Below are 72,089 nucleotides of genomic sequence, written 5' to 3' on the forward strand. Positions count from 1 at the left end.
TCGCCTGGCTCCTTGGTTTACCGAGAAGCTGAGGGAGATGAAGCGCCGGAAAAGACGCCTAGAGAGCTGTTGGAGGGCTAGTCTTTCTGAATCCGACTGAACACTGGTAAGATCTCATATTAGGAGTTACCTAGTGGCGATAAAAGCAGCAAAATGCACTCATTTTGCTGCTCTTATTGCGTCATCAGATAATCGCCCGGCCGCCCTGTTTAGGGTGACCCGCTCCCTGCTCCACCAGGAAGCGTGGGAGGACCCCTTGGAGGGAAGAGCTAAGGACTTTGTTCAATATCTGCATGACAAAATCACTCAGATTCGGGCAGGTCTGGACTCTGACTGGATAGATCCAGCGAGGGTGACGGAGGCAGGTCTTGAGACTGTTATCTGGGATGAGTTTGATCCTGTGACCCCAGATGACGTGGACAGGATTCTGGGTAGATTGAACGCGAGCACATGTTTGTTGGACCCGTGCCCCTCCTGGTTAGTGCTGGCTTCCCGGGAGGTGACGCGAGGCTGGCTCCAGGGGATTATAAATGCTTCGTTGGGTGAGGGTGTCTTCCCCGCCGCCCTGAAAGAGGCGGTGGTAAGGCCCCTCCTCAAGAAGCCTTCCCTGGACCCGGCAGTATTGGCTAATTATCGTCCAGTCTCCAACCTTTGCTTCGTTGCGAAGGTTGTTGAGAGTGTGGTTGCGTGACAGCTTCCCCAGTACCTGGATGAAGCGTCGTATCTGGATCCGTTCCAGTCGGGCTTCAGGCCTGGGTACAGCATGGAAACGGCATTGGTTGCGTTGGTTGATGATCTCTGGAGGGCTCGGGACAGGGGTTGTTCCTCTGTCCTGATCCTGTTAGATCTCTCAGCGGCTTTTGATACCATCGACCATGGTATCATGCTGCACCAGCTGGAAGGGTTGGGGGTGGGAGGCACCGTTTTACGGTGGTTCTCCTCCTTTCTCTCTGGCCGGTCGCAGTCTGTGTTGACAGGGGGGCAGAGATCGACCTCGAGGCCCCTTATATGTGGGGTGCCGCAGGGATCGGTTCTCTCGCCCCTTTTGTTCAACATTTATGTGAAGCCGCTGGGCGAGATCATCCGTGGTTTCGGGGTGAAGTACCATCTGTACGCTGACGACATCCAGCTGTACATCTCCACCCCGGACCACCCCAACGATGCCCTTGAAGTGATGTCCCAGTGCCTGGAGGCCGTACGGATCTGGATGGGGAGAAACGGGCTCAGGCTCAACCCATCCAAGACCGAGTGGCTGTGGTTTCCGACGTCCTGATATAGTCAGCTGGCGCCATTGCTGGCTATTGGGGGCGAATCATTGGCCCCCACGGAAAGGGTTCGTAACTTGGGCGTCCTCCTGGATTCACGGCTGTCTTTAGAAGAGCACTTGATGGCCATGACCGGGAGGATTTTTCATCAGGTTCGCCTGATTTGCCAGTTGCGTCCCTTTCTAGATAGGGACTCGCTACGCACAGTCACTCATGCCCTCGTCACCTCTCGTCTGGACTATTGTAACGCTCTCTACATGGGGCTCCCCTTGAGGTGCACTCGGAGGCTCCAACTGCCGCAGAGTGCGGCCGCGCGGGTGGTTATGGGAGCGGCGTGGAGCTCCCATGTAACACCTCTCCTGCGCGAGCTGCACTGGCTCCCGGTGGTCTTCCGGGTGCGCTTCAAGGTTCTGGTTACCACCTTTAAAGCGCTCCATGGCTTAGGACCTGGTTACTTACGGGACCGCCTACTACCATCAATAGCCTCCCACCGTCCAGTACGCTCCCACAGAGAGGGGCTCCTCCAGGTGCCGTCGGCCAAACAATGTCGGCTGTCGGCCCCTAGGGGGAGAGCCTTCTCTGTGGGGGCACCGACGATCTGGAATGAGCTCCCCCCAGAGATACGGAGGATTCCGGATCTGCGCACCTTCCGCCGCGAGTTGAAGACTCTTTTATTTCATCAAGCTGGCCTCGCCTAAATCTTCTCCCTTTTAAGTGCAAATTTTAAATTTTAATGTGTTTTAAAATATGGGTATTTTAAATTATGGGTATTAATTCAGCCAAATTTATTTAATTCATTTTATTCGATTTTAAATTTTGTATATGTATGTGTTTTATTCCATGGCTGTTCACCGCCCTGAGTCCTTCGGGAGTAGGGCGGTATAGAAATTCAATAAATAATAAAATAAAAATAATAATAATTATAGGTCTTCTCCAATGGTGGGTTTCAACCGGTGTTACCACCGGTTCACTTTGCGCACATGCATTCCATTTCATAATAGCTGAGGCGCAGCAATCCACTCTGCTGCACCTATCAGCTGGGCTAAAAACAAACAAATATAGGTAGGTATAGCGCAAGGTGGGCAGGGGGCCCCAGCTGACAGTCGGAGCAAACCGATTCGTTCTCACCTCACCATCGCTGCTACCGGCTCGCCCGAACCGGGGATAACCGGTAGCACCCCACCACTGGTTTTTTCATATACAAAATATGAATGATTTGTTGCTTTTAATAGTGTGCTCCTTTCATTTAACATTTACCTTGCTTTTACAAATAATTTTCACTTACCAATTGCCTCATATAATGGCCATTCAAAGTTACAATGTTGCTGTCCTCAGTCATGTTATCTCCATTACACTCATCAGTATGCATTGTCCTATGCTTGACTTGTTCTTCTGTTTTCCCTCCTTGCAGAGCAGAGAGACTAGAAAGGAAGGGATTACAAGAGAGTAAGGAAACACAGTGAGAATACACATAAAAAACAATGTGACCATGCCAGCAGCCCAATCTCTCCATTCTGCAAGAATGTGAGAGGGGAACAAGCAATTTTTGCAGGCAGTCCCTTCTGTGTCTGACCTGTTTCTTCTCCCTCTCCCCCTTCACAATGAATGTAAATACAAACAGTAAATTCCTTGTTAATTATCCCAGCATTGGCATGTGCATTCCAAAACGTATTGGATTGGTTAGGAAGCAAATGAAAGCCAAAGGTATGAAACTGATTAATCTTACCAGTTTTGAGCTGGAAAGCACAGTTGCAGGCATGTGATTTTCCACTTAGCAACTGCTTTGCTTAGTAATGTTGCTGGTCCCAACTGTGGTCATTAAACAAGGACTACCTGTATAAAAAAATCAGATACTTCTTCATAGTCATTTGCATATGGGATTATTCTTAGTCTTGACTAGTGGAAGTACTAGTTTGGGCATAAATAGATCCAAAAGTTAGTCCCATAGAGAACACAATTTCTGTAAGGAGAAAAGAATATCCTATATCAGGTTAGCTGTTAGAATGAATTATACTTGGCTCTTTTAATCACCATGTGTTGTCACTGCTGGAAATGGTGTGTGATACCAAAATGCAAGACGAGTGAAAGATTACTTTACTTATTTCTAGTAGTTGTCAGTAAAAATGAATACCTTGTATTCTTATAAAGCAAGGAGCACTACAAATCAACATCTTGATTTTTAGCATAATAGAAAGGGAAAAAATTAATACATGCTATCTTCCTTGGTGGGAAATTAGAGCAATAAAGTTTAAAGACAGAATAAGAAAGAATGTCTGGGAGATTTGCCAGTTGAGAGACTCTTTTGGTTTTGGAGATATGGTGAAGTTGTGCTGGCTTCTTGCTCTCATGTGAGATATAAGAGTAGTGGTGTTGAATGTTTGATAATATTATGATGGACCCATAAGAGCTGGGATGGAAGGGAGCATTATGGTGGACAGAAATGAAGTAATGGGAAAATATGGCAAGAGTGGGTCAGGCCAATTTCAGGGAAGATGGACCTGGTGTTTAAGTGTGGTATTAATATATGGTATATTCCATCTCGCTGCACTCTGCCCCAGAGCTTGGTCTGCTGCTGCTCAATGTCCAGTTAGCCTCCAACAAAGCTCATCTCATCTATAATTTGATCATGGGAAAAGGGGCCATCTTGGTGCCTATGGAATTTGGTTGGATGCAGAGAGAGGATCTTTCTCTCTGAAAAATGTACACTCTTGGGTTTTAAGTGTGGTATCAGCTGCAATTCCAGGGCAGAGGTGGGTGTGGCTGCTGTTATCTGAAAAAGTTTGGTGGCCAGACATAGCCAAATGGGAGAGCCTTTTTGTGGAATTGGGCTATAGGGGTCATTTGGTTTTATTGCTTGCCTTCCTCCATACTTAGCGGTGGCTCTATTTGAACTCCTTGACTATGTGGCTGAGTTGCCAGTGGACCTAATGGTGCTTGAGGATGCCCTTCTCATTCTTTGGGCCCGTTGATTGAAAGTTCATGGCGCCATGGCAACCATTGACTTGATCCATTGAACTTATTGATGGCCTACATCATAATCACACATTGGGCCTGGCTTTTGTCTCAGGGCAGTGGAAAAGTAAGCTATGGCTAGGGGATGTTAACATTAGTCCCTTGCCATGGACAGATTACTCCCTCTTGGCCCTGGAGTTTATAGCCAAATCTTACTGCAGGGAGATTGGGACTACTCAGTCAGTCTGCCCCAGGTAATTGATGGATCTCATTGGGGTTCAGAGAACATTTTGGATCTTTCATGAACCTCTGGTGCACAATTCAACTGAGGTGTTAGTCATGGCTTAGAAATGAGCACATGATGAGGGGTTTGGATCCATTAGCACCCATGCAGATTTTCTGTGATCATGGATCCTATAGAATCCTTGTAGGAGGGCTCTATAACAATGCAAGTGATGCCTAGAGCAGTGCTGGAGAAAGACAAAGAATAAAAGCAACTAGGCACAGATAAGAACTTATTATAAGTTGTAATTTGTAAGAGCAGCAAAGCATTCTCACTTCTGTGCTCTTTCATCCATAGATAGCCAGCCAACGGTTCTTTGTCAAGTGATTTGGGCTCTCCTAGGACTGGATGAGCTATTGCAGGATTGCTATGAGAATTATTTTAGGGATCATTTGAACAACTTTGTTTGAAGTTAAACTCTGGTTGGCTGTAAAAATAGCTAGGGCACGTTTAGTTATTTGAAAGGAGAAATTATGAACCCCTTATGGACTTTTGTGTAAAAAAAGAAACTAACTTTGTGATTTATGGTTTTGATGATTAAAAAGAGTAGGTTATAGAAAGAAATGAATTGTGATATAATCTTAGAGAGAGGTTTGATTAGTTTTCATCTCTTAACTGCCAAATCATAAACCATTTCTTAAAATGGAAGTTGAATTTAGTATCAAACAATAACTCTTTTGATAATATTAGAAGTATACATTGTGAATGACTAAAAGAGTGTCCTGTGAAACAAGTCCTAGTTATAATGCATAATAGAAACTAGATGATCTAGGTTTTGTTCTTTGCTTAAGAAAACAATGCTTGTTTAATACTTGAAAAAACAATGGAGGCAAATAGGGATTAGAACTAAGATGCATTGAAGCAGTACTGAGAGTGCTACTGGTAGCTTCATGCTTAAACTGCTAAAAACTTAAAATACAGGAAAAAGCAATTGACATCTTAAAATTTGCGATAACTTTGTGCCTTGTTGAGGCTTACTATAGATTATTAACTGTTATCAGATTTTTATTTTTTTTTTTAGAATAGAATAGAATTCTTTATTGGCCAAGTGTGATTGGACACACAAGGAATTTGTCTTTGGTGCATATGCTCTCAGTGTACATAAAAAGACAAGATAATTCGTCAAGAATCATTAGGTAACAGCACTTAATGATAGTCATAGGGTACAAATAAGCAATCAGGAAACAATCAATATCAATATAAATCGTAAGGATACAAGCAACAAAGTTACAGTCATGCTGTCATAAGTGGGAGGAGATGGGTGATAGGAACGGTGAGAAGACTAATAGTAATAGTAATGCAGCCATAGTTTTTCATAGATTTTCAGCCATAGTTGCAAAAAATTATTTGCATTTGTACAAGTTGTACAAGTAGTGAACAAGGAATGACTAAAAATCACAGCTGCCATTTGATTAAGGATATTAAAAATAGGCCCACTAAATACTGAAACTGAATAGACATATTTGCTAGTTTTGTGTAGACTGCATAGAAAACAGTGTACTATATCAGTCCAAGCAAATGGACATGGAAGGTGACAAAAAGTGAAAGAAACAGGAATGAAAGTAGAATGACTGTAGGATGAAAAAGTTTCAGAATGAATGAAGGTTGAAGAAAGAGGATGTGGAAGGAATAGAAATAGAAATAGAATATTGTGATTGGAATTTGTCCAATCACCAGAGACAAAAGGAATTTGTCTCCAGTGCATAAGCTCTCAGTGTACATACAAGCAACAAAATTGTCTTTCTAATGTTAGATTTGTTAGAAAGTACATAGATGCGTATATATACACATATATGCCACCCACCAAGGCAAAAAAACCATTTAAGATATATCCTACTTTATATCTAGGATAAGTCTGACCTTTTAGTGGCCATAAGAAATTATGTTTATTTCTGCTCCCAAATCCATTCTAAATCTAGGGAATGTATATACGGCATAACTGGATGTGTGCCAGCCACTTCCAATTTATCTGAACCATACACTGGAATTTCAATAATTGGCCTCTTCTGCAAATCTGGAAAATTGGTGGCTAGAGGATGTATCTTTTGGCTGACTCATGAATGTAGTATCTAATCCCTAGGGGGATCATGACCTTTCAGAGGAATAGTAATATGAGCAAACCTCAAAGTAGCAATAGTTCTGAAAGACTTCTGCATGTAGATAATTAAATTACTGTAGCTTTTCCACATTTATTGACACTACAAGATACACAATTTGCCTCTGCAGATGTGGCCTTTGCTGCACAATCTACAGAGTGCTCTAGGCTGAAGATGTTAACCCCAGTAAGCTACTTTCTGTAGGCTCACTTTTTCTGGTGATCAAGTTGAAATGAACCATGAAATATTCTTGTCTGGAGAGATAACACAACAGTATCCAGTGAAGCAGCATATGTGTAATCCAGATTAAATCCTTTTCCTTTATGTTTTATTATATTGATTTATTTATTGGTTATAAGAAATAAAATATAGTCTATATAGCTTAAGTTAATTCCTATGACTAAAGGCAATTTTCTCTAGAACCAGGAATACAGTTCTGTTCAGCCCTGCCTTCTTACTTGAACAGGAGTTAATTTTTTCTTTTCAGGTTTATCATCTAGTAGTAGTCAGAAAAATGCTTCATGGTAAATTCAGATCCAGATCCCCCCCAAAGTTTTAATGAATAATAGAAATGATATTATAAAGTTTTAAAGAATTTTAATGCAATTATACATTGTAGAAAATAGAGGTTGTAGCAATTTTTGTACATCTCCCTTTGCATTGATAACTGCATGAGTTTGTAGATTACTGTAGATATTAATTTACTTTGTTACCTCTCTAGATCTAATGTAATTTTCATATTTTATTAAATCAAACCGATCAAAATAATGTGTGATTGTGTGTGTGTGTGTGTGTGTGTGTGTCTGTCTTTCCTTGTGTCTATAAATGGTGGTAACAATGTTGAGTTATTTTTTAAAAAAGAAAGAAACCAAAACAAACTAAATTATTAATAGTCCCATTCCTTTGTTTTTTACAGAAACCAAACCCCAAAACAAAACCTAATTCAAACATTGAATTTCAAACTTTCAAAATAGGTGAATATAACCAACAAAAATAGATTCATGTTTACAAACAGAAATCCAGTAGAGTCAACTCAAAATGTGCCAATACTAAGACAAGCACAAATCATGTCAGTTAGGCTATATTTTGCTGATCTCCAAAAGCAACGAGATGCACCCAACATCTGCTAAATGTTCTCTGAAGGATCAAATATATTAAAATCCACATTTTCTGTAATGTTAGCATATTTTAAAATAAAAAGAAACTAGGTTTACACTTGTGATGTAAGGTTCCATTTTCATGACCCACTGAATCTGATTATTCTATAAGTAACATAAATAGTATTAATTTATTTTAAATATTCTAACTTCTCATAAAAATGTGTTATGAGTTTAAAGAGTTGCAGTTGATTCGTCGAAGACTTTTAACAAACAGAATTTTAGAAGCAATGCATCTAGACAATATATTTTGTAGTAAATTTGTAGCAACAATATTGATTTTGTCATATATACAATTTATGTTCCTGTTCTTTGTATTTCTATTACAGAAAGTTAATATTGTGCCCGGTGACCCTTTTCAGGCTCACTAGCCATGCCAGGCATTGTGGTGTTCCGTCGTCGCTGGTCTGTGGGAAGTGATGATCTTGTTTTGCCTGCCATTTTTCTCTTTCTTCTTCATACAACTTGGTAAGTGAAAATATACATGAGAAGAAGACTTCTATTGTTAGGTCATAAGCCATTGATATTTGTTTTGTAATCTTCATGTCCAGGTATTCATACTACGTTGCAATTTAAAATATTCTGCTAAAGTTCATATATACAAAGCAGTATGGAAATGGATCTATGCAAGTATAAGGTTCTGGCTCAAATAATTCTTTTTAAATGTTTTGTTCCACTACTATGGTTCTGTAATGCCTTCAGGAAAGTTGTTGGAGTATCCAGTTTATTCTTAAATCAGCTAAAAAGAATTGAAAAACAACAGAATTATATTAAAGAGAAAGGAAGCCACAGAAATTATACCCATGATTGTAGTGGATGATAATTAATATTATAAATCCATTCAAATCATACTGTCAGTGTCAAAAGAAAAGTTAGAATTGTTTTGAGTGGTTTCTATGTAGATACTGCCACTGAGAAAGCCAAACCATGACGGCATCAATTAAGAAACTATTAAAAGCAGGGCTTCTTGGATCAAGCTACATTTTGAGAACTCAAAACCAGATTGGAGGCAAATGCAATTCTTCCATATCAGCCCATTAATATTTTTGTAATTAAAGTGAGTCATACTTATTCCCAAGGAGAAAAAAATTGAATAACTACAGTGGTGTTATCTTTATTAGAAATAAATATGTACAAAACCATAAACACATTTTTGAGATCCCCAGATCTTTTTATTATACAAAATGTTACAAGAAGTTGATGGAAGTGAGAAAGGAGATAAAAATACATGTTGAGTTGGTTGACTTTAAAAATCATAAAATTGGGTGGATGGATGGACGGACAGACAGACAGACACTCCCAATCAGAGATTTAACAGAGTGGAAAAAGTTTTTTTTGTGTGAAAGGATAATGACCTCTTCTCGGTTCTGATACCTAATATTAATATCTGACCTCAGGATTCTTTTTCTGTGAGACTGGGTTTTCTGTTGTGAAATTTCAAGGTTCTAATATAAAACAGATTAGTACTTGCTAGCCTAATGTCTGTTTCCTGAACTCTGCTGTTCATGGACAAAACAATAATTGTTGGTGGTAATGGCATTTATGTGTCGTCTTCATCTTGTTGGGTAGATTTCTCATGAGCAAACAAATGTATGACATTTAGGAGCCTGTGATATTTAAGATGCATTGTGTGTGAAAGAGAGAGAGAGAGAGAGAGAAAGTGTGTGCACTCATGTGAATGCGTTGGCAAGCACGGTAAATTATATGCTGAGATAAAAACAATATAATTGGCATATGGGAATCAAAAAGTATGTGCCTGATAACATTTTTGCCTGCCCTCTGCTGACTGTTGAAGTATGTGCAGGTTTTTACTGTTCCCATTTCCAGGCCTCTTTACATGATGGAGAGACAGATAAATCTCAAGGGGATTGATGCAGCCTTTTTTCCCCCCTTTGTATTGCAGAGGAACACAGAGTATGTTCTGGGACACCATCCAGAAATCAGTATGTGGGCGGGGTGGGGGTGGGAGTGGGGGGGACTTTGTTAGCTAACCACCAGCATTTTACTATTAGAGCAGCACAAGGAATGCATAGCACCCATAAATTAATGATATTAACGAAATACAGGTTTGCTGTTGGCTGAACTGATATATTTTATTATCTGAGAATCACATAACCCCCTGTACCTGAAATCAACTAAAAGCAATGTGATAATCTGTTTAGAAACTGAAACTTTGACATGTTTACTTTATGAATAACATCAAAATAATTTATCTGTGAATATAATATTACACATACTACAATATCTTAGAGATACAGTAGTAGTTTATTGTGGGATAAGCTTTTATTGGCAGCAGTTAATATCAAAAACTGCAAACAGTTTGGTTATTTATATAGTACTAACTATTCCCAGGGATTAAAAAAGAGATATTTCATTTCTCAACTTATATAAAAGCAAAACAAACCACAACAGTTTTTTTAAAAAACTAATAAATGTTAGGCTTCTTGTTCCTTATATGGCTAAAAGTCTTTGGTCATGTGTATATTGTCTCAGCCTTTGTCAAGTGAATGTGGCTTGTGTACGGCAGGTTCATCATCCTTTCTGTGGTGCTCTTTGGACTGGCATACAATCCCAATGAAACCTGCTCTCTCAATCTGGTGGACCATGGCAGAGGTTATTTGGGTATTTTGCTCAGCTGCATGATCGCTGAAGTTGCAATCATCTGGCTCAGCATGCGTGGCAGCATCTTGTACACAGAACCCCGGGATTCCATGCAATATGTGCTATACGTCAGACTGGGTAAGAGGCAGCGGCCAAGGGGTTTTTATTAATGTTTGGTCTTGATGCAGCTGGCTGTCGAGCTCTCAAAGGCTTCTCCATTCATAATATTTACAAACACTGAGTGATCCAAGGGCATTTTCAGTTGTGGCACCAAAAAACGTCTGCATCTGGATATATGCCTGCTGAAATTAAATATTATTTGCAAGTTTAGTCACTGTTTCATTACTTTTGCAGATATGGGAAAATATACTCCTATTTCCCCCAAAATAGGAAAATAAGCCTATTTATGCCTCCATAAAATCTGTATCAATTTTTCGTGGGCAAATGCACATTTATGAATTATTTTATTGTTAAAAAACTGACAGTCTCATTAATGAAATACATATACTTTGTCTGATGCCTTGACAGCGGTGCATGTGTGCTGTTTCTTGTATTCAGCAAAGACAAACATGTTAACATGATACTTTTAAGGATAAGTAAATGTAGTTTACTATTCTGTGAAGAGAAACACATACTATAATTATCTTTGTCAAACTCACCATTATTTCCTTTGTTCACTTACCATGAGCTTTCATTTGTAAAAAAATCTAATGCCTATCTACCCCTCCCAAAAGTGTGTGTGGAATATATTATGCTATTCACTCCAAGCCTCCAAAAAAGTCTACATACAGATATATGTAGATATATATGTAGATATAGAGAGATAAGGCATGTTGGATGCTTTCCTTGTTCATTTTTATAGTTAAGGTTTCCCATTATCATTCTTTAATATTTTTCTCCTAGACAGTTACATTGCATGTTTATCTGGGTAAAAGTGAAAAGTTTTAGAATGACATTTATTTTTATTTAGTTTATGGCATATACAAAGGTTATGCAATCTCTGATGTACAACACTAATAAAGCACATTATACATATAAACACAAATATAAGTTTAAAAATATAAGTTTAAATAAAACATCAGCAAATATATATGTGAGAAATACAATATATGAGATTAAATATTAAATTAAGGTAAAACCATGATAAGATCGCCATAAAATGTCACCATGGAATAGGATAGATGTTATAATTCGATATCTAAGCAAACTAATCACCTAATTTCTTCTGGTGTGGCTGCAATGAGATCATCCCATTTAGAATGACACATCAGAATGGATATTTTTTTTCATTGGTTAAGAATTGCTGCTCAGAAATATGGTGAAATCAGTTGTTGTTGCTGTTGTTATTGTTGTTATACCATTGTACACTCTGTTCTTATTGTTCCAGCAATCTTGGTGATTGAATTTGTCTACGCTATTGTGGGCATTGTTTGGTTAACCCAGTACTACAGTTCCTGCAATGATGTTACTGCCAAGAGTGTTACTTTGGGTATGTCCTTATAAGTATTTATAAGTATTTAAAATCACGTTTATGCACCATAGTGTGTTGTGATTTAACCTGTTCATAGACCTAAACAAGCATAATTTTTGAGGTCTTGCTGTTTCACTGTTGTAATTTAATTTTACTAAAAACATTCATACACATTTACTCATAGGCATAACAATTATTAGTATTACAACTAGAAAGGAAATAACTATTGAAGTCTAACTAGGCTGTGCTTAAAAAAAAGGTGCTCTATATACATTTATGCCATGATCCTGTGAAGGACTGAAGATGTAGACTGAACAAAGTGGTGTAATGCATATGTAACTATTTGGGGGTCATTATTATTATTCACAATATTTATACCCATTGCAGCTTGCTTGATAACCCTCATTTAATATATTTTATGATATATTTATGATGCTACAGAATCTCCAAGAATATCAGACGTTTTGTACAAGAATTATCTTTACGTTGTCAAATAAAATCAAACAGGGAATATTACTCTGTGAAAAAGAATACATAAACTTAAAGCAAAGAGTACAAATGAGTCAGATCTGCCACTTACAATCTGGGCCTCATCATCTGTCTCCTCTGCTTCACTAGGAATGGTCGTCTGCAACTGGGTAGTCATTTTGAGCGTCTGCATCACTGTCCTCTGCGTCTTTGACCCAACAGGACGGACTTTCGTTAAATTGCGAGCCACAAAGAGGAGACAGCGCAATCTAAGAACATATAACCTGAGGTAAGTAAATTGTAATTGTAGAGGTTGACTCAGAGTTTTTAGAGAATAGATTTACAATTTAGATAAATGCAAATCTATTGTTTTCAATGTAGATAAGCACAAATGAGTGTATTCAATATGGCAGCAAATAATGCAGTTTACATACTGGGGATATTTTTTTGAATTGTAAATAATAAAGGCCTTGTAATATATATTAGCACAATTTTGGTTTCCAGGTGTATATTCTTTAAAATATACATTTTACAACATTTATAGTCCTCTTTACTATGCAGCAAAGTCAATTTTTTTTTCTCACAATGATACTATCATGTACATTAGACTAAAAGGTAGTGCTTTGGCCAAGATCATCCAAGTATAAATGGAATACATTAGATGTCATTCACTCAAAGCTATAAAAGAATGTGTATTTGGTTTGTCATAACTGAATGAGCCAGGAGTATTTGATAACAAAATGGTATTTTCAGCTGTGCAATTTTCTATTTTTTAAAAATAAAAAAGTTAAAATGGAGCAAAACTTTTATAATTAATTCAATCTAGCCAGTGTGATTTTCCCCCCGCAAAAATAAAGGATTTTTGACCAAACATACAGTATTAACATTTTCCATCATTTTGTTTTCCTTCACATGAAGGGTCAAACTTCTGTAATATTGCCTAGGTCCGTGATGGCGAACCTATAGCACATGTGCCACAGGTGGCACATGTAGCCATATCAGTGGGCACGCCAGCTCAGCTCTGATGATTGCATTTGACTGTAATTTTTTTTTCTTAAGGCATCGCTTGGAAGAAGGCCAGGCTAGCAGCTGGACCCGCCGTCTCAAAGTTTTCCTCTGCTGTACACGAACAAAAGATTCACAATCAGTAAGCAGCTACTGTCTTTTCATTAAAAAACAAATACAATTCATGATTTTGATAGTATTATAGTATGGCTGATGATAAGAGGAAATATGGTACAAGTATCCTATTGGGATATTCCACACATGTATGTTGACCCAGTGGTGCTCTGTTGTAAGAATAGAAAAGTTTTCGTAGTTGGTGCAAATAAACCTTTACAGGTAAGATGTTCATGCTTGCTTAGTTGCAAAAAAAAGAAGTCATTTTTAATGTAAGAGAAATACTTAGCTTGCAAAGGGGCCTAAAACTGTTGGGTGGCTAATTTTAAAATATATAGTAATCTACCATTATCTTTTATTACTAAAAATGTGGTTAAAATGGAGTAATCAATTATTTAGATTATTTTCAATCATGAAACTTTTGAAAGGAATTCCACATTTTACATTAGGCAAAAGTAAAAGTATTAATAATGTTCTTCAGAACCATCTAATCTTGGCCTGTTTGCAGCTGTCAAGACATCTTACTTAATATGTAGTATCTGATACATGATATTGAATTGTGCAGATGTGTTCACCCACAATGTATTTGCTACAGAAGACATAGGTGTACTAATAGCAAATACTACTGTGTAAAATAAAACTACCTGATCTAACACACACACACACACACATTTTCTCTGAATTCCAGACGCTAGAGACAAGAAATGTTGGTCTCTATTGTACCTTCCCTGTGAGTTTTCAAGGTTTAGGTTTGGAAGCCTTAAGTTGGTTGCCTTAAGGGTTGGAGGGAGGATCCAAGCCTAGATCAGTTATTGTTGTTTTGACAAATGTGATATAGTAGATAATGTATTGGATAGAAAGTGAGAGGCCTAATTCAGATACCTGTTCCACTATTTTGCTTAATGCCTGCCCTTCAACAAATTGTGTCACAGGCCTGATTTACATAATAACATTAGTATATAACATGGTTTGTTGAACAAGTCACAATAGCATGATTCACATATCACTTTCATGATGAAAGAGTGGTAGTATCACGCTAAGTCAAAACTAAGCAAACCACATTATATGTTTATCAATCTGGCCATACTATTTCATATTAGTTCATCTTATTGGCTTGTTTTTACCATATCATTTATGGATTTAAGCGTTGTTTCTTGACTACCATAATGTAGAAAATTTGAAGTAATGCTATGTATTCTCGGCCTCCCCTGGACAAGAAGCACATGAAGCCAGAAAGCGAGGTATCGTGGTTTATTTAGTGTCAACTGCTCCCGGTGGAGACCGGATTGTAAAACAAAACAAAGACGCGGCTGCCAAGAGCCAGCGTTCGAGTCCTTTATAGGTTGAGCGCTGAGCGCTATCAGCTGGGCCCATTCAAACTTCCCGCAGCTGTTATCTGGGACGCGCAGCAATGACGTCATCCGCTATGAGCTCCAGCGACGGCTGCGGTGCTTGTAGCTTCTCCACTGACCCACGCGATCCCGATAAACACCCGTGAGAAGAGACGCCTATCGCCACACCTAGCCCCTCCACCAAACACCCAGTGCCACCCTCCCCCTCTGATATGTCGTCCATGATGTATCGGCTGGCCTCATAGGATCATGGTGTCGAGTGCAGCATGCCGCTCGACAGGTATGTTATTTTAAATGTCCTGGAAGAAAAGTGTAATGCAAATAAAAATCAATATTTCAGCCATGTGCAGAAACTGGTAATCCATAAAATTGCTGCGTTTATACATAATACCAAGGCAGGGTTACTGTTTATTCAGTAATGGTAGCCTAATTCACACATAAACTAAGTTGTAAAGGATTATTTACATACCGTATTTTTTTAAAAAAGCAAACTCCATTGTGGTTTAATATAATGCCTTTAGCAATTCAACAAGCTAACAACTATTTCAAGCTCTTCTCTCCTGTTGCAGATTAATTTTTCACCTTTTCCTCTTTGGATCTTTCAGGATGCTTACTCTGAAATTGCATATCTCTTTGCTGAATTTTTCCGAGATCTTGACATAGTCCCATCTGATATTATAGCAGGCCTCGTTCTACTACGTCAACGACAAAGGGCAAAACGCAATGCGGTATTGGATGAAGTGAGTGTAAGAAATTCTCATTTTAACAATGAAAAGTGGACAAAATAGGCTAACATTACTTAAAATCACCTGCTGTGATACATTTCAATTTTGAAAACTACCTAACACTTCATCATAATTCACTTTCCAACTACTTACAGTTTCACTGTTTCTTATTGACAAGATTGAATTAATAATATTTGTGTACTGAAATAGAGGAAATTATGGTTTTAAATGTCTTTCAAACATCGTGTTAGTTATGAGAGAAAATACACCATAAAGCACCAATTCTCTCTGGTCTGATTTTTTTTAATTAACCACTTAACAGTTTAGTCTGACTACTAATTCTAGGAATACATTGAACGAACATCTAGGACCAATTGAGTAGTGGTAAATACTATAATTTGCATAATGAAAACATTGCTTATTATGAGAGATAGTTGCAAATATCCTATTAAACATTCTTTTCCGCTTTCCATCTAGAAGATGGAAAATAGATTAATGTTGGCCAAGAATCTCAGCTTAGCAATATAGGTCACAACTAAAACTGTTTGAAAGTAGTGGGAATATGACAAGAGAAACAAAATAGCTATTGCTATAGGAAAGTTCAATGATAATTAGTGGTCATCAGTTATATAACAATTTAGTTAGTTTCAGCCAACATCCCCCCCCCCAAAAAAACCCTTTTTTTAATAATTTCAAGGCTGATAATTATTTTAATTAAGCCTAAATTTTTGTGGATTAGAATCCAGTTTATCAGATTATCGTTCTTGTATTCTAGTCCACAAAAATCAAGCCATAAATGTATCATTCTCTTTGAAGGAGATGGGTGGTTCAGACATGTGAAAAATAAATAAAATTGTCTATAAGATATTACAAAACTGACAGTTGGTTTTAAACATTTCTAGGCTTCAGATTCAGTTAAAAAAACAAACAAACCTCCGTCTCCAATATTCAGAGAAGACAGAAAATCAAAGAAAAAGAAAGTGACACACTGAGAATAATATGCTTTCCAACTGCATTAATTCAGACAAAGAAGTGTTTACTTTCCTTAAGTACAAGCTGAATATTTTAATTACATTTTTTTCTAATCTATATGATTTTCAGGGAAACAATGATATACTAGCTTTCTTGTCGGGAATGCCAGTTACCAGGAACACAAAATATTTGGACCTGAAAAACTCAGTAAGTTATCAGATTGTTTATTGCAGAAAATATGCAAACTCAGTGGATCAAAGGAATTAGTTGTTCTGTCTTTCCCTGGATAAACTCTTGTTCTGATCTTAGACGTTAAGAGATCTATTAGATAAGGTAGAGATCTATTAGTTCATAACAACATCCATGAATGTATTATGCCAAAGCAAACAACAGATGCTATTTGACAAATAAAGTACTGTCAAAGTATAGGTAAATCTAATTAATAAATAGAAATCAAACAAAACATAAATATAATTAATTAAAATAATAAATTAAAAAGAAAATAAAAACAAACAAAATACTCAAAGGGCAAACTTGATGGACCACTGAGAATTTTTTGCCATCAGTTTTCTGTGATTCTGTTTCCAGTTTCTTTTATGTATCAGAGAGTTATTGCTGTACCCTAATTGCACTTTGAAATTTCCTTCTAACGTTGGTTAGTTCTTTAAAAGAGGAGCAGGCAGAATAAATTGCCCAGTATTTAAATTTTATCATAATAATATGACTTAGGGACTGTGTAACACTTGAAAGATTGAAATCTAACCTGGAGTAAATGCTCCATAGAAAGCTCCTACATAAAAACAAAGCTCCTGGAATACCAGGGAACTGCCAGAGTACTACAAAAGAGCTGATAAAGTTCCAATCTTCAAAAACGGGGGGAAATGTATCCAGAAAACCACAGACCAATCACCTGCACATCAATATCCGGGAAAATCCTCGAAAAGATAATCAAGCAGTGGATTTGCAAGCATCTAGAAATGAGCAAAGTAATTATTTGAAGCCAACATGGGTTTGTTAAAAACAGATCATGCTAGACAAACCTTACTGACTTCTTTGACAAAATGACTACATTAATGGATTCGGAAGATATTCAGGGTATAGTTTATTTAGACTTCAGGAAGGTATTTGAGAAAGTAGATCACAGCTTACTTGTTAATAAGATAAAAATGTGGGACAGATAGCATCATCGCTAGATGGATTCACAACTGGCTGATAATTGCACTCAATGTGTAGTCCTCAATGAAACTACATCTACATGGAGGAAAGCATGCAGTGGGATACCTCTTTATAAATGATTTAGGTGAGGAGACAGAAGGAGACCTTATCAGATATGCAGACAACACCAAGCTGGGGGGAGTTGCCAAAACTTTAGAAGATAGACTCAAGTCAGAAGGATCTTGACAGACTTGAGCATTGGACCCTATCCAACAAGATGCAGTTCAGTGGTGAGAAAAGTAAGGCCTTGAATCTTGGCAGGAAAAATAAAATGCACAGGTTCAGAATAGGTGGTATCTGGCTCAACAGTAGTAACTGTGAGAGAGATCCATGTATCCTAGTGGACCACCACTTAAGTATGAGACAGCAGTGTGCTGCAGCTGCCAAAACAAGCACTGCAGACATAGGATGCATCAGCAGAGGGATAGCATCAAGATTACAAGAAGTGATAGTACTGATCTATACTGCACTAGTGAAGCCACACTTGGAATACTATGTCCAGTTCTGCTCATCACAATACAAAAAAGATCCTGAGGCCCTAGAAAGAGTGTAAAGAAAAGCAACAAAGGTGATAAAGGGTCTGGAGGGTAAACCGTATGATGAATGGTTAACATAACTAGGTCTGTCTAACTATTGAAAAGAAGGTCTAGGGGTGACATGATAGCTGCCTTCCAGTACTTGAACGGCTATCACAGAGAAGAGGGGGTTGACCTATTCTCCAAAGCACCTGAAGATATGGACAAGAAGTAAAAAGGCCCCAAAGAGTTTTGGTCTATGTGGGTTATTTTTATTTATATTTACTGTATTAGAATTTAAAATTGAGAAATTTTAAAATATTTATTTGATTTTTGGACTCCTTGAAAGGGTCTCAGGGCCCCTCTAGGGTCCCTGGGCCACATTTTGAGAATAGCTGGAATAGGTAAATCATTTTTGTAAGCAGTTATTTGTACAAATGCGTTATTTATAGTTATTTCTACAAATGAATCAACCACTGAAGTCTGTTTTCTTATAGCACTGTTTATACCTGGGTAATAGAACCATTTGAGATTTTCTGGGACTTTCGTGAGTCTTACACTATTAAATAAGTAATACTTTTGAATTAAAACTATAAACCTCAAATGTAGACATTTTTATTGCTTTAGTATACAAAAAAAAGATACATAAATAAAGAAAATTAAGAAAAAAACACAATGCATATTTTGAAAACAGCTATATTTAAGCATTTCATGAAACTTTATGAAATGGTATCTCTTTAATAGTATCTCTTTAATGGTATCTCTTTCCATTATATCAACACAGAACTAGTTTATGATTAGTGAGCAAATGCACATTGTCAATCCAGGATTCTGTGTAAATCCTGTATAGCACTGTCATTTTATCATAAAAGAACATTATGTTCTGGTACACTCCACACTTCATAAATCAGTAGTTCTACATATATTGATAAATTCAAAAAATTTTGTATGTAATTTCAACTCACTATGCACGTGTAAACTATACAGCACTCTTCTCAAAATCAGCAAACAAACCCAAATTGGATAAGTGTGGCATGAATACATTTCATCTGCATAAGTGTCTCTTCCATTATTTTACACTTACAGCATAATGAAGTTGATAACCAACTCTTTTTAAAAGCTTTATGACGTATCTAATAAATATGGAAAAAGCTGTCATTGAATTAGTCCCATCTTAAGATCATGATATCTTAATATTTTTTAACCATTCATTTGTTAAAACAGGGTATTTCAACTTTTGATTCCAATTCTTACAAATTCTCTGTCTCTAAAAATATTTGGAATTATGCATGAGTTCATTTAACAATATTATAGCAGTAGGGGAAAGATCTTTGCCCAATCTAGTTTTGACTGCACTGCATCATACTACTATTTACTATTTAGGTTTTGTTTCCACTTTTAACTAATCAGAGGGCTTCATTTTGTCAAAATACATGAACTTTGTTTAGTTGTTCAAACAAGCCAGAATCAAGTTAAGGGCTAAGATCTTGGCTTGTTAGTAAACCACGTGTTACAAATCAGTTTTTTTAGCTAGGGTATAAAATAACAAGGTTCCCCAGCTGGTTTAAAAATGGAAGTCAAATTTTCTCATCCACTCAGCACCTATCCTAGAGAGTGCTAATCTCAGGCTTCTTCCATCAAACAGTGCCTGGAGGTGGCTATTTGGAGCTTAATTGAAAGATCAAACAAACTATGAAAACCTAATCAGAAATTATAATTTCTTGATAACTAAGTGAGAGGAAGTTATTTCTAATTATGGCATCATGCCATAATATTTCTTTTATTCCCTTCAGCAAGAGATGCTGCGATATAAAGAAGTATGCTATTATATGCTCTTTGCTTTGGCTGCTTATGGCTGGCCCATGTATTTGATGAGGAAGCCTACCTGTGGACTCTGTCGCTTGGCCAGATCCTGCTCGTAAGTATTGATCCAGATTGTTTTAAAAGTCTTTCACTTTATTATCTCATTTATTTTTTTCTTCCTCTGTCTCCTCATGCATTCCTCCTTTATTGAGGTGTATGTGTGTTTCTTGGATCATTCATTCATTCTTATTTATTATATATATATAGTTTCTCTCTCGAATACATCCTTCTCCCACCACTGATCTATTTGGCAGGATATTGTTCCTATGCTAACCCTAACATTAGGTTTTCAAGTCATATGCCCTTGATAGCCCATCCTGCATGAATATATCTGATAAAGTCATTCAAATTAGTAGCCATCATGACATGATTCAATGATCAATTATGTATTAACTACTGGCAATTGTTTAGAAATTAATATAAATCGTATTTCATTTCTAATTTTACTCATTTTATTTTGGATCTTAGGTACATATCTGAGCAGAAAGGAGGACTATAAATTAACTTAATAAATATTCATAACATAGTATAAAATCTCTACATAAAATCCCTAAAAGGCCATTGTAAGCTATTAGTGTAAAATTTTGTTTTGCTATCTGCAGTAGAAATCCTTTGTCTCATTCTTTTTTTTTTTAATACACATATGGGGAATCTTGACGTTTAACTTAACTAATAGCTGAGATGAGCATTTATTTATTCATGTGTTCAACCTAGAAGTGTTGAAAGGATTAGAAGAATTTGCCATTAAAGCTGACTTCTGGGATAATGAGAAAAGGATGACAATTTTGGACAGTTGCAGTCTAATAGTTTTAGAACTTTCTTATGAAACACTAAAGTGGAATTTTGTCTAAAAAGAAGTAGCATGGATTTTTTCTTTCCATATTATAATGATTTATGCTTTCTTTTAAAGTTGCTGTTGCCTCTCTGCTACTCGGCCCCGTTATGCACCTGGTGTCACCATTGAGGAAGATAATTGCTGTGGCTGCAATGCTATTGCCATTCGACGCCATTTCCTTGATGAAAACATGACTTCTGTGGACATTGTGTACACTTCATGTCATGATGCGGTAAGGGCTGCATGAGAAATAACTTGTGCTGGAGAAGACTGCTACAGTGTTTTGGAGAAATGTGCTAAGGCAGGAATAGGAAAGCAGCTTTCAACCACTTTATGTAAGAGATCATTTCATAGATCTGATAAGCATTGTTGATTGCTTTTCTGTGTTTACTGTCTTGGAGAGAAAAAACAGGTGTCAAAAAGTGAAAAAACAATCTCGAAAAAATTGGTATCAAACAATCTTAAGTAGTCCCGTGGCTTTGGCTCTAGCCCTACCATCATTTCTTTCAGTTCTACATTCTCTCCCATGTCATCCCCAATAGATACCATCATTGTAAGAATATGTGTTTGACAATAAAGAGACTTTTCCACATGTGGCAAAATAATGGAGCTGAAACATCAGAATTCTCTTATCAGACGTGAAATTATAAATTCCTGATGGAATTAGTTCAAAACTGTTGCTTCTCTACCAGGAGTTGATTAGGAAAGAAAATGTATAGCATTTAGATAAGATGAAATAGAAATAACAAGTTTGGTGTAGTGCTTAAGGCACTGGGCTAGAAAATGGGAGACCATGAGTTCTAGTTCTACCTTAGAAATAAAGATAGCTAGATAACCTTGGGTGAGGAAGAAGGCAATGGCAAATCACTTCCAAAACCTTGCCAAGAAAGCTGCAGGAAGTTGTCCAAGGAGTCAGCACTAACTTGAAGGCACCACTACAAACACTAAATATTGTAGTATACTTTATTACTTTTAGGTTTATGAAACCCCCTTCTACGTGGCTGTAGATCACGAAAAGAAGAAAGTAGTTATCAGTATTCGAGGAACTTTATCACCAAAGGTAATTTTTAAATTCCTGTTTACTTCAGTCGCTATGTGCTGCTTCATGCTCTGATCCTAGAAATCTGCTAATGTGCAAATGCATTAATAAGATTTGTAACAATGTCTAAGCCTCATATTTCATGGAGTCTTTTTTCCTCACCCCAAAGGATGCTTTGACTGATTTAACTGGAGATGCTGAGCGCCTCCCTGTGGAGGGTCATCACGGAACATGGCTTGGACACAAGGTATTTATAGAGTGCTTTTGATTTTAATTGGTTAATGTATACATTATAATTTCAAATCATTCCTTTAAAATTTCTCTTGGAATATATAATTTAAGATTATTTTTAACCCTTGTATGAAAGCCACAGCATGCAATCTGTTGTACTGAAAAAGGTATAAAAAGCTGTTGAAAGTTACTTTCATTCAAATTGGTGTCCTCCCCAAAAACAACTGGCAGTTAAAGAAACAGAACCTAGTGATAATCCCACAAAGCTGATGGAATATGAAATGCAATTCTGTGACAGAAGACAATTTTAAAGTTCCAAGGAGTGTAGAATATTTTATTATATATTGATATTTTATTATATATTGATAATTAGAAATATCTTTATTACTTTGGATTATGGAAAATGAACATGCCAATCAATGTTTCATTTGTTTTGTTTTAATATACTGTATTTTGAAATACATAATAATAGTTGAATTTAGTGAATCTATATATCTAACGAATATGGTAAGAACAGAATTTAGAGCCGCAGTGGCGCAGTGGTTAGAATGCGGTACTGCAGGCTACTTGGGCTGCCTGCCGTCTGCCTACTATTTGGCAGTTCGAATCTCACCAGGCTCAAGGTTGACTCAGCCTTCCATCCTTCCAAGGTTTGTAAAATGAGGACCCAGATTGTTGGAGGCTGACTGTAAACCACTTAGAGAGGGCTGTAAAGCACTGGGAAGTGGTATATAAGTCTAAGTTCTATTGCTATTGCTATAAAAGCATTTATGACACCAGGATGCCAAATATGTCACTGTACATCATCTGAAGATGCACCTGCATGCAAACCTACCTATCCATTACTCTGTTTGCTTTTGGAGAAAGCCTTATTGCATTAAGAGTAACAAAAACTAAGCCAAAAATTATAAAAGCCTGAGGTAAGAAAAGCAAACATATGTGCAACTAGTTTACAAATGATAAAATGTTTGACAGTATTATGGTGCAAGTGTAAGTAGGAACTGCTTTCTTTTTCTGGATGATTTGTGATGGCTCAGCAAGAACTTTTTACTCCCAATAAAGTTTTTCCCCATCTTGAATGACAGTGCTGAAAGCAAGGAGAGGGATTCCAAAAATGGATTTTGAGTAGAAGGGCTTTGAGTTTCATTACATTCAAATATTTTAACATCATTCAGATATTTTTTTTAAAAAAAATCCAGGAATCTACAGATGCCAGTAGGTTACCAGTACCCATAACCAGGTTCTTTTTAAAAAATAATACAGATTTTGCAGATCTGCTGACCTCTGCTCCATAGTCAGTAAATCTGAAAGGATTATGTATAAGCAATTACAAAGCACCATTTCAAGTGACATCTGCTGAATGCACTCACACAAATCTTAAATTACTTTTTCCATCTTTGGAATTTGACATTCTTATGCCAACCAGTACATTCCTATGTCTTGATAATTGATTCCATCTGCTAAGTGTATTCTATTATAGCTTTCTCCAACCCTTCTTATCCTGTGGAAGGCCTTGCTATCACCATATAAATCCTTTTGAAGGATACAGAATGGATTTATATTTTTAAAAATGAGTTACCATTCTATAGATGCAAAAAGTAACATTCACCACCTGAATTATAACAGGTGTCAATTCATATATCAGAGTACAGCCATTCTTTCTGATTCTTGCCATTATTAGCAGACAGCTTCCAAGTCAACTACCTGACTTTCCAGTTTTAAATACCATTCCTAATATTCCTAAATTACACTGAGAATAAATTACTCAATATATTTTATTTATTTATTTATTAAATGTGTTTGCTGCCCATCTCTCTGCGAGGCAAGTCTGGGCAGCCATACAGCATCAAAATGAAACCATAAAGATATATATACCACTGTATAAAATCACAATGAAATACAGATTATAACTAAAACTAAAAGATGGGAAAGAAAGGAGCATGAAGAAGATGGGAGCTGCTATTAGCTGATCAACCACCACCAAGCCAACCACAGAGCCAGATCTTCAGGGACTTATAGAAGGTCAAGAGGGTGGGAGCCAATCTCGGGGGACAAGATGTTCCCAAGGGCTGGGGCCACAACAGAGAAGGCTCTTCTCCTGGACCCTGCCAACCAGAATTCCTTGACTGACGAGATCTGCAGCATGCTATACCCCTGCTATACAAGCATAATGTAATAAACTGTAATAAATATTTCAGCGCAGCATTGTACCATATAGATAGGTGTCAGAGAGGGTTAGGATCAGTGGTGAAATCCGAACTGGTTTGCTACCAGTTCACTGGCCACGAATGCACAGTGCGCACCAAACATGTGCTGCATGTGCATGCATAGTGTGCACCAAACATGCGCACATGTGCATTATGCGCCAAAAGGAGGCTTGGGAAAGTAAGTAGAAGTGTGGGGGATCAGGTGTGGCGCGTGATTTAGCTTCGCTGGAAAGCAGGATTTCCTGCTTTCTAGCAAAGCTAAACCCCATTGCACAGCTGATCGTCGGAAATACCAGTTCGGAGGAACCAGTAGCTTTTTTTTAACTACTGGTTTGCCCAAACCTGTAGCTTTTTTTTTACTACAGGTTCAGCCAAACCGGTAGTTTTTATCACTACAGGTTTGCCCAAATCGGAGTGAACTGGTAACATCTCACCCCTGGTTAGGATGAGGCAGAGTGCTTCTCCATCTGGGTATAGGAGTTTGTCTCTAAGTTGCTCTGCTTACCGACAGAAAATGCTTTAGCTATAGTTCTGCCCGTGATGTCTTATTTTTCATTTATTTAAACACAAATGTATTATCTGTCATACTATGCTTCACCTGGCAGAGTGCAGTACTGAATAAATGTTATACCATAAAAGTAGAATAATTAAAAAAGAATGTAAATTAAAATGTAGAAAACATGAACACAGTGGCAATGAGTGACAAAATTGTGACAGCCTAGGACAGGGGTCTGCAACCTTAAGCACTCAAAGAGCCATTTGGACCTGTTTCCCACAGAAAAGAAAACACCAGGAGCCACAAAACCCTTCCCATGCCTGACTATTTCTTGAGCGGCCATAAAACTAGCTTATGTAGTTGAATTAAATGTTCTCTTTTCTTCTGAAACTTTTCTTTTCTTGGATTTATCCATGGTTGGCCTACTGGGGGTTGAAAAGCTCAATAAATTGTGTGCTGGTGGGTGTCACACTTTGGTGGTTGTGACGCATATTTTGAGTGACAGGGAGCCACAGCAGAGGGGTGAAAGAGCCACATGTGGCTCCAGAGCCGCAGGTTGCTGACCCATGGCCTAGGATTTGGGTTGGAACTGAAACTATTTAATCAAAGTCTCTCTGTTTCCTTTAGAGATCTCCCAGGTTCTTTTCCCATTGATTCAAACTATAGGGAAGTCCAAGAAATCTGATTTCCTTTACTCCAACTAGTATGAGCTACTAAGCTTTAGAAATGGTGCTCAATGTAACATGTCACTTTGATCCCTTATCAAAATTGGATTTCCCATTTTACTGAAGAAGGAAAGAGTCACATTGCCTCGGTCACTTGAATTTTTAAAATGCTGGTGCCTTGCTCAACTTCGTTAAACCTCACATTTTATGTTTTCTTTGTTGTTTCTTTTTAGGGGATGGTGCTATCTGCTGAGTATATAAAAAAGAAACTGGAGCAGGAAATGGTGTTGTCTCAGGCTTTTGGGCGTGATTTAGTAAGTTTTTGTTTTACTGTAATATGTTCATAAAGTGGAGTCATACCTCCATGTTTTGCTATTAACTATTGAGCACTATGTACAAAGTATTTGAAATACTGCTACAATTTAAAAACATCCAGCATTTTCCACTACTCTAAAAAACAATTCCTTGAAAGAATTTTTTAAATATTTAAAAATTCATTTAAAAACTATTTATAATTTTTAAAATATTGCTGACATTAAACATTGCTGTGTTAATTAAACATACTTTTTCAAATTAATTAATTGAAACCACTAAAATTTGATGAAAAGGTCCCCTATTACAAATGCTAAAAATAAAGTAAAATGTATTAATCACTTATTAAAATGTGAGTAAGAAGCCTTCACAAGAATCCATCTCCCAGACAATGTGATTTCTCATTCATGCTAACTATGCTGTTTAGAATACGAGAAAGTGATCGATTGCCTGCAGATGGCTTTTGTGCAACCCTGAACAGTCCTTTTTCATTTGCCATTAGAAAACATTTGCCACTAAAATTCAAAAATATCATTTGAAAACAAGTTTTCCCCCTATAAAGCTGAGTAATAGTTATTGAAAAGATCATTTTAATTCAGAGTAATGATTAAATTTATTTAAATTTAATTGAATTTAAAAGATTTAATTCAGAAGATTTGAAATCAATGTATTTTAAAGAAAAAATATGAGCAATTGTAGCAAATTTACAATTGTAGCAATTGTAGCAAATTGTAGCAAATCTGTAGAAGACTGGATTATGTTTGCTAAGATTAAGAGGTTTTATTTGTGAATGTTTGGAAGTTTCTCATTGGCTATTGCAAGAAGCTATGCATTTGTTTTATTTGGTTTTCTATTTAATTTAAAAAATACCAGTCTGAGTGCCACTTTTTTTCTTTTGTTCCCCACCTTTTCATTCTTTAAATGTTACATTGCAATTTGTTACTATCAGAATGGTATATTTAATGTTTTAAGAAAAATGCTTGTTTCAATGCTAATTAAAACATACATTTTACACTGTGGTTTGAGAGAAATAGTTTAAAAAGATATGGCAGATAACTGCATAAATACATGGAAATGCCTTAATCCTTCAAATATTTAAAACGCTTTTGTTTTGTAGGGCAGAGGAACAAAACATTATGGCCTAATTGTAGTCGGCCATTCCTTAGGAGCAGGCACAGCAGCCATTTTGTCCTTTCTACTACGTCCACAGTATCCAACTCTAAAGTGCTTTGCTTATTCTCCACCAGGTGGGCTTTTAAGGTAGGTATCTCCAGTATATTTAGAAAATAATACGGAGCTCTAACATATGAGCCAGCAATGAGCTGCAGCTGCCAAAAAAGGCAATGCATTCCTAGGATGCATCAGCAGAGGGATAGCATCAAGATCACAAGAAGTGATAGTACCTCTGAGATCTCATCAAACTTTGGCAAAATAGTTTCAAGCTTTTATTTACAGTTTTAAGGATAGATACTGACTTTTTAAACTCCCCTGTTAGTAGGAGGATTTTTTGCTACAAGTCAATTACTTCATTAGGTACTATCATACCCTCAATGATCCTGATCCAGCAACCTGTCTCTGGTGATAATTCCCCGCTCTTGCAAAGTCATTCTAGCATACTGGTGTCAAACTCGATCGTGTCGCGTAATGTCACATGATGCATTACGTTTCTTGCCTTTGTGGAGCTGGGGTGGGTGTGACCTGCTCATGATGCATTCTTTTCTCAGTTAGATGAGCCCAGATGGGTTTGTTGCTCGTTTCCTTGGCTGCCAACTTGTCAATGTCTTTGTGGATTGTTTGGTCCTATAGTTTAACATTTTATTAACCACCCAGAATTAAATTTGAGAGATGCATAGCCATATAAATTGCTTAAAAAAAACAAATGTTCTTAAGTAGTTAGCAAAACTGCACTCAGAGGAGATGGCCCATACTATACAATTTAAATCTATGTCAGGCAGTCTTTCAGTGATTCCAGCAACTGTAGATTTAGCTTCAATTACTTGTGATCAGTCTTTGTTGTGATATGCTAATTTTCCAACTACTGACCTTGCTTACATTTCAGATTCTCCCTTTTGACTCTGTGTGTCCAACAGTAATTTATAACCTGAATATAAGCCAGAGTATCATCATCACCTTAACACAACAGTCAGTCATTCTTTTTTCCATGACCATTGATGGATTCTTTTTGCTGTCCAGAGATCCATACTAATGATTTCCAGAGCCATCATTCAGATATGTTCTTACTCTTTCAATGCTTTAAGTATTCTATTTAGATGGGGGAGAATAACCAAAATAGAATTATTCTTGATTTTGTTTTAAGTTTATCCATATCTTCTTCCCTAAGAGTAATCTTTTCTTTATTTTCTTTACAAATCAACTTTATTTTTGAGCCCAAGAAAAATAAAATTACAAATGTTCACTGTGAATTCTTGTTTGCATTACATTTGTCTTCTTAATATTTGACATTATCCCTTATTTTTCTTTTTCCATTTTTACTTTCATAATTAGGTCTTTCATCCTAACATATTAATGTTTCATCCTCCAATTTTGAATTCATCTGTCATCTCTTCCAGACCTGCCGTTTGTATATTTGCTATACAAATTAAATAGTATGGGAACACAATAAAACCTTATTTTCCTTCATTCTGAAACACTATTTCTCCAAATTGTGTGGTTGCAATCATTTTTTATTCTTTAGAAATATTCCTCAGAAGAATAATCAGGTGTTCTGGCATTCAGGATATTCTTAGTACAACTCACAATTTGGCATAATGTAATCAATGAAGCAAAATAAACATCTTTCATTTATTTTCTTGCTCTGTCCCTTATTTTTTTTATGTTAGCTGTTGAACTTATATCCCTATCTTTTTTAAAATCTTCCTATTCTTTTGGTATTTCTCTTTGTATACGTGGCATGATTCTTCTCTATAAGTTCTTAAGCAAAACTTTGCTTGTGTGAAGAATTAGTTCTGAGGGTTTGGTAATATGTTGATCTTCTTCCATTTCCCTTTTTTGGTGTACGTTGATCTTCTCCCTCTACAAATCTTCTGTTATACTAAAATCCTATGTGTAAAGTATTTCAACATTGAATTTCCATTTTCTTGTAACCTCATATGTTTCTATTAGGTCTCTTTTGTGATATCTATTAGGTATTCCTATCTTAGTGTACATTTCTGTGTACTGGCAAACAGTTGATCTACTGGGATTCCTAGGAGTAAATTTTATCTATTACATTAATTATCCGCAAATTGCTTTTCTCTTGATATAGAAATACATTATCAATAATACAAACCTGGAGCATTTTTGTTGTTATCATTATTATTATTATTAATTTAATCTTTAATTTGATTCGCAGTCTGGGACTGGTAAAAACTAAACAGTTCAAATTCTACCAAGGACCTAAATGCTGTTAGAGTATCATCTGAGTATATGGGCAGTTTTGAGTAAGGTGTTTTTTTCAGAATATTCAGGTCTAATAAATGCAAAATTTCCAAGTATCTAGGCAGCTCTTTGGGTATTACTCCAAGGGCTCCTATTGCTATTAGTACAACCATTGATTTCTTCCTCCACAATTGTTCAATTTCAATTTGCAAATCATAGTATTTTGGTATTTTTTCTAGCTGTTTCTCTTCAATTCATGCATCACCTGGTAGTGCAATATCAATGAACCAGACTTTTCCCGCCCCACAATAGTGATGTCACACATATTGTGGGCCAGATATCTGCCTATTTGGATCTTAATCTGTTCATTTTCAATAACTTTGTCAACTTGGTGTTTCCAGTGATTTTTACTGCATTCAAATCCAAACTTTTGGCAAAGCTTCCAATGTATTATTATTATTATTATTATTATTATTATTATTATTAGTAGTAGTAGTAGTAGTAGTAGTAGTAGTAGTAGTAGTAGTAGTAGTAACAGTAGCCAGGAGACCAGAATGTTATTGCAGAGTAGTAGTTTGGCTGTCAGTTTACCAGCTCTGTTGTAGGATATGCTCATGTGCTTCTCAAGGTGCACCTCTGGAGGGCAAGTTGGTTTAGCACCAGAAAGAAAAAGCTGCTTTTCCTGCAGCAGCATCCTAGGTTCCCTCTATCCCTGTAACCGCCTCATAAATGGGTGCCTCAACCGCAACTGTTAGCTGTACAGAAGCTGAGGCGAGTGATGAAAACTTATCCCGCTACACGGTGCTAGGACTCAAACCACTGGAGCAGAGACCATCTCCAGCATCTCAGCTAAGCTACTGAGCCACCATGCCTCTTGATCTGGAACATTGATTTCTTACTTGTTATACTTACTTTTTTTTCTTACATAGTTAAATATTGGCATCATTTTCTTGTATCCTTTTCTTTCAGCGAGGATGCTATGGAGTACTCCAAAGAATTTGTGACAGCAGTTGTGCTAGGCAAAGACCTTGTTCCCAGGCAAGTCAGTTAATTTGGAATTCTTTATTTCATTTTTCTTGTATTTATAACTAAGCTATAATGCCTTGTCTCAATTCCAATTAATATCAGTTTCATTTTACCACTTAACAACCGTTCTTATACTTCTTCCTTGACATTTTTTTCCAGCTATCTACCCTATTTTACTGTATCTTTTCCATAAACACATACTGTACTTTAATGTACCACATACGTTGACATAACCCTCCTAACCTCTCAGCTGCCTCTATTACTGAAAAAAGGTGAAATATGCACAAATATGTACCACCTCCTTAGTTATTTATGCTGTCATTTATACATTTGTACTTTCTCCCAGGTCACTTCTCCTGAGCCATCTTACATCTGTGAATTATCTCCTGGCTATATCTTCCGTGCCATCTCCCATCTATGCACTTTATCTTGATCTCTGAGTGTTGTCATCTTCCTTCTGTCTAGCATCTTTGTATTATGTGAGCTGTGTCATCTTATAGTTGTGTACAATTTACTGTTTTATGTATATTATCATTCCTTGCTTACCTGAATGTTATTTCATTTCAGATGAGTGCACTGTTTCTTGCTAATTTTTTAGTTTCTTTGTCATTATAGCTAGAACACAGTTATGAATCTTTGCACAGTATTTTTTTTAGGTCACAAAAACAATCATTCTCAAGTAGTTATATTAGGAATGTTGACAGCTAAAGACAATGAATGATGGTGAGCAAACAACTTCACTATAATGGAAGTTGTAGTGAAGTCAAGATGTGCAAAGGGAAAATTGTAAGCAAATCCTCCCAGCAAAAAATTGGCAAAAACCACATTGCTATTTTTGACTCCTACAAAAAATCCAGGATATTGGAAAGAAGGAATGGCTACAGAAAAGATTAAACTGACTATCAGTAATAATCACATTTAACGTTTTCCCAATAGAGGCAGAAATATTAATACCTATCACTGATTTGTGTAACACCTGAAATCTGTGAATGAAAAATACTGATGCATATGTTCATAATCTCATAAACGAAATCTGTTTATATCTTCTAGTATGAATAGTGATCTGTTTAATTTTCTTGCTTATTTCATCTGTAATGTGAGCTCTAAAATGTCACTCATGCCCTAGAGAGTATAGTAATTCTTTCTGCATATATTTGGTCAACTGTATGTTTTAGATTCCTACTATTAGAATAGTAAGCAAGTGTTATTTGCTAAGCCCTTGAACTCTTGTTTGGTTATTAGTAGTGTACAGTATCTAAATATACTGTATTTATTATCTAAATCTTACGGATAATGGATGAAATCCAGGGTGTTTATATACTTTGTCCTTATATTATATCATGGGTAAGTTATAGCTGATTAAATCTCTCTTTGCTTTTCTGTTTATGATTCTCATAATAGTTAAATCTGCATCATTGCATCTGATACTCTTTATCATTCAGGATTGGCCTCTCACAGTTGGAAGGATTTCGCCGGCAACTTCTTGATGTTTTGCAGAGAAGTAATAAACCAAAGGTAAAAAAAATTCAAATCTATCTGAAATGAAAGTAATTGTTATAAATCTGTTTTTTTTTTGTTGTTAGTTTGTTTTTGTTTAGGATTTATGCCAGTTGTAGTTGTCTTCTAATTGTCAGGCCCAAGCAACCAGAGCTACTCATAAATGGCAAGGAACTTTATTGTTCTCTACCTAAATTACAAGAATCTCCCCAGACTCGCTTGCCTTTCCCTGGAAACAACCCGATAAGGCTTCGCTTGTCTTGGGGGTAGACAAGTTTATGCCTTTTGTGGCTGTGCGAAAGCTAAGCCCCTGCTTGACTTCCAGCCTAGCTGGCAGTTTCCTAACAGTGATATATGGTTTTGATGTTGGCTGTTAAGAGACTCCCACACTTTGGATATGGTACATATCCAGCTGTAGAATTGTAATCCATAAATTATTTTCATGTTAAATTATTGGGCTATTTTTAAAAATACAGAGTTGATACTGCTTTCATTTTTTATTTATTTATTCATTCATTTATTAAGTTTATAGGCTGCCCAGGTCTTTCACAAGTGTAAGAAGTTTGACGATTTAAAACTGTGCAACACTGCATACTCCTGTAGCGTATAAAGAGGTTTATGTGTAATTCCAAGTAAGAAGTATGAAGTGTCCTAGCAGCTGTAACCATGTGCAAAGCCAACTTTATATACTTTACAGGAAATATGAGGCTTAGTAATACCTAATTACTTAATAAGTACAGTTACTTAACTTAATTAACAGGAAACAGCTGAGAAAGAAAAAAAATGATATTTAAAATGTTTTCATTCTATGAATTATTGTATTTCTTGCAGGTTTTTTAGTATGAATTATTTATTTTGACAATCAACAAAGATTGTATCAATTTTCTATAAACATGTACAGTACATTTCACATTTATTTTCCATTGAATTCCTATTGTTGGTTTTCTAGTTTTAAAATACTTTAAGTATTTGGAATATTTAACTGGACCCATTCTCAAACTGACACATTATTTAAAGATGTATTCCTAGCATAGCACTTCAGTTTTATTAATACATCATTGAGGGAAGATAGTTTACCATTAAACCTACTTAAGTGTCAGGATGATTTTTAAAGATTCCTTTTAAGGAATATATATACATATCTTAGCACATTGTTGTGCTATGTATATATGTATTTATTAGATGTATATCCTGTTTTTTTCTCCAGGAGTTCACAAGAGTCTATATAACACCCCATCTTCCAGTATTTTTCAAAACAACCTGAGGTTTCATTGGACAGAGACAAAGTGACTGGCCCAAAATTATCTAATGACTTCTGTGATTAAGGGTGGACTTGAACCTGGGTCTCTTTAATCCTTATCCATTACTTTAACTACCATAGCACAGTTTCTCTGGCATAAATCAATAAATATAGATGCAAAAGTAACAGAATATATGAATGACGCAAAATGTGGTTTCAGCTGTAGTATACTGTATTGATGGATTTCTGCTATTATATTGATTAACATATTATAGTTGAAGAAGGCACACAATATTAAGTCTAAGTGGACAAAAATGTTCAGTCTGTCAAGCTGAGATAGTGTGGCTTCTGATAAACACACACACACACACACACACTAACTTTCAAGATTAAAACCATGAGAAAAGGTATGACTCTTGTTTTCTTTCATATGCTAGCTTTTAATAGTGTCCAGTTCACATTCCTTCATTCCTTTTTTTCCCCTTGGATAGTGGAGAATCATAGTTGGTGCAACCAAATGCATACCCAAGTCTGAGCTCCCTGAAGAGCCTGAAGGGAACTCAATAACCAGTAACCGCCTCTGGACTCATCCTAGTGACTTAACTATTGCCCTGTCAGCCAGCACACCTCTCTACCCTCCTGGGCACATCATCCATGTGGTTCATAATCATCCTGTTGAACAGTGCTGGTAAGTGGAAGAATAATGACTAGCAAAGATGAAATATATAGGTCTGTTTTTTCAAAATATCTCTTAGAACTTTTAATATTGGTGATGCTTACTACGCTGTATATATTTTCATAATTACTTCCCAGGGAATTGTGGTTCTGTTTTACATGTTCTACACACAGAGAAAAATTAAATAATTATCTCTCCTCTTCTCCCACTCCAAATGTAACCCAAAAATGTAAAGCTGGATAAAGATAACACCCATCCAAATCGTTTGCAAGTAATGTTGCTGGTCATTTTAATTAACCAAAAATTGAAAGTCCTGAAACAAAGGCAATTCACTGTCTATTCACAATACAAAGCAGCTCTGCTTTATTAGTTGAAAGATAAGCTACAAAGTTGAATTTCTGAATCAGATTAATTATAGTTCAGCTAAGAACTACAATATGGACATGTTCCTGATGCTTTTTCATTAGTTTTTTAGCTTTGCAATACAGTTATGCTTAATATCTACTGACAATCATGTGTCTAAGGAAATATATTGTATAATATTGGTATATACTTATACAATAAAATGCAGTGTTATGCAATGAAATAGTTTGTTAATCATCCTGATTCTTGAATTAAAAAGTTATGTAAGGAAAACGCTGCAGTTGCAAGGCAGAGGATTTGAATGAATTCTTGTGTTTATTTTGCTTATATCACACAGTAGCCTCAGAAAGAGGTAAAGTAATTAGAAGTGATGGTTAATGACTGCCTCATCTGATATCTTTTACAGCTGCTGTGATCAGGAAGAACCTACATACTTTGCCATTTGGGGAGACAACAAGGCATTTAATGAAGTGATAATTTCTCCAGCAATGCTACATGAACATCTGCCATATGTAGTAATGGAGGGTCTTAACAAGGTAATAATCATTCAATGATTTTGGGATTGAATGATGAGTGAACAATTAGACCCATTATGCTGAGTGTCTTGATGAGGAGAACTAATGTAGATTCTATGATTTACAGATATAGAAAGAGTACAACATAATGTAACAAAGTTTTCATGAATGCATCTACATTTATATAAAACAGACACATGTACCCTGTTTCCCCCAAAATAAGACATCCCCTGATAATAAGCCCAATCAGGCTTTTGAGCACATGGCAATAAGGCCAAGCGCTTATTTCAGGGTTCAAAGAAATATAAGACAGGGTCTTATTTTCAGGGAAATATGGTACACAATGCATTGATGATGTTTGGGTAATAAAATGTCTGAAAGAAAACAAGCTCAGAGAGCACCAGGGACTTGGTCATATACATAAACCGGTTCAGTTTAGCTCATGTTCTGAGAAATGCAAATGCGTTACTTTTATAAAACCAGACCAAGATAAAGTGATCTGTGCTTACATTTACTTACTTACATCTGCCATAATATCTTGCTGAAAATTACTTTGGAATGCCATTGTTTACTGTAATTGGCAAGGAGACCAGATGAAGGGAGAGCAATTGTCATTTGAGCAACAAGTTGAATGTCTGTTGATTATATTGAGCTGATACTTTCCCAGAGTATAATAGTTTTTTTTATCCATCTTGCCATTGGTAAGAACTTAATTATACTACAAATCACATGATCTGTTATAGGCTACTTTAAAGTGATCTACATTTGTCTTAGCATTTGTTTAACACTACTCAACAGTAGAGGATAGATTAGAAATGAAAGTACAGCAAAGTTATTATTCACTAATTTACTTTACATAGGTCCTAGAAAATTACAACAAGGGCAAAACAGCTTTGCTTTCTGCAGCCAAAGTGATGGTGAGTCCTACAGAAGTGGACCTCAACCCGGAATTAATCTTCCTGAATCAACCCCTGCCTAGTAGACCTTCTGTACAGATTGGAATTGGAGACATAACAGTGGACAGAAGGAACAGCAGTACTAAGTAAGGATATGGCTCTGATTTTCTAGAAGGGCTTACAAGGGCTGCTGGTGATCTTATTCCTTCCTGCTATCCTGTTGGTGAATATCATAATTTCATAAAGAGTCATGCCTTCTGTATGCACTTCTGTAGCTTGTTCCAGGAAATTATAGTCTAGTCTTATCTTAGTCTCATATAATTTGTATTCTCCTTTTGCAGGAGTAAGGCTCACTCTGAAATCAGTTTGGAAGGGTTTTATGAAACCAAGCTTCTGTCACCAGTGCAGAAGGATCCTGTGGAGATCCTGCTACTAGATACCAAGGAACGCCTGTCTGTAGAACTGCAGGACCGGCGTGCTCCTCTTGCTACAATGGAGAGCCTATCTGATAATGAATCCATCTATAGCTTTGATTCAAGGCGTTCCTCTGGTTTTCGTAGCATCCGTGGCTCACCCAGTCTCCATGCAGTCATGGAAAAAGATGAAACTCATTGTTTTTATATTGATCCAGCAATTCCTGAGGAGAACCCCTCTCTTAGCTCACGGACAGAACTGCTTGCTGCTGACAGCCTCTCCAAACACTCCCAGGAAACTCAACCTCCTGAGGGCCTGCAAAACAGTGGAGACACCACTCCTCAGCGGCGATGCAGCGATGAAGGCGCTGGTAGTGATACCGATCATATTTCCTTTACTCCAGAAGAATTGACTCTCCAAAATGGGAGGCTAAGTGATGCCCCCAGCCCACAAGTGTTGGAGTTTGCGGAGTTTATAGATAGTCTCTTTAACCTGGACAGCAAAAGCAGTTCCTTTCAGGACATTTACTGCATGATGGTATCGGACAGCACCAGTGATTTTGCTGAGATTCCCAAGTCAGTCAGTGACCAGGAGATCTTGTTAAGAGCACAGTATGAACCCAACTTAGTCCCAAAGCCCCCCAGGTTATTTGCAGGCTCAACAGATCCTTCCTCAGGCATATCTGTTTCCCCTTCTTTCCCTCTGAGTTCTTCTGGAGAGCTTATGGACCTCACTCCTACAGGCATGAGTAGCCAGGAATGCCTCACCACTAACAAAATCCGGACTTCCACTCCCACTGGAAATATGACCAGTCCTGCCAAACAAGAAGACCTTGTGATCTCAGCCCTCTAATATAGGAGAGAAGGTGCAGAATACCTAATCCTATAATAGTGAATCTTGGGACAGCACTTGGAGGAGCTGGTCTCTTGGCAAGTGAGAATGGGTGAAAATGCATGGGGAAGTATAGTTTCCCTTCCTGGGTGCTACACTAATGGCACTACAAAGGATTTCAGCATGAAGGATGTCACATCATGGGTCATGTTCTTTAGTTAGGGAGAAAATCACTGCCTAATGCAGCTTGCTGCTTTTCAGGGTCTCGTTCACTGAAGTTAGATGATTGGTTTCCCTACCTCAGCATATTTCTTTAACAAGAAGGCAGACTCATTGCCTTTCCTGCTGAAATTATGAACTACTGTCCATGGGCTAGATGATTAGAGTAACTGAGGTCTGATAATGCCCAATTGTCATGTCAAAATCAAGGAAATTGTGACATTGGGCTTTATTGCACTAGTGTGTCATGTTTGATCCAAGTACCTGTTTATTGTTGTCATCATGATTTTTTTTATGACATGCTCTCCTGTTTTATAGCCATTGACTGTGTTCCAGAGGAATGCAGCCTCCCGCTCTAAACCCTAACTGGGTGCAGTGAGAATTGGGATGGGGCAAACTGTGCTCCTCCGATTAGCTCTGTGTTCAGTGATATCTGCTCTTCTTCTAAGAAGAAAGAAAATACGTGTGCTGGAGAGTTGAAGGTCATTTCCATCTTTCATCACCCACTGGAGGGGTGAACAGTCTCTTGGGTCTCACATTGTTGCACAGCTCCCCAAACCACTATGAAATAGAGACAATCTTGCTCTCTAGTATAATTGTCATCTTTATTTGCATGGATTGATTGGTCTAAACTAGCTTTTGTTCTTCAAGAAGCTTGCCTATGCCCTGCATTATTCCCCAAGTCCTTGAGTATGGAACTATTTTGTTCCCATTTATAATTGCAGTATAATATTGTCTGTCTCTGAATTCAGGAAAAAGAGGGACTTTTACTGCATATTGAAATCTCATATATGTTTACAGATCTACTAAACATTTGGGAGGTAATCAGGAAATGTCTACTTTTGTGGGGAAAATGTGCTTCTGCCCTTCCCATTTCTCTATTGACATGGGGCCTAACTCAGCCATGGAAAAAGTAAGAAGAATTGCTATTACTTATCCTTACTAGAAAGTAAGTCTTACTAGAAAGTAAGACTGGAATGTTGGCATTAACCCTCTGTGTATGCATCCTAACACCCAACTGAATATTATGGGCTTAAGAATATGAGGTAACTGCACAGCAGCAGCTCCTGAAATTGCATCTCGGCTATTAATCCTGCAGTTTGGTGCTCACAATTAAGTTCATGACAACAGGGTGACACTGTGTAAAAGTGCACGGATTTTCCAATGGTGAAATTGGGGATGAAATAGCATTTATGTAGAAATTAAACATACTTGATCTACATACATACAATAATCTTGTATTGTACTAAAATATAACTGAATATGACAATGCCACAGCAAATTTTTACCTTCAGACTAGTTCAATATACTGTGTCTGGGTTCTACAAAGTATACTAGACTCATCTTACAGGTCATGAAGTATGTCCTTAGTAAATCCCTTAAGTTTGCAGCTGTAAGCCTCCGAGTAGGCTGTTAAAATAAAGTGGTTTTGAGGAATTTTTTAAGCTCCCATGAATGATTAGTATGCTATGTTATGCTTAGAAGGTGTACATTGTGAAGAAGATTGAGAAGAACTGTACACTTTGTGGTAACAGATAATGTAATCCTGCATATCTACTTGTAAACAGTCTCAGTGGACTCAGTGAAACTTTTTTCACAGGTAAGTGTGCTTAGAATTGCAGTCTTACTTCTAGGAGACTGTCTACATTCAAGTTGTTGCCTTCTATACTTTAACACTGCATTTATTTTAAATAAGTGCAATTTACTTGAAATAGGTCTGCAGTAGACTCATGTGACTTCCATTTGAGAAAATGCATTGAATTGGGCTGCAAAATTTGGTTATAAAATAGTATATTTACATTGCATTAATGTAACTGATTTTACGATATGAAGGATACTGTTGAAACTGGGGCCTTTGGGATTTATATGCCCTTAAATGAGGCAGGCTAACCCTATTTTAAAGTGATTATCCTTTGGAATGATAAATTTCTACACTTAAAATAATGTTAATTTAATGATTTAGGGTTATCCCAGTTTTACAGCTTTGTTTTCAAATGTTCTTCTTTTTCCAAGAATACTTGCATCAGTCAAGAACAATTCTGCCCATCTTCAAAAAAAAATCTGTCTTTTGTACATAGTACAACACAACAATAGTTGTTGTCACTCATTTAGATTACTATAAATATGTGCTACCCTAGGCCTGGGCTAACAAAATGTTCTTCACTAAAGAAATAATAATAAGTAGAACAAATAAATTATAAAATATAATAAATAATAAATAAGTAGAAATAACATTGAGCTATTAAAAGTAAATTCATACTTTCAAACATTCAGGTATTCTTTGTGATGAAAGCACATAACAAAGACTTCAGTGAAATTTGGAAAAGAAGAGATATTGGTAAGTTTAAGGTGCAGCTCCTTATAATGAGTTTGACACTCCAGATTGAGTGGCGTAAGGATCTGAGATGAACAATCTAAATTGGTTGGTTTAAGTCAGTTGATCACATAAAAGCAATGTTTTGTAAATTGAACTATATTCAGTTATTATGTTAGGGCTATGATGTCTGGTTTGCAAAATCCAGAGTTAATATTTCTGTTTTTGCTAATATCCAATGGTTATCTAATGATAGTCCTAGTTAATACTTAGCACCTAGATAATTCTTTAAACATCAAAGCACTTTACAAAGTAAATAATCTTCCCACGCTAGGTCATGAGAACATCAGATGGGGGGGTGAGGGTTTATGCTTATAATTGAAAGAAGCCTATATGATGTATTATTTGTAGTAATGTTATTAAAAATATCTATTGAGGTTACATTATATAGGTTCTTCCTTAAAATAATTATTTTAGATTTAGAGAGTACTGAAAACAATCAGGTAGCTGATGCAGCTTTGCTTGAAGAAGAATTTAATTTGTTTTCCTGGTGATAGATCAAGCTATTGCACTACAATGTCACGTCTGACCTGAAGGCAATTTTATTGTCATTTCTTAGAGGTTGTTGTTATTTTTATTTTAAAGTTGTTGGATAGTGTCCTTAAGATTTTTCTTGCTTACTTTCTTGCCTGGGGCGGGAAGAATTTATCTAACTGAATCCCAGTTTATCTGTATAATTTAGGGATTTTTCTTCAAAAAGGAAAAACACATTGTGGTGACTCATATTCTTCAACTAATCTTGAGTGGCTATAGTAAAATGGAAATTGACTGGGAACATTTAGTTGTGTCAGTTTACAACATTCCATTTGCCTCTTATATTCTTATTTATTATATTCTTTTAGTGCTAGTTGACTATTTTAATATAAATCTAAGTGGTATATAAACATATCCAGCAATATTAATATTTCTTTCAACTGGAAATGATCTACAACTGATATAAATTCAGTGGCCTGTTGAGTTTCATGCCTAAATGTGGTACTACCTCTTTCATTCCTAGATAATGCTACTGTTCGCATGTATGCTCCCTCTGCCTTGCTGAATTGGTTTTCATCATTTCCCCCCCTATGTCTGAAAAGTGCCACTCTGTTTAGTTACAATCTATTATTGTTTTACATTAATAGTTATTAGATCTTGAATGGAAATTATACCACTCGGATGAATGTTTGAAGCAGAGTTGGCCATCTGATTTACACTAGCAAATTGGATTTGTGCACTTTAACAAGTATTAAATGCAAAAGTTCCTTAAATATGCTGATGCTGCTTTGCCAAAGATGCCCTCACAATCTTTCAGATGACATGTTACAAGTTAGCATAGCTAGGCAATCTGGATCTTTTGCACAGCAGTATGGATTAGGATTATGCCTAATGGACAGAGATTTAAAAAAACAATACAAAGTAAGTGGGGGGTTCAAACTGTCAGTCTCTGAATGTAGCTAAAGAATATATGTGACACATTTTATCAATAGGTCTTTTATTGTGCTTAAATATAAGTGTATAAACAAAAAAGATTACAATAAAATTTCAGTGATTGGGTAGTCATTATCAAATAAAATCAGAAATAGGTACATAAACTTGCATTTTGTTTAATTAATTGCACATCTTAAAATAATTTATTGATGTTCTGATGAATTAGTGGAAGGGTGTTTCCATTATAAATAACTGAAAGGGGGTGTTCTTAAAATTTACCCAGATCAATAGTGTTAATGTTAGTTCTTCTGAACATGTTTGTTCCAGACATAAATCCTATTATTGAAAGATTTGTGCCAAATATGGAGAATGGAAACTTCATTTTATGGTAATTCATGTGGTTTTAAATATACATTGATCTTTCCATAATTTTGTTCCTTTTCAATAATCTGCAGTTTTCCTTTCCTGTTCTATAATTTTTCAAACATGTTGATTATAATTATATTTTATCAAATTTCCTCCTGTATGCTTGATGCTAAATACTCATTTTCTTTGCCATCATTTCATCTTAGTTAGCACTGGAGCCACCTTACTGTTTCAAAAAACCTGTTTTCTCAGTTATCAAGCTTTCCCACATTTTAAAATTCAAAACTATCCATGGGAGTGCTATTGTTCCAAGCCTGTTTTCCAAGTATTCAAATTACCATATTCAAATTACAATTCTTCTTCCAAATAGCATATCCTTTGTTCTTCAGATTGCCATGGGAAATACAATTACACAAGTGTTACTGAATAATGCCTTTGATGAGCATATAATTTCTCCTTCATGTAGTTTGAAAACCTCTGGGTCTTTTTTTTTTTTTTGTGCAATTAATTACCATTTCTCTTACTATGCAACTGTAATTTTGAAGTATCAAAGATGAGCTTTAAAAAGCATACATATGAGGAATGGCTACATGCTACAATCTTCCTTTGCCCTACAGTTTCAAGAAACCTGATGTGTTGTCTCTAGTTCAAAGCTAGCATTCAAAAAGACTTCTCACTTAATAGTAAAAGTGATGGATGGCAGCTAAAAAGTCCATTGTTAATATTTGGGGCGTGGGGGTTATTACTGTGTAATGTGTACTGCTAAAGATAAAATTGTACATAAGGAATCCTATGAAACAATCTTACATTTCCATAGTCTATGCTGCCCAGGATTGGCTGTTCCGGCCATGTTTTTCCAGTGTCTCAGGCAGGGGGTTTCGAACTTGTTAAAGATTGAATCAGGGATTTTATAGAGACAGATTATGTGTTCTACCATTGATTTATGACTTAAACAATAACAACACTAGCAAAATAGTCCTTGATTAAAGCTTGCTCTAGGAAGTTTTAAATTTAAATTGAAAAATATCCAAATGATTTAACCAGAAGACATCCAACTAATGTTCCATAAATTGTAATTTATAATATTTAATTAAATAATATTTTATTTCAAGCCTAAAACCTGGGGCCTATTAAAACCTAGAAACGTGTGTAACAGAAATATGCAGGATTTTTGCACAATCTATCTTGATGTCCTTTGTTTCCGAATTGTAATTATTTTTTTCTTTAGCACCTACAGTAGTATTAATGTTGGTGTAGTAAGTGATACTGAGATATTGAAATCTCTGCCATGTGCTTGTTCTCTCAAAACATACAAATTAATATATCTTATTGAACATAGTGTATTCTGTTCTGAAAAAATGTTACCTTTAAACATTATTTGTATACTCGGATAATTCAGATTACGTGGTCCAGAAGGCACATCGTTATGAAAACATCAGTCAGCTGGGAAGATTTGCACATGTGCATGCACCCCATTAGAGATGTAGCCCCAAATGCTTTCACATCAAAGTGATTGCCAAACTTTAAGGAATTGGAAGGCAGAGGTGGGAGAAGTTGGGGTAGGATTTGTACATAGTTTCAGAGATTAGAAACTTCTAGAGAAATGAAAATAAAACACTTTATTTAATTTCTGCTCTAATGGAGAATAGACAAAAGGTCATCAGCTCTGGAATACATTTTTCACCCAAGGCAATAATGGCATTGAATCACTATATCCAAATCTGAACCCTATTATAAAAATGTAGTAATTGAAAACTGGAGGCCAACCTTGCCCACTGAGACACAACCATACAAGGCACCTTTCTGTGTTAATATCTTTATCTAGCTTCCTCAATTTAACAATACTTTTAACCATGGGATTTAATTCCTGGGTCAGTTAGCACTTTTTAGAACATATTGTGTAGGATATTCAAGCACATAGTAAGTAATAACTCCTCAGTTGTTATCACAAGATTTTTCAAAACTAATATTGAACAGTGAATTGTAAATAAAACATGAATGCTGCTAAATTTAGCCCAGATTATTTTCTTAACTCAGCTAACATTAAAATAATTTTTAGATCTCTCAATTCAGTTTCTCTAATTTGCTTTGCTGCAGGCTATCCTGGCATCAGTAATTTAATTTTATATTTATAGTAATTTATAGTAATCCAATTTTATATTTAAGACACACTTCCCCTTTTTATTGTTTTTTAAACAAATTTGTCATTTATTCTGGGTATTTTACACCATAGACAACAGTCTATGATGTAAAACTTTATTTATATAAAATTTCATCGTCTTTCTCCCTTTCCTTTCTTCTCTCAGTTTTTTGGCCAAGTAGAAGCTGAATGACGAGGCCTAGTTTGTTTTCTATTTCTCACTGTTTAAATTCTAAGATTGGATTGCTTACCTGATGCTAAATTTGCTTTTTCCCTTAAATGCTCAGCTCTAAAATAATAAATGATTTTATCAATGGAAGAAAAACACAAAATTCTTTCTCAATAAGCGCTTAGACTTCAGTGTGTTCATTATTTTTATTTTTCCCATTCATTGGCTATGCAAACTTCTATATATTTATTTTAGAATGTTGGTGTCTTAGTACTTAATTCGTACCGTAATTGCTGTTCTGCTCTTTGTCTTTGGTCATATCCTTTTGCCTCTTTTTAAGGCCACGTAAGGATAGGGAATGTGTATATCTCTTATTCAAGAGTGGTATAAATCTCTTCTAAGAAAAATAAAGAGAAAATTTTATAACTAATAATGTAATAAGAATTAAGAATGCTAAAACCTTGCATCTCATATTTTCCCGTTTCAAGCCATTTATTTCCTCAATTTTAGAAAATGCACAATTATTTGTAACTTTTTCACTGCTTTTGGTTAATCCCTGCAGAGTTATATGTTAGTTTTATTGATTTAACTACATTTGGATTCTGCTGTGCTCCTCCCATTGCAAACTTCAAATGATAAAGCACATATCTGACAAGAATAGTAGCATTCAAACCTGTAGTAGTAGTAGTAGTAGTAGTAATAGTAGTAGTAATAGATATAGATATAAAATAATCGTATATAAATAGGTGTTAAATGCCAATCCCATGCAACAGTCTTATTCTTAAAAAAAACCGGTAATAGAGCCAGTTCTTGGCTGCTAGTGCATTTATATCCTTTCTATCTCCAACACTTCCATCTTTCTGTTAACGATCCCCAAAATACATTGCAACCAAAATTATGCTGCCTCCATTTGTCAGTCTTTATTTATAATTTATTGTTTTCCTCATCTATGAACTTCAGGCAAGTCTCTAAACAAGCTACCCAATAGACCACCACTTCTCAGGCACAACATATCATATGTGACTAACTGAAAATACAATCTCAGTGCCTAGAAATAGGCTGTTTTTAATAGCATTGGATTTTGTGAAATTAATATTGGTTGAATTAGTTAACTGCACTTAAATTTGAACTGCTTGAAAACAAGATTACCACCAGATGACAACAAAGATTTACCCAGTTTCTGTATCTTTGCTGTTATCTAATGATAATTCAAAGTTTTGCAGTCCATTCGACCTAATTTGAACTTTGACTGAAATAAATTTTGTAGAAAAGTCAGAGAAGTACTAGCCTTCTTTGTATCTCAGATGGTCTAGTTGTTCAGCACCATTATATACAAATGAAAATCTATTTATTTTAAAATCATTGTGAAGTAGTATATTGTTATGGCCATTATAAACCTTATTTCTTATTGGTAAGTAATTTAAATTACTCTCCTATTTATTGTGGATTACATATTGCGTTTTTTGTGAAAAACCTTACTTTTGTAAAATAACTTTTGAGGTTCCACAAAGAACATGGATTAATTGACTGTTTGGTTAAAACAGTTTCACTGTTATCTGAAATTTATTTCATTATGGGTAAACCCTAGCTGTTTAAAGAGGCACATTGTAGCAAGAGCAGTGCATGGTAATATGATGCATCATAGAAACCTGGTTATAGAGCTCTTTAACATCAAATATAACATGGAAATCATTAATCTACATTTGTATGAACATGAGAAGCACTTCTGCTGTGACTTCCCATTGAAGCTTCCAATTCACGATAAATTTATAAAAACGTACGTAATCTGATGGTACATTATTGGAGAACTATAGAGCTGGGTTTTGTATCTGTAATAACAGTACAGTTGGAATATTCTCTTTCAATTCATTGCTGAACTGAATGTATATTTTCTTCATTTTTTGGTAACACACTCTCCGTAGAAACAAAATTTCTGCTGTGTATAACTTTCAGGAAGAAAAAAGGCTATCTTTCACTCACCACTTTAAAATTTGGAATATACCTTTGTCAGCTGAAATCCTTTCCTTGTAATCTTTCCTTGATTTCATATGTAATCTGCTATTTAGTAATACTGAACTGCCATAACATGAACATCCAGATATTAAAAGCTTTAGCAACTCTGACAAAATGAATGATAATTCCCCTCACCATTATATCAAATGTCCATGAAGTAGCATGTAGATTTAGGTTGGACCAAAAATATATCCTTCACCCTTTTGTATGCCAAGGCCCAGGATGAATTTCTGGTATACTGGGTGAAGCCTCTCAAGGTCAAGAAAGGGCTGTGCTAGAAACATTTGGAGCGGCTCTGAGATTAAGGTACCGACAATTGACCTGATTCACTTTTATTATTTGTATGTGGTATTTTTTATCAAGCATTAAGATATATTCTAATTTACAAAAAAGATAGGCAGTAATATATAAGGAACAGTAATGTTTAAAAATAAAAAAACCTAGCACACACAGTTGATAAAATATTAGTGGTGAAGGTATTTTTAACTTAATATAAACATTTTAGAAAATTAGGCAGACAGAAATGTAGACAGTGCTGAAAATATGGCAGTGCTGGAGTTTAGAGACTATTCCTAGAGCATCACCTGCCTCGCTTTTTAAAATGGGGCTACTCAGATTTAAGTCTCTGAGGAAATTTAAACTATTTAGGATTTAAGATTATGAAATGGACTGGGAGCCAAAATATTACACAATACGATCATGGCCAACTCACAGGTTAATCTGACACTGGCCTCTTTCTATTTTCTTCAAATGTTGCTCAAATATTAATATATCTTAGGAAAGACTTCTATGGCAAACCTCTGAAGTTGTTCATGAAGGATTATAACAAGAATGGGCAAGGAATAAGCTAGAATATAAAGAATAAGATAGAATATAAATACATAAAATTACTTTCTTGGTTCCTAGTGTCCTACTTGATGGCAATTTCTTCTTTAACTCTTGCCAGGTGTCATTTCTGATATATTTTGTTCTTATATGTATTTCTTTGCAGAAGGAAGCAACCCAGGGAGTATGTTACAATAATAGATGTGTAATTTCATTGAGGGGGAAGGAAGCATTGAGTTTCATGGGTATAAGCAGAACAGTCTTAGATTAAATCCAACTATCATTGAGGAAATTGCTACCTTGTTTATATGCTATTTTCTCTTTTATTTTTTCCCCCTTGGTCCATACTATTTTTACGTGCCTTGGATTGCTGATTTGAGATACTAAAACATATCTTAAGTGGTTTTGATTAGCTTATCTCTGTATACTGTCACGTTGTTTTTCTTCTAATTTTCAAGAGAGTTGCTTTTGCAGACATCTTCATCCTTCATGCCACTATACTTGGTTAAATACCCAAAGTGTCTTCTCCTTTCTCAGGTTTCTTCATCAGAAGCAGGTGTATCCAATACCTAGGATATACAACATAAGGGTCAACTTTTGCGTTGAACTTGTTGGCCCTTTTAATTATGAGGCATACCTGAAAACATGTAGAAATGAGCGTGAGCCCATTCCATCACTTCCAAATTCTAATCTAACTGATTAAAAATTTTGATGAAAAGAGTTCATTCATGTAAAACTTCATTTGACTTCATTCATGTAAAAGTGGCATCTGACTTGATATTCCTTTTCAAAATCAACTCTGCATTCTAAATTCTTAATCTTTTCTTCTTATTTAATACCTGTGTGTTTCAATTATTTATTATGCATAAGAAAGCTCTTAACATTTTAAATTTCTTTGCTGCCAAAGACCTCAGTCCATCTCCCATGCCTAAAGAAAATGTTGTTGAATAGGTGCTAGCAGAAGTGATTTTGGAAGAAAAGTAACATGTGGACAACAAACTTCCTTATTTATCAGGATTCAGGACTCATTTAATGTGCATGGGTGGTTAAGGGAAGCCCAGATGTTCAGAAACTTGACTTTCTGCTAAAAAGATTTCTGTTGGAGAGACATGTCCCAGTCCCAAGTATCAAACTAGCATTTAGACTGTCTGATTCATGTACACATTGTCTATCATATGTTGTCTCATTCCATGCCATTCAAATATACAGTGCTATCATACAAAAGGTGGCATTAATACAATTTTATTATTCATATCAACAGAAATGTTCATTGGCAGGTATCTGCTTGCAGACAGATACTTTATCTGAGATTGATTGAATAATATCCAATAATTAATTTTCAAGCTGTTTTAATACTTGATTTTCAACAATAATTTTAAAGTAGCTGATATCTCAATTCTGTCAGCTTTCTTGATAGAACTGTTCACTATCAATCACATGCTGATGAGTAGATCTTTTCATCTATTTTTCCCCCAGTGTTGGGCATGACAGGAGGAAAGGTGCTTTGTCATCCTTCCAGTCAATTTAAATTTATGGTGAAACATTTGTAATGCTAATTGTCAGACAACCTCCCAGAATCTGCTACAAGGGACAGAAATCCAGGTAGAGTTCTTTTTATGACTGAATATGTTCATTTCCTATTGTGTGGGTGAAAGAAATTCATATGGAATCAGTGTTGTGGAAGACTGTTTTGAGTATGGAATTTTAGACTCTTACTTGTACAAGGGGCATTACCAAATGTCTTGCTATCCTGTAAAATTTCTGTACAAATAATTACTTTTCTTGCCTTTCCTTCAAAAACAATCATACAATTTTCTGTGTATGGCAGCCCTGCTTGTACCCTTCATTCATTGATCTTATCTTCTGCTGGGGCATGTTGGAGCCAGGCATTTATCAGTGGACTCCTGCTTCTTCGGCATTTAATCAGATTCGTCTTCCTCTAAGGGGAGAAGAATATCAAATCTCATCCATGTCTTTGGTTCCAAGGCCCTCTAGATCTCAGTCATAGGTTCTAGTACTTTTTTGTATGTAGTGACTGAAGAGGCAGCAAAACATTCATGTATTGCTACCTTAGGAGGTCATTCATTTACCTTTTCTAGGAATGCTATCTGTTGGATTCCTGTTCTAATTTGTCCCAGCATGAAGGCTATAGAGAACTCTGAGCACTCTATTTGTGCCATTATGTGACTTTTTTAGCCTATGTATGAAAATATAAACTAACATTGCTGTAAAGAAAGAAATTATTATAACATATTATATAAATATATATGTATATAACAATTCTGTATATTGTATAACTCCATCTATGAAATTGTGGTTGAGGCATGGTAGAGATATACAGTGGTACCTTGGTACTCATCGTTAATTGGTTCTGGGAGGTGGGATGAGTACCAAACAATTTTTTTCGCATAAGGAATAATATAGTGAGTCACAAGGTAGCTGACACTGACAGGTTCTAGCTTGTGCATTGAGTACCAAACAAACAATGAATACTGGGACAAAATGTTCACATCAAAATGCATTGAGTCCCAAATTTGACAAGTTTCAAAGCAGTTGAGTACCAAGGTACCACTGTATAATGTTGTCCTATTCCTTGTCTAGGATAAAGGGATCGACCAGCATTACATGTCCCATGGAGTTAAAAAGAAGAACGATTGTGCCTATGTACTGTTCTTTTGTTAGAATGAGAATAAGAGGATCTGCCAGTAGCATATCACACTATTAGTTTGCCCATCACTATCTCTAACATTAGGCACCTTGGTACATCTGTATTAGGAAGATAAGAAGACATCCTATTTCATCATCATAAAGATCCCCAAAATAGAGCAATTGTTGGATCTTAAACAGCAATACAATAATGAATAAATCATGGGCTAATTGTATCAAAAATTATTAAGAAAAGCTCTGATACATTAGGGCATGACACAACTGATCCAGTATTCTACCTAACAGGACTTCTACTTATGCAATGCAGAAACAAACATCATCTTCCTCATAAATATAAAGATCCACATAATCTTTAACATTTTAGATATGTGTAAATCAGTGCTGAAGCAACATTTTTGAAGTTATATTTTCTGGCTTCCACCGGGTATTTTATTTAACCACTAATGTTCCTATAGAAGCCATGATACAAAACATTATTGTTTATTCTGCTTTCATCTGGGGGAGGGATCTAAATGCAGATGGTTGTGTTTGAGGTTTATTGGAGCTATTTCAATGAGTGAATAGGAAAATATTATTCTCAAGAGGAGAAACATACAATCACAAAAGCAATATATATATGTGTGTGTGTGTGTGTACAGTTAATATCTCGGGTTTCTTCCCGTGTAATTGTAAACATATCCTTAAAAGGGTAGTAGCGACGTTTTGACGAAATCACATTCGTTATCTTCTGGCTGAAGTTCTCGGTTTGGTTCTTAAGGGCAAACATTTGCCCATAAGAACCAAACCAAGAACTTCAGCCAGAAGATGACAAATGTGATATATTGGTTTCAATGAACATGGGAGCGCCTTTATTAATACAAATGAAAAATATGTAAGAATTGGGAGGATTACAATCAAACTAAGTAGATAATGATAAGACAAAAATTAAATCAATATAACTTTTAGAAGAACAGGGAGGCTGTAAAAGTGAATTTTATGGGTTGAAATGGGCCATACTTTTGCACTTCTTATTTAAAGAGAAAAATGGTTCATAGGGAGGAAATTTAAAAAAACAGCATTTGGTAATACGATCTCATTTCTTTAGAAATCAGAATAGAAAAGGAAAGATGTATCAGAATTCCTACCCAAAAAAAATCTGTAAATCTAATTGAGAAGCCAGTTATTTGTTCACAAATTTAAATTTCATTTATTTACTGATTTACAATACATTATGCCACCACTTTCAGTTAATTACCTCATGGCACTTTAAAACTCAGAATACTATCAACTGGAACAAAGGAATAAACTTGGAGTAGAGTAATAACTGCGTATTACTACAGAAACAGAAATGAGCCAGGCAAAACATCTGTCCCACCATCCATACTCTTACTTGGCTCACACCAGATATAGTTCATGTCATTTCACTGAACAGACATGGAAGACAGTCTCACTTCCCAAAAGTTATTACCTCAGCTAAAGGAAGCTTTCTTGTGAGATTGCATGTTCCAGCCAGGTGCCATGAGATTTGACTTTACCACCCAGAATACCTAGCTGGCACCACCACAGGTAAAATGGAGCTTATGGGAGAGCATCAATCTGTGAAGGGCTGATACAAAATTAAGCAATACAGTTACCTAACCTCCCATCTGGTTTGTGTTAACAAAAGTGACCTATTCACATTGGAGAGAGAATGCAAAAAATGTGAGGAACAGCAAGTGGAATAAACAAATAAGGATGACAGTGTATCCTGTCTGAGTGATCAAGTTATTTGTTCTGGTAAGTATCTTTTGCAACCACAGAAATACCAAGAAGAGACTTGTAATGAGTGATATTCATCTTGAAAGTGTTCCTAACATTTCTAATCTTCTTTTCCAAATGCATTGAAAGTATACATGATTAAGTAAAAGGAAGTTAAAATTATAAGGTACTAGTTTAATCCAGAATGCGTAATAAATAGCCAATGGTCATCGGCAGAGAAAAGAAGCCTCATGAATACATACGCACTTGAGAAGAAGCCAATGGTTTTTGCCGCTATTATAGAAATGCTAGGATAAAGTGCAGAATGTTGAGAGTTATTGATGTATTAAACAGGTAATAACATTACATTTTAATAAAATAATGCTACCTTGAAGAATGTCATTCTACTGTTGTACATTAAAATGGAACTTCACAATTATGAATCGGTGAAATCTGAACCGGTTTACTACCAGTTTGCTAGCCGTGCATGTGCACCCTGCACCAAATGCGCGCTGTGTGCACGCATGCACAGTGTGCACCAAACATGAGCTATGCATGCACACGCGCAGTGCGCACCAAAAGGAGGCATGGGAAGGTAAGTAAGACCAGCTGCCTGCAATTACTGCAGGTTTGAATCTCGCCAGGCTCAAGGTTGACTCAGCCTTCCATCCTTTCTAAGGTAGGTAAATTGAGGACCCAGTTTGTGGGGGTAATAAACTGACTGTATAAAATATACAAAAAAGGATGAAGGCTATTGCTTAGCGCATTGTAAGCCGCCCTGAGTCTCCGGAGAAGGGCGGCATATAAATCAAATTAAAAAAAAAAAAAAAAGAACAGCAAGGGAGCGGGTGATCAGCTGTGGCGCGCAAGGGAATCTCTTTTTAAAAGCATTTTTTACTACCAACTCAGACGAATAGGTAGTAAAAAATGCTTTTAAAAAGTTAAAAAAAAGGTTCTGACGATCACGCAGCACAGCTGTGAACATCGGAGCCTTTTTTTTACTTTTTAAAAGCATTTTTTTACTACCTATTTGCCTGAGCTGGTAGTAAAAAAAATGCCTGAAAAGTAAAAAAAAAAAAAAAGTTCTGACGATGAGCTGAGCTACACACGATCATCGGAACTTTTTTTAAAAAAACTTTTTAAAGCATTTTTAACTACCGGTTCCAGAGAACCAGTAGTAAAAAAATGCTTAAAAAATAATAATAAAAAAAGTTCTGATGATCACCCGTGGCTCAGCTGATCATCGGAACTTTTTTAAAACATTTTTTTATTACCGGTTCGGCAAACCAGTAGTAGGAATCTGAGTCATAATATAGCCGTCTGCTTTGTTTTACTAGAATTGTGCAGAGGGTTTCATAAAAGAGAAAGTAATAAGCTCTGCATAGTTTTCATATAATTATTTCCCTTTAAATTGATATATTACTATGCCAAGGTATCCTTACTTCCTGTTCTCTAGCCATTACTTGCTCCATGTGCAGTTACTTTCATAGAATTGACCAGTGTAATAATCTTTATTTTAAATATACACTTGCATGGCTCCAAGAATCATATTGTCATTTATTCTGTTGGCACTAAAGCAGATATGCAAGCTAAACAGCATGACTACAGTACTTTTCAACCCATTGTACTGTATGGTGAAGTTGTCCGCAAACATCAATCTTTCAAAAATTTGTAAAAAAAAAAAAAAAGCATTGTCCTGAACTATAAAAATATGATAGATCAATCACATCTAGTGTTTTATAAAGTTCTTGGCATGGTGATATGTAATCCCAGGCAATTGTGAATCTTTCAGCAAAATACCCATTTAGTGTATCCTGAGTTCCGATAAAATATTAAGCATGTTCCCAAAATTGTTAGCTACAATTTGAGGTTTGTAGTGTGTAAACCTAAAATTCAGTGGAACTGACTATATCGACATACAACTGAAATTCTCTAAATGTATGCATCAATGAGTAAAACGGCAAATGATAGTCAAGAAGGTAGCCATGTCTGTAGATTCTTGGTAATGGAAAAAGTAAAATCACTGTATGCAAACTGTAAACTTATGAACCTCAGATGTTAAGCTCCCCTTGTCTGCAATAATAACCATTAACTACTAAAGTTAGTAAATAACTAAAGGTGATTCAGACTACTGTTTCAAAGGCAACTGGGTACCTCCCTATTCTTGGATTTCCTCAAAAGCAAATTCTTGTGCCTATCCCCGTGTTACAACAGACTAAGATACTTTCTAATGCAATTTAATGGATGAGTTCACGCATGCTACGAAGTACATTCAACTACATATTGGGTTCTTGCTATAAACCAAGTCATCATCGGAAAAAGAAACAAAAAACCTAACCTTAAAATTAATCAAACTTAACATGTTACATTTATATATGTTGTGTGATCCCAGGCAAAGGATCAGTTCTCCAGATTAATATTTGAAGCTAAATTTAACAACGGTTTACAAGACATCAGTCCTTCTAAGAAACTGCAGGGGAGACTGAAGTGTTCTGGTTGATATTCCCATAACATATGGAAACATCAGTGAAAAGGCAAGATGCATGTTTAATAATCATTCTTATTTTCAGTTATTTAAGGGGACTAAATGTGAAAATCAGAAGTTGTGAAATAGATATTCTACCTTCCATGCCATTCAGAAATGGTGCATTTTGTGATAAAATACATTATTGGCAATACTACCAAAGATGCATTTTTAATTTTTATTTTATTAAACAAAAATCATATAACAATATACAATGGTGCAAAAAAAATCTAGTTTCAAATCCATTTCTCAGAATTATGCAAACAATAATAAACACACACACAATTATTTTTAAAATAATTTTATCTATAAGATACAAGAAAGCAAAATTGGGGAATGCGAACAAAAAGGAAAAACTATAAAAGAAAATAACAATTTTCTTTGGTACAGATGCAAGCATAAATATACAATTAGAATAAACTGTAACACATAGTACTTCTCTAATCAAATCTAATCATCAAATCCCAAAGAAAGTTTCTTTCGGATTCAAGCAAAAAATCCAAAAAGTCATTTCAAAATAGTAACAAAGTTAGACAAAAAAAATTCTCAATTCATTTTCCTCAACTTAATTAATTTCAGCATCCATTCTTCCATTATACGTATTTGTGAGTCTTTCTATATCTGTGCATAAAGAAGCTTCACTGTTATTGTCATATATAAAGACAAATTCAATGTTTTTCCTCAATTTGTTTGTCCATCAAACCTAAAAGAAAAGCATTTGGTTTCAATTGTACGTTCAATTTGAGATTTCTATGAATTAAAATACATACATGTCTCCAATATTTCTTAGCTTTTTTACATGTCCACCAGAGATGATAAAAAGTATTTTCAGACTGCTTACATTTCCAAAAAGAATTAAACACACCCTTATACATTTGACATGTCTGTTTTTTAACCTTGTCTACCTCAAAGGGCTGACAATGTGCTCCTTGTTTTCCTGAAGTTACAGTTCTCTCGGTCTAGGAACAGACAAGAAGCTGGTTGACTCTTCCAAGCTGTGAAGCCAAACTCAACGAGGGCTGCCGAGGAGCCTGGGGAGGCTGCGTTACCTGGTCTAAGGAGGAGATAAATTCAGCTCCTGGAAAAGTCTATTTCATAAAATACAGAGCTCTCACATAAAATCTAATTGTTGTTCGGTTCATGATAACAGTTAATTTCAGTTCAGTTCATGAAAATGTCAAGGTAACATTAATATAAAGGACTATGATTTTCATTGACTTCTAAGTCTAAAGAAATAACAGTTACCAAAGTTCGATGTTTCTTAACAGATGAAGTTAATTGGAGATACTGAACTATTTTACCCTATTTCAAATCAACACAGTTTAGAAAGTTATTGTCCACATTTAGATGCCATTTTGGTAACATGCAGATGTTGCAATTCTTCCAAACAGAAAACTCACACAAGGTTATTTTCTTCAAATGTTGGTACGAACTCTGAAAATCTTAAATATTACATTTGGCATCTAGAGAATCCTGATGTAAAGGTGATCCAGTCAGTTTTAGGAAGATAATCAGCCTGTCAAAGAATAGACTAAATGTTGCAAATATCTTATTTCTTCTTTCCATTCTCAATTTCTGAGGTGGTCAAAAAATAATTGATGGTACTGTTGAAAAAGGAGGTGATCCTGGTTGCAAATTACATGATTTGTACCCTATTCTAGTTACACTTTCAACAGACAATAAAGTCAGTGAGCTGGGAGTCAATGAATTAAGAATTAAGCCTACCCACTGTATCAAATGATGAAAATGCATCTTTTTAACCTATATTACCTGATGAATAATTTAGGAAAAGAGATTATATGAAAAAATTTATAGGCTACGTCAAGGGAACATTGAGCAACTTATTGTAATCAACATTTATAATAACTCAAGTCTCTGCCAGTTTCAAACCCTTATACCTTTATGCAATGATGTTGCCGTTATACTGTGCGATATAGCTTATGAATTTCAACCTCCACCATATTGTATTTAATAGTTCTTATAATACCAAATCCATGGTACTGTTCACCTTTTCCAATCACAGCTGTTCCTGCAATTAGATAAAATTCACACAAATAAAAATATATATTTTACCTCTATTTGCATGTTTATTGAGCAAACAGACAAAAACCCAGGATCAACAGATTCAACTCTGAGTTGTAAGGTTGAAATAATTTCAGAATTAGGTTAGATTAGAAACATAGTTTTCTATCATGGTTTTCCTGATTAATGATGCAAAGAGTGATGTTTTCCCCAATTCACTCTTTTAGGTACAAATTTAGCAAAGATCGTTCAATGTTTTTCCCCATTGGAAATCGGAGGCAAAACTCCACTCAGAGTTATCACAGAGTCAAAACGTTTTAGGGTATGTACTTTATTGTATGTAGATGATCTTGAGTTGGGTGAAAACTATCACCAATCACCACCTGTCATCTTGGAATATCTACACAAATATTTTAATGAAATACATGGACTACTCATCTGAGTTGAATCAAACTATATAACCAAGGTGCATGATTTTCCTTCAATACAGTACTTACAGTAAGAGATCACTTGCTTTGCTTATCAGCAGAAAATAACCAGTATATTTTATGTCTTTCCCTTCTAATCTGGTAGGGAAAAACAGGACTGCGAGAAAAGAGCAATAAAGGACAGTAACATTCTCCAACTTGGTGAATTTCACATCTGTTCCTATTGCTACCACTTTAGCTTTTGAGTAAAACACACAAAATTGTTCAATTTAATATGTATTTTGACTTTCAGAAGCTTTACATGTTTACATATTTTATGTATTAGTGGATGAAATGACGAGATATATTGCCAAGAGTCTTCATCTTTTGTTATTTCTTTCTAAGCCTAATTGAACCTAACAGTACACTTCTCTGCAAGATTTTCTGGCATTTATTCCAGAGGTGGGTTTCAGCAGGTTCTGACCAGTTCTGGAGAACCGGTAGTGGAAATTTTGAGTAGTTCGGAGAACTGGTAGTAAAAATGATGACTGGCCCGGCCCCCATCTATTCTCTGCCTTCCAAGCCCCAGCTGATTGGGAGGAAATGGGGATTTTGCAGTAACCTTCCCCTGGAGTGGAGTGGGAATGGAGATTTTACAGTATCCTTCCCCTGCCACGCCCACCAAGCCACGCCCACAGAATCGGTATTAAAAAAAATTGAAACCCACCACTGATTTATTCCTATTTGAGAGAACACAGGAATGCAGCCAACATAGGATGGCACCTTTGAAAGAGAAAAAACTAAAGACAACAAAGAAATGATAGTCTTTCCTGACTACCATTAGAAATAATGAAAGCTAAACAAAAGAACATTTTGAGGAGGAGGAATAAACATGACCTCTGCAAAAATAAGTTTTGATTCACCAAATATGAACATTTGTATAACATCAACAAGCATATGAATTGACATGATGCAGTAGATAACATGGGCTGAGGCATAAAAGCTGAGGAAAATGGGCTGCTTTTGATTAAATGTCCTAAGAAAATTGTATCCAAGGAATAAGAGGACAGACCTTATGATATTATAACTTTGAGCTATAAGGTAAGAATCATTCTTACCAGATACAATAGAATTAAGGACTTGGGTCCATAAAACCACTACTTTATTCCCCATTCCTTTCTATGGGGAAATGCTTGCTTTCAGGGCCCAGGCTGACAGAAATGAACAAAAATGTTTTCCTTCCTCCCTGGGTTGCTTGAAGGGTGTTTCTTTGATAGACAAGGGAGGGAAAGGGTGAAGGAAAACAATTGTCTTAAGAGAAGGAGTTGGAAAGGGGGGGGGAGGTTGGAAAAGACTGTTGAGCTTTTACTTTCCAGCTCTGAAATAATAGCCCTATTACTCTCAGAAAAAAACACAGGCCCTCCTTTTCTTTTGCCACCTCCCTGAAGAAGAATTTGTCACTGCACAGCTGTGAAAGAGAAAATATAAATATATTTATATAGATAGATGGATACACACACAGAAGAGAATTTGCCCTTCTGAATTGGTTTGCAGGGCTGGACAAAACCTCATTGTGTACTTTATCTGTCCAGAAGAGAATGGGCCCACAGTCTCATTCTGGCAGGGCCTCTGCCTTTGGTTAACTGTAGTTAGACAACTGTAACTTCATTTAGATACGGTACTCTCTGTGTGTGTCTATGTGAATGTGAGTATGGTTTGCGTATTATTATTGTGTATGCATCTGCAGAAAAACACAAACATAAATCCTCTCCATGTCTTATTAAAAAAAAACAAAAAACGACAAGGTTGACAGGTTTTAAGAATGGAAGTTAAAAACATAAGCCTACACCTAGTCATTTTAGTCTTTTCCAAGACCTTATGTATTTGTCTCACTTGTATATTGTGGTGGTCTTTCCCAAAATGAATATTCATAAATGTCATAATATTATTGTATCAATATCTGTTAATTCAGAAATAAGTCACTAGAAGTTATATCCTAGTTCGGAAATTTCCCAATTGCTCTGTAGGTACCAATTTGAGATATTTATGCAGAAGTATGAAAGAATTCAGTGAGGTTTTCTGAAACTAAGAGGGGAGAAATTTAGCAAATGCATCTCATGTCTGAGTTGGCATATCTTGTTATGCATAATTGGTTTGAACTACACTTTGAAAAGTTTTATTTTAGCATGATGTATGTACCAACTAAGAATGCATGTCTTATTATCTCCTATGATAACTTCTATAACTACAATTGACTACATTGATTCTAATTAATGCAAGTTGTAGTGAAAAAATCAAATTGGGAGCCTCATCCATAGTATGTATTAAAATAATTCTAGATCTTTAAATCCCTCCCAAGTCCTCCAGTGCTACCTTAGTCTGGCGTGTGAGTGTTCTTGTGTAGGAGAAGAAATGGGAGAACCTAGAGATGGTGTGAAAAGGGAAATCAGCTTATAAACCCTACATAGCCACAAATCCAACCCCCCTTAAATGCCATTGATGCATATCTAACTCTAACCAGGGTGCTGACCATTAGTTGAGAAGATTCCTGTGCATAGGTTTTTAGCAATAGGGCAGCTTAATGAAACTATCACATTTGGACCTTGTCTTTCGGCACCTGACATCCTGGAAGGGATGAGTGAAAATGTTGGGAGTATATGCCAAGAGAACATACTTTTAGCAGAATCATCCAAGGCAGGAAAATCATCCCAACTCTCAGCTAAAGCAAGCAGGCACCTATATAGGGCAGCAGTGGTATAGCAGGAGGTCAGAGGTAGATGATCACTTTAGTAACAATGGCAAAGGCATTGTTTATTTGCCCGTTATTATTGTGACAAATAAATGGTGAACCACTCCTGTATTTTATTTTTACCAAGAAAAGCATATGAATAAAAAATCACTGTTGGAAGACCTGAAAAGCTAGTCAATCATCTCTGTTTTCTTAGAATCTTAGCCGATGTCCTGCTTATTTATATGGAGCAAGCACTGGAAGTCTATGTATATCAATGTGCTTAACATTACTATACACATGCTGCTGCCGGGTGGGTAGTGTCAATAATTTGATCTGATCTACTTTAATGCAATATTCCTTCAACTCACTACAGATAGTCCTCAACTTACAACCATTCCTTTAGTGACCATTTGAAGTTACAATGGCACTGAAAAAAGTGGCTTGTGAATGCTTTTCACACTTATAACCATTGCAACATCTACACAGTCATGTGATCAAAATTGGGACACTCGGCAACCGGCTCACATTTAGGACTGTTGCAGTATTTCAGGGTGATGTGATCACCTTTTGTGACCTTCTGACAAGCAAAGTCAATGAGGAAACCAGATTCACTTAATAACCGTGTTACTAATCTAACACCTGCAGTGATTTACTTAACAACTGTGGCAAGAAAGGTCATAAAATGGGGCAAAATTCACTTAATAACTGCTTCACTTAGCAATAGAAATTTTGGGCTCCATTGTCATAAATCAAGGACTCCCTGTATCAGTTTTACTGGAGGGCTCCCTGTAATTCCAAGACAGTCTCAACAAAGGCTGATTTCATATAAGCATTAGGCAGCTATTTTAAAGGGCTGGGCCTTGTTAAAAGGGTCAAGACAACACTCGAACGAATTCACTCAGAAATATAGGAATGCAAATATCCAAAGAATTGCTAGTAGGCAGCAAAGATTTCCATCTGTGCTGGTGGGTTCTCCACCCAGATTTTTGTAAAACTCCGCAATCTGTCTTCAGTCATGCTCCTTCAGTTCTGCACCTGCTGAATTTCTGATTGGGCCGGTAGATTGGAGTACAGCCGGAAAAGAGAAAAGAGCAACAAAGATGACTTAGAGGGCTGGAGGCTAAACATCCGAAGAATGGTTACAGGAATTGGGTATGTCTAGTCTACCGAAAAGAAGGACCAGGTTGACATGATAGCAGTGTTCCAACATTTGAGGCGGTCAACCTATTTTCCAAAGCACCAGAAGGCAAGAGGAGAAACAATGGATGGAAACTGGTTTTAATCAGAGAGAGAAGCAACCTAGAACTAAGGAGAAACTTCCTAACAGTGAGAACAATTAACCGGTGGAACAACTTGCCTTCAGAAGATGTGGGTGCGCCATCACTGGACGTCTTTAAGAGGAGACTGGGCAGCCACTTGTCTGGAATGGTACAGTGTCTCCTGCTTGAGCAGTGGGTTGGACTAGAAGCCCTCCAAGGTCCCTTCCAACTCTGTTACTCCGTTCACCATTCTAGTAACTAAACGAACGGCAGGGCAAGACAGGAACTGCTGCGACTCCCAGGCAGCCGTTCGCGTCATGCCCGCTCTGGCCAGCAGAGAGCAGGAGCAGGGGAGGCGGGAGGAGGCGGAGAAAAAGAGGCAAGGAGGGCGTGAGGGGGGGAGGCTGGGGCGTCCGCAGAACCGAAATTGAGTGCGAAGCGGCGGTGGGGGTCGGTGGGTGGGTGGGTGGGTGGCAGGCCGCCGTGAAGTGCCGGCTGAGGGAGCCCGGGAGCCAATCGCCCCGGAGGAAAGCGTGTGGCTTCTCCTCAGGCGACGGAGGCACGCCCCAGCTCGGGGCCAGAGTCCGGGGAGCCTAGTGCGAAGTCCCAGGGCGAGAAGGGCTCCGGGGCGCGCGCCGCCGGTGTTGCGCGCTCGAGGCGCCCTGGCCGGGGGGATGCCCCTGTGCGGGCTCGGCGACTAGCCCGACCGCTTGGTGCATGGCCCAGCTATGGAGGTGGTGGACGAGACCGAGGCTCTGCAGCGCTTCTTCGAAGGTAAAGGCGAGCGCGAAGCCCGGGCACGTTGCGCAGGGCGGGGGGGGGGGGGGAAGTGAAGCCAGCCCGGTTTCTTTCTCCGCTACTCTTGGGATTTGGGGAGGGGGGGGGAGGATTAGCGGCACGTGAGGACGGCCGCCCCGCCGCCTCGGGTAACCCGCGTCGCCTCGAGCACCGCAGGTGTGTGGTGGGAAAGGTAGAAACGAGCGGCTTCGCGCGAAGGAAGCCTGCGAGAAGGGGATTTAGACTGACAGTCGTTTCGGAGGCTGAAACGGCGTCGAAGCAGCACCAGGAGAGCTCGCCGAGGACGGTGTCAAAAGGGGACTCCGGATAACTCCCGCAAACTCCGCCTCACGAGTGGCTTTTTGAACGGTTCTCTTTCCCCTCCCGGTACCACCCCCCTCCCCAAGCCCCGCTCGTATCCTCATTATTGCACGCCTCGGCTCTTCGTTTACTTTCTTCTGCCACTCCAAGCTCACCTCGCGTTAGAGTCTGTTCAGGGTCACGTGTTACGAGCGATCCTGAGCTTGGCTTGTGTGAGTCTTGATAATGCTGGGTTCCGTGTCCAAATTGCAGATGAAAGCTGGGAGGGACACGGCTGAACTAAGATACGAGTCACACAGGTATAAAGCAACCGGGGGGCGGGGGGAGGGGAGGTTGGAGTTTCCAAAAGTCACCATACTTAAATCAGTAATAAACTATAGAGCAGAGTCAAAAGTGGTTGTGTGTTCTTTCCACCATCTTCCTCTAAATTTCTAGAATCTTTTATTATGTCGTCCTGGATGCCATTGTTAATTGTTAATAATTGGTTAGAGAACCTATGTCGGAATAGAATCCGACAGTGCAAAGTTACCCTTTACATTTTCCTGTAATACACAACTGCTGGCAGAAATCCCTTGTGCAAGACATCGATCTAAAATCCCACAGTCATTCTCAAGTGAGCCGCAGGTCATTTGTCACATGTCAACCTTATCCAGTCCTTACTAGGCTTTGAGAAGTCCCTTAATCTTCTGTAAAAGATTATATACTAATGAGGATTCCTTTCCTGTCCGCTGTGTGTCCTATTCATCATGGCAAAGGCCTGTAGTGTAGGCAGTTTTTCCTACATGGTTTCCGTTTTGTTACCATGGCATCATCATATCCTGCGATGGATATTGCTTTTTATTGCAGAACTTTAAATTGTACGGAACCCCATGCCCAGAAAAATTCAGGGATTTGATCCTTTCCTCAACAGCACATTGTATCTGTTGTGTTGTGTGGCAAGTCTCTGATTGCCACGGATCATAAATGGACCTTGCAGCCAGTTCTGCCTCTCTGAGATACACAAAACAAATATATCTGTTTCATTCACATTTTATGCATACTCACAAAATATGAGTAAACATTTTAAAATGTTAATTCTGGGAGCAAAAATACTGAGGGTGTCTTGCAGCACCCTCAGTGTCAATACAGTATTAATACATTATGGCATAAGAATATTAGCTTTTCTGATATTTTTTTTAATCTTTAAAAAACTGCCACACTTTGTTTTTACCTTCTGAAAAATATTGTATAAACTTATTCATAAGACCAGTTATGCGTTATTTGAGGGCTCAATATTTAAATTACCTAATATATGGCAATTTGGTTTTATTTTAATGTAAATAAATTGAACATGGTCTTTTTTTAAAATAGCTACAGGAATCTCAATACTTCTGGGAAAATAAAAGTCAAAATAGGAGAGTCTGATTCTAGTATTGTTTTCCTTATTGAAATTGCCTCTTCCCTTACGGACAAATTGCTATTAGCCCCAGAGGGGGACTGTATTATTTCACTCCTTGAAAAACTTAAAAACTCCCTGCAGAGTGGTAAACGTCATTATGCACTTAATAAAAACTTATCTTGAATTAAGTCAGCATGTTCTTGTTGAATTTATTTTAGGTCTTTGTCTCTAAGTTACTTTTGTATTGTGTTTCAAAATTTGCTTTGCTATAGTTCTTATCTTTATTTATTTTCTTCTCAATAGTTCTCAAATTCTCCTGTGATTTTTCCTTTGTAAGGTGCTGTGAAGCATCTTTTCTTAGCAGCACGTTTGTATTTGTGGGTTCAGGGGAAATATGACTTATTTCACGGATCTTGATTCCATTTCAGAAATATTGAAAACTAGCACTTCAAATCAAATCACTTTACTGATGAATAAATAGTAAGGTGTGGGGGGAAAGGCATTCCAAAGTGGCATCCTATGTGAATAATTTTTAAGTCATATCCTGCACACTTTAGTTGTGGACTGGCTGTATCGCGTAATGCATTGATCAAATACAGGGTTTGATAATTTTTACATTCCTCCGCAATACTTCTTTTCTTGTCAACTTCCTCATGTAATGATGATGTGGCAAATGAGCTAGAGCAGTTTTTAGAAATGGTAATAAACTGAAAAAGGAATTGTTTGCAGATCAAACAAATCACATCTAATATCTTTCAACTTATGTTCTTTGTATACAATTGTTTGCAACGTATGTTTTTCGTATCCAATAGTTTATAACTTAATCTTCTTTGTATACAATTGTTTGCTGCCTATGCTAAAGTGTGGCTTGAGCTTAAGGTGCAAAATATTACAACAAAATTAGTAATGATTAGCTAAAAATATAATATAATAATTAACAATATTGTAAGATACCATTTCAGTCCATCAAATCCAACTCTTTGTCCTCTAATTCAAATCTACTCATACTTGTGTGGTGCAGAATTGCTTAAAAGAATCCCCAGTCACAAAAAGACTTGGAATTAGAAGGACATACATGCTACTGGTTTTGTATTCCTATTTATAATTGAAAGAAAGATTTATTTCAGATGAAAAACTATTTGGTTTTGAAACTTAAAAATTATTTTGCAATTGTAGTGTGCTAATAATGAACACCTTATAGCTAATGTATATAAAATGCTGCTGAGATTAAATTTAGAAAGTGAATGTGTTAATATTGTGTGATTAATGGGGAAGAAATTTTGGCTATAATATAATGCTGGACCAATGAAAAAAATTGTAGACCAATGAATGGAAATATACATTGAATTATAATCTTAATTTTTTTATAAAATGGTGTACTGGTGGTATTTAACACTAGATCAATTATCTAAAATGCACAAAAGTGTTTTGAATGTTTGCTGAATATGTAACTGTAAGGAAAGTATTTTTTAATTATATGTGTTGGATGTGTGATAAGGCAAAGGAATATTGGGAACAGATCCATGTTTTAATTCAGATCCTTAAAATGGACTTAAAATGGAAACCAGAAGGTTTTTTTAAAAAGTACTATTGGAGAAATAAATGGGGAAAAAGTGGTATTTTATTATCGTATACATTTTCTGTAGCATGCATCCTAAATGCTCAAAAATGGAAAGAACCGTTAATTTCCACAACGTAGGAGTGGATTGAAAAGATGGTGGAACTGACAGAGATGGCAAAGTCAACTGCATTAATTAGGGAAATGAATTTACGTGGTGCAGTTTCCACTTGGAAACTGCTTTTAGACTTTTTGCTCAAAAGAGAAAAAAGATGAAACTGATTTTGGGTTTTGATGGTTAAGGAGATCATGATTACCAGAAATGGCTAATTTACTATTTTAAACAAATAAAAAGTTGATACTATAACTGTACTATATATCCCCCGATGATTATATGTATTCGGTGTCGGAACTCCTCGCCCTGCGAGATTTTCCCCTCTCGCAGGTTTGGCCCCCCACGTTATCGCGGGCCTATCTCAATGACGGACTTTGGAGTCCGGAGAGATGGCATGGAGCAAGGAAGAACTTATGGGGTTTTTTAGGGAAATTTTTTAAGATTTTAAGGGGTTCTGGGGGGGGGTTGTAATTATTCTTTTAGAGATATTGGGAAGACGACTATGGCGGATGGGGGGGGAAATCCACCAGGGTCAGAGCCGTGCCCGGCACAGGGTAACGATTTGGGGGGCACTGGACAAGGGATTGGGAAAGGGATGGAGGACGATATCTATGAGGGTTGTACCATCGGCACGGTAGATGGGAGGGGCAGATATGGCGGGAGCAGGGGACCATATCAGGTGTTGGGGGCTTGCACTCGCTGTTTGAGAGCAATTGCTTGCCCCGGTCCCCAAGGCTCCGGCTTGGATACTAGGTGGTTTAGATACTCAGGATCTGGGCCTTCGTCTGATGCTGTGCAGTGCCAGGTCCGTGGTCAATAAGGCCCCCCTCATTCACGATCTTATTCAAGAGGGAGGAGCGGACCTGGCGGGTATTATGGAGACCTGGTTGGGCCCGGAGGGTGGCGTCCCTCTGGTTGAAATGTGCCCACCAGGCTTCAGAGCATTCCATCAGCCGAGGGCCCAGGGGAGGGGCGGGGGGGCGGTTATTATTAACGAGGATCTAGGTCCGAGGGAGACCACTGTGCCTCAGATAGCCGGATGTGAGTCCCTCCTTGTGAGGTGGGGCCGTGGGGTTCAGATGGGCTTGCTGCTTACGTACCTGGCTCCCTGCCACGTGGCAACAGCCCTACCTGAGCTACTCGACGTGATAGCCATGGTGGCAGTAGAAACACCCAGGCTTTTAGTCATGGGTGATTTCAACTTGCCATCCGCTGGTGAAACGTCTGAGGTGGCTCGGGAGTTCATGGCTTCCATGACGGCCATGGACCTGACCCAGTTAGTTCATGGCCCTACTCACAGGGGAGGTCACACTCTGGACTTGATTTTTGTCTCTGGCCAGTGGTTGAGTGGTCTTGTTATAGGGGGCATAGACATGGAGCCCTTGTCATGGACTGACCACTCACTCCTTCGCCTAGATCTTCGAACTGCGACCCCTCGCCGCAGGGAGGCGGACCCAATTAGATGGATCCGCCCCAAGCGCCTGATGGATCCTGATAGGTTCCAGACGGAGCTTGGGCCATTTCCTGAGGATCTAGCACATGATTCGGCCGAGGACCTGGTAGCCTTGGGATCGGGTGGCTGGTGGGGCCTTGGACCGAGTTGTGCCTTTGCGGCCTCTGACCCGGTGCCGATCCCGTGCACCTTGGTTTACTGAGGAGCTGAGGGAAATGAAGCGCCGGAAAAGACGCCTGGAGAGTGGTTGGAGGGCCAGTCTCGCTGAATCGGATCGAACACTGGTAAGGTTGCATATTAAGGCCTACCTAGTGGCGATAAAGACGGCAAAGTTTAATTACTTTTCCACCTCTATTGCGTCATCAGGGAATCATCCGGCCACCCTGTTTAGGGTAACCCACTCCCTGCTCCATCCGGGAGTGCGGGAGGATCTCTTAGAAGGCAGGGCGGAGGATTTCGGACAATACCTGTATGACAAAATCGCTCAGATCCAGGGGGATTTGGATTCTGACTGGGTAGATCAGGGCAGGGTGACGAGGAACAGTCTTGAGAATGTTATCTGGGAGGAGTTTGATGCTGTGACTCCCGATGATGTGGACAGGATTTTGGGGAGACTTAGTGTGGCCACATGTTTACTGGATCCGTGTCCCTCCTAGTTGGTACTGCTTCCCGGGAGGTTACACGAGGCTGGCTCCAGGGCGTTATTAATGCTTCGTTGAGTGAGGGTCACTTCCCCGCTGCCCTCAAAGAGGCGGTGGTGAGGCCTCTCCTCAAGAAGCCGTCCCTGGATCCGGCAATATTGGCTAACTATTGTCCTGTCTCCAACCTTCGCTTTATTGCAAAGGTTGTTGAGAGTGTGGTCGCACGACAGTTTCCACAATTCCTGGAGGAAACATCTTATCTAGATCCATTCCAGTCGGGTTTCAGGTCTGGGCACAGCACGGAAACGGCATTGGTCGCGTTGGTTGATGATCTCTGGAGGGCTCGGGACAGGGGTTGTTCCTCTGTTCTGGTCCTGTTAGATCTCTCAGCAGCTTTTGATACCATTGACCATGGTATCATGCTGCAGCAGCTGGAAGAGTTGGGGGTGGGAGGCACTGTGTTGCGGTGGTTCTCCTCCTTTCTCTCCGACCGGTCGCAGTTTGTGTTGGCAGGGGGACAGAGGTCGACCTCGAGGCCTCTCATCTGTGGAGTGCCGCAGGGATCGGTCCTCTCGCCCCTTCTGTTCAACATATATGTGAAGCCGCTGGGTGAGATCATCCGTGGCCTTGGGGTGAGATACCACTGTACATCTCCACCCCAGGCCACCCCAACGATGCCCTTGAAGTGATGTCCCAGTGCCTGGAGGCTGTGCGGATCTCGATGGGGAGGAACAGGCTCAAGCTCAACCCTTCCAAGACTGAGTGGCTGTGGCTCCCGGCATCCCGATATAGTCAGTTGACCCCATCACTGACTATTGGGGGCGAGTCTTTGGCCCCCACTGAAAGGGCTCGCAATCTGGGAGTCCTCCTGGATAGGCAGCTGTCTTTGGAGGAACATCTGACGGCTGTTACCAGGGGGACCTTCTGTCAGGTTCGCCTGATTCGCCAGTTGCGGCCCTTTCTCGATCGGGATTCCTTGTGCACAGTCACTCACGCCCTCGTCACCTCTCGCCTTGACTACTGCAATGCTCTCTACATGGGGCTCCCCTTGAAGAGCACCCGGAGGCTCCAACTGGTCCAGAACGCAGCAGCGCAGGTAGTGATGGGAGCAACATGGCGCTCCCATGTAACACTGCTCCTGCGCGAGTTGCACTGGCTCCCGGTGGTCTTCCGGGTGCGCTTCAAGGTGTTGGTTATCACCTTTAAAGCGCTCCATGGCATAGGGCCTAGCTATCTGCGAGACCGCCTGCTGCTACCGACGACTTCCCATCGACCCGTGCGCTCCCACAGAGAGGGCCTCCTCAGGGTGCCATCAGCCAAACAATGTAGGCTGGTGACCCCCAGGGGGAGGGCCTTCTCTGTGGGGGCTCCTACCCTCTGGAATCAGTTGCCCACTGAGATAAGGAGAATCCATGACCTCAATGCCTTCCTTCGTGCCCTTAAAACCCATCTTTTCCAGCAAGCCGGGCTGGCTTAAGAAGAAATTTTTAAATTCTTTTAATCAGTTTGTGACTTCTTAACTTTCGGGCCAAATTTATATATATTTTTAACTGTTTTTAATATTTGTATTCTATGTTCTTATCTTGGCTGTACACCGCCCTGAGTCCTCAGGGAGAAGGGCGGTATATAAATTGGAAATTAAATTAAATTAAATTAAATTACGGCACTGAAAAAAATTGGAAGTCACTGCTTTCCTTCTTTTCTTTTTCTTTCCTTGATTTATCCACTTTTTCTTTTCCCCCTTTCCTTTCCTCCTTCTTTCATTGTCTTTATTTATATTTTATATTAAGCAAAAAAAAATCTTAATTATTTTTTTTAAAGAATCTCCAGTCATTACAAATTTAAAAGCATTTTGGCCTGTTCTCATGCTTTATTTCATTGTTCAAAATGCTTTAAAATGTAAGGGATGACAAATTATCTAACTAATCCCCAAGTAACTTTATTAATCTGGTGGTTTTATAGTTATTCAGAGTCTCTTGTTGTTTTACTATATGGAGTAAAATTCCCAATTTCCATAATTCTCAAGTACAGTACATCCTTCATAATGTCCTAATTTTCCCACCTCCATTTTTAAATGGTGTATTCTAGAGCAGGGGTGTCAAACTGGCGGCTGGATGCGTCACACACAGGCCACGCCCACCCCAGCTCCACGAAGGGAAAAAACATCGTGAAACGTCACGTGATCGTAACGTGACACAGTGAGTTTGACACCTGTGCTCTAGAGGTAACAATGACTGGTTTTGAAGGGAGAAATCTGGCAGGTCACCCTTAAACTAAAATCAAAATGATGCACTGCTGTTGAACTTCATCAATATATTTTTTTTCCCCTGAGATGCAAAAGTAAAAGTTTTGGCATGTTGGCAATCTTGTATCTGCCCCACTGTCCTAAGTGTAAATTTATTCTTGTTTATTTGGAAGTCTAAGTCTTTTCAGTTCCTCCGGGCTTACTCCTGAGTATCTGACTATAGTCTTAGTTTTTGGATTAACTTTTTTGGCTCATGTGTTACCCATGTATGTTTGATGGAGTCTTGTCCAAAGTTAATAACTTTGTCCAAAGTTATTAACCTGTACAGTGTGAAAAAGAGATAGCTGTTGCTTTTACTTTTGTAACAAGATTATGAGAAATACGACCTATTTAGCTCCTGCAGTCACTGAATTGTTTTATTTTCCCTTTAAGGGAAATAGGTAGATATTGGAAAACAAGGTAATTCTGTTTAATTCTCATGTAATGTATTTTTTGTTGGGGATTCATTAGATGAGAGAGGAAAGAAATAGTTGTGAAAAATACACTGTTGATATGCATTATCACCCTGTTTCCATATATTCTTCTCTTCCTTGTCTTAGTTTCTTTTTATGGGATTTCTGATTGCTTTTGAAATTAGAACATTCAGAATAACTTATCAGCTTTTGATTTGCTGTGTACAAAATTTATGATCAAAGTTCAGACTGAGATGAATTGTGAAATTATTCTGAATTAATTTGGAAGGAAAACATGCACAAATGGCAACTGTCAATTAAAATCAAACTTTATGCTACTCCTGCTGAATGATACACTTCAGTTATAATGACGTACCATATATATTAGCAGATAAAGCAAAAATGTTAAGTTCCAAAATACACCCCCAAAATTTGGTACCTTTTTTACCTGCAAATCAGAGCTCAGATTTTTAAAGCACATCATGGCCTTAAAATTGTGTGCTTTTATAAATGATGACAGGAACAGTTTACAGTTTTCCACCTGTCATTATGGATAAAAATTCTAGGAAGGGTTATCTGCAATTATTTATCATAGTATAAGAATTGCCTTTCAAGATCGGACAATGTGGCACTTGCCTATTACACGGTCATCTTCTCAAACGTTTCCAAATCGAAATAATGAAAAATTTATCAATAGATCCCCTTTATCTATTTTACCCTCTTTTATTTACTGTTTGGGATTACTCAGTCATGTGTGGTCTTTCCATTTAGAAAGACCATGAGCTAGCTGCCTTGCAAATTTATACATTTGTCCCATTCTCTTTTCAGTAATTGGACAGACATATTTAAGGCAAATATGGAGAAGCACTCCAGCTCTAAGTGAGATCTGTGAATTGGTGATTTGCTGTAGATCTGATCATCTTGAGTGATATTTAGCAAATTTAAGTTTGCAAGGACAGTTTTCAGCTTTAATTAAAATCTGCCACGAATATTTGAATTGCAGAGATTTTTGATAATCTTTTAAAGGAAATTGGGATTACAAACGGAAAAGTAACTACAATCGCTTGAGCAAACAAAGTTGACTAGTTTTTTCCAACATGTAGAGCAAACAAAGATAATTGAATATGTTTATCTCCTTAGTAAGATACAAATTGATTGATATGTTTCCTTTTCTTTGTTCTACCTTGTAAGGCTTTCCCTTGTGGGAGGGATTTAAACAGTGGCTATATATTATGAGGAAAAAATGGTGGTAATTTTATTCTGTATTATAGATTACACATCAAGGAGAGGTTGGATTAGGTAATTTACAATATCATTCCAGTTCTGTGATTATAAGATGATAAACTACTAATTGACTGGCCAAAAACAGTTTTATCCATCTTCTAACATTTCTGTTTGAATACAGTATTTTTTAAAAAAATCATTATTTATTTGGCTTTTTAAAAATATAGAACAAATCCTGTTCTTCACATTCTGGCAAGTGAATCATTCCTCAGTGATTGTGAATTACTTGAAAAGTTGATTTCCTCCCTAAAATGTCTAATTATCTCCAGCATTTATCATGAGGGAATTGCATTGTATGGAATTATGCATTCTTTTGTGCTACGGAAATAACTAATTATGAAAATAATAATAATAATAATAATAATAATAATAATAATAATAATAATTTTATTTCTATACCGCCCTTCTCCCGAAGGACTCAGGGCGGTGTACAGCCAATTTAAAAACACAAGACACAACAATAATTAAAAATTAAAATGATTAAATAAATTTGGCCGATTTAAAACCCCAAAAATTTAAAATACCCCAATTTAAAATTATTAAGTCGATAGCCCGGCCTGGCGGAACAACAGGGTCTTCAATGCGCAACGAAACACCCGGAGGTCGGAGATCTTGCGTATTTCCGGGGGCAGTTCATTCCACAGGGCTGGGGCTCCCACAGAGAAGGCCCTCCCCCTTGGTGTCGCCAGCCGACATAACTTGGCTGATGGCACCCTGAGGAGACCCTCTCTGTGGGAGCGGACTGGTCGGTGGGAGGCTATTGGTGGCAGAAGACGGTCTCGAAGGTACCCGGGTCCTATGCCATGGAGCGCTTTAAAGGTGGTAACCAACACCTTGAATCGCACCCGGAAGACCACTGGGAGCCAGTGCAGCTCGCGCAGGAGGGGTGTCACACGGGCACAACGGGTTGCGCCCATAACCACCCGCGCGGCCGCATTCTGGACCAGTTGGAGCCTCCGAGTGCTCTTCAAGGGGAGCCCCATGTAGAGAGCATTACAATAGTCCAGCCGGGAGGTGACAAGGGCATGAGTGACTGTGCGCAAGGCGTCCCGGTCCAGAAAGGGCTGCAACTGGCGGATCAGGCGAACCTGATAAAAGGCCCCCCTGGCCACGGCCGTCATATGCTCTTCTAAAGACAGCCGTGCATCCAGGAGGACACCCAGATTGCGAGCCCTCTCTGTGGGGGGCAAAGATTCACCCCCAATAGTCAGCGATGGCACCTGCTGACTATATCGGGACGCCGGCAGCCACAGCCACTCGGTCTTGGACGGGTTGAGTCTGAGCCTGTTCCTCCCCATCCAGACCCGCACGGCCTCCAGGCAGCGAGACATCACAGCAAGGGCATCGTTGGGGTGGTCTGGGGTGGAAATGTACAGCTGAGTATCATCAGCGTACAGATGACACTTCACCCCAAAACCACGGATGATCTCACCCAGTGGCTTCACATAAATGTTGAACAGAAGGGGCGAGAGGACCGACCCTTGTGGCACTCCCCATGCGAGATGCCTCGAGGTCGACCTCTGCCCCCCTGCCAACACGAACTGCGAGCGGTCAGAGAGGAAGGAGGAGAACCACCGCAGAACGGTGCCCCCTATTCCTAACCCTCTTAACCGCCGCAGCATGATACCATGGTCGATGGTATCAAAAGCCGCTGAGAGATCTAATAGGACTAGGACAGAGGAGCAACCCCTGTCCCGAGCCCTCCAGAGATCATCCACCAACGCGACCAATGCCGTTTCTGTGCTGTGCCCCCGCCTGAAGCCCGACTGGCACGGGTCTAGATAGATAGCTTCATCCAGGTGCCCGGGCAGTTGTCGTGCCACCACACTCTCAACAACCTTCGCCACAAAACGAAGGTTGGAGACCGGACGGTAGTTAGCTAATTCAGCCGGGTCCAGGGAAGGCTTCTTGAGGAGGGGCTTCACCACCGCCTCTTTCAAGGCGGCGGGAAAGGCACCCTCACTCAGAGAAGCAGTTATAATCCCCTGGAGCCAGCCTCGTGTAACCTCCCGGGAGGCCAGTACCAACCAGGAGGGACACGGGTCCAATAAACATGTGGCGGCACTAATCCTACCCAGGACCCTGTCCACATCCTCGGGAGCCACAGGATCAAACTCCTCCCAGATAATATTCTCAAGGCCTGCTCCTGTCTCCTCCCCTGGACTCATCCAATCGGAGTCCAAGCCATCCCGAATCCGAGCGACTTTATCATGCAGGAATTGCACAAAATCCTCAGCGCGGCCTTGCAAGGGATCTTCCCGCACTCCCCCCCGGAGGAGGGAGTGGGTCACCCTAAACAGGGCGGCTGGGCGGTTCTCTGCAGATGCGATAAGAGCGGAGAAATGATTAGA

General features: G+C 37.7%; 1 protein-coding gene across 1 annotated transcript; it reads left to right on the forward strand.

Annotated features, from left to right (window-relative positions):
* Positions 1-8,126: 8,126 nt before the first annotated feature.
* On the forward strand, positions 8,127-36,906 carry DAGLA (diacylglycerol lipase alpha). The gene is made up of 19 exons (XM_070957323.1): positions 8,127-8,221; positions 10,281-10,492; positions 11,742-11,843; positions 12,444-12,582; positions 13,353-13,440; positions 15,370-15,504; positions 16,591-16,668; positions 19,985-20,109; positions 20,965-21,121; positions 21,866-21,949; positions 22,098-22,175; positions 25,761-25,841; positions 26,957-27,099; positions 30,187-30,255; positions 31,686-31,758; positions 33,472-33,668; positions 34,426-34,555; positions 35,395-35,576; positions 35,772-36,906. Exons 1-19 carry the CDS (start codon positions 8,127-8,129, stop codon positions 36,694-36,696), a joined length of 3,093 nt encoding a protein of 1,030 aa, XP_070813424.1. The 3' UTR covers positions 36,697-36,906.
* Positions 36,907-72,089: the final 35,183 nt, after the last annotated feature.

The sequence above is a fragment of the Pituophis catenifer genome, unplaced genomic scaffold, assembly GCF_029215685.1.
Source record: "Pituophis catenifer annectens isolate HBS135680 unplaced genomic scaffold, rPitCat1.0.hap2 SCAF_1, whole genome shotgun sequence".
In the NCBI taxonomy this organism is placed as follows: Eukaryota; Metazoa; Chordata; class Lepidosauria; order Squamata; family Colubridae; genus Pituophis; species Pituophis catenifer.

Excerpts from the sequence above, each read along its gene's own strand:
- DAGLA (XM_070957323.1), top strand. The coding sequence starts at position 8,127 with ATGCCAGGCATTGTGGTGTTCCGTCGTCGCTGGTCTGTGGGAAGTGAT. Across the intron at positions 8,222-10,280 it reads TTTCTTCTTCATACAACTTG|GTTCATCATCCTTTCTGTGG; the intron begins GTAAGTGAAAAT and ends TGTGTACGGCAG. Across the intron at positions 20,110-20,964 it reads CGCTTGGCCAGATCCTGCTC|TTGCTGTTGCCTCTCTGCTA; the intron begins GTAAGTATTGAT and ends TTTCTTTTAAAG.